Consider the following 72,089-nt stretch of genomic DNA (forward strand, 5'->3'; position numbering starts at 1 on the left):
GTCTCTTCAAAAATGTCAATGTCATTGCAGCCCACGTGATCTATGCTTTTCTTTTGATATAAGGAACAGTATAAGACAATTGAGGAAATATGAATAAAATTTAATGATTAGATAATATAATTCAATTACTGTTAATTGAATTTTCTGATTTTGTAATAGCATTTTAGTTATATAACAAAATCCACCTGTTTTCAGAAAATACACACAGAATTGTGGACAGTTATTTTGTCTATAACTTGTTTTCCAATGTCTCACAAAAAAGGTGCATGCATGTGTAGATATATGATAAAGTGAATGTGGAAATGTGTTTCATGTAAAGAGTTTAGGTGAAGATAGAGTAGAATTCTTTGTACTATTCTTGAAAATTTTCTTTCAGTCTAAAATCATGTCACAAAGAAGTTAAAAGCAAAATAAAAATGTGCAACAAGTCACGTTTGCAGTCAGGAACACTGACCTTGACCCCTTTGAGTTCAAGACGTCATGTTGTTCAGCTTCACACAGCAGAGGCCATGTCAAGCTCCCAGGGAAGCTATGCACAATCTCCTCTTGACATTGTGGCTCTTACCACACCTATGAATCTTCCACTTATTAATTTGAGGCCAGGAGTTCTATTTCCTTACATTTATATATTGGATATAATTTCACCAACAAAGATCATTCATTGGACAATGTAGTTCACATGTGATCTCTTGAACCTATTAGTTATCCTTTGTACATCTGAGTTTTCTCATTCAAAAGGGTCAATTATACCTACATGAAGGCTTGTTGGAAGAAATAAATAATGAGAGAGAACACCTATATTTTGAAAGATATAGCAATCTTTCAAAACAATGTTAATTGTGTTTTCCTTTTCCCCGAGGTATCTACCAAGACATGTAGGTTAGGCACCGAGAAGCTCTAGAGAATTTGAGTGAATGGTGAATAAAGTGTTTTCAAAGACTGGCTTAAACTATGCCAAATTGCTCTCTCCTGTGTTCTGGTTCCATAGGGAATGCTTAGGCATCCTTCACATACTCTGTTGCTACTGCTGCAGGAAGGAGATGAGACCATCTGTATTCACATAGCTCAGGGACCACAGGGTAGCAGAGGTGAGTCTTTTCTAGGGTGCCTCTCTTTATGCCGATATTGCACATCTATAGGATGCAAGAAGAGGACAAGAATCCATTCTCCGATAGCACTGATGAGTCAAGAGCAATCTTGAAATACCTTAATAGCAACAGACCAGACATTGAAAAAAGAACACTGGGTTTGGAATTTGACATTGTTAAACATCATATAAAATTCATATTTTACCATGAAATATACTGGAAAATGAATATATATGCTTTATATCTAAGACAGGCAGACCCAGACAAGTGAAAAAAAACTGTCTATGATTGTAGTTATTTAATAAAAAGTAGGATATAATTGGTTCTCCTGACATTTAGATAATAGAACCACCACAGAAAATAGTTTAGTGATTCTTTGTGCCTTGGTCTGTTTCAGAAGGCCACCTGAAAACGAATGGTGAGATTTCTATTTTCACATTCTCTCTGGTGTGGTGAACTAGATGAACAGAATGAATTTCCATCTAAAAAATGATGGATTAAATATGAAACAAAACTTTTGAATGGATCACTGAGATGACAAGAAAATAATGATTTCTAGGATGCCAAAAATCAAGTTAAAGTAGGAAAATAAACTATCAAATTTTAAAGATAAAGTTGTAAGGAACTTGCAAAGGATAATATGTGATTCATTAATACTGATCATGGAAAATTTCCAACAATTTCTGACTTCTTGACTTATGTAAGGTTGTACTTCCTGGATTGCTAGATAAACAATTCTAGCCAATAACTTGTGTTACAAGTTCATTCCTCTTCTGAACTAAGCATTTAATTTTCAGTGAGATGCTTCAGTCCCTCCCTCTTTTGCTCTTCTAGGATAACAGACAGTATTCTGCCTAGTGTCTTCTTTGTCAAACTTGGTACTGCAGTAAAACCAACAAGCAAGAGATATGGATTCAACCTCTGCAGGACATCTGGTAGAAAGAAGAAAAACACAAAATCAAAAACAATCTTTGTTGTGTGCAGTACTAGAATATTGTTTGTTGCTTTAGCACATCCAGCCTACCCTGAAACAAAGGTAATAATATGAATAATTGTTTTAAAAAATTTATTTATTTATGCATATAAGAACTGGGGTGCAAACCAGAGGTGTGGGATGTGAGAGGATTCACCAAAGAGAGTGGAGAACAGAACAGGCAGATCCACTGAAATACACTGCTGGTGAGACAGGAGAGGTCTGCTGAGCCATGTGGGTTAGCTCCCAGGCCTGCTGGGGACTGAAATCATGCTGCAGCAGCTGGCGATACCTTGATAGCACTGTCTTTAACCCCTGGGCCACCAGGGAGGCCCATAATATGAATAATGTTAATGGCAATAAAAATAATACCAGGAATTGGCATTTGTCTTTCACATGTCTGACTTAGTTCAATTAGCATAATACTCTCAAAATGCATCCCTGTTGTTGCAAACGGCAAGATTAATTCATTATGTGGGAATATAAAGAAGCAAAGAAATGACAAGCAAAACAAAACGTAAAAAATCCTTTTAGATATAGAGAACAGATTGGTAGTTATCAGAGGGTAAGGAGGCTGGGAGGTGAAATGAGAAAAGTGGGTCAGTTGTATGGTAGCTGATTATGATATAGTGATTACAATGCTATAAACTTGAAACGTATGTTATGAATCAATGTTACCTCAATGCAAGTAGTATTTAAAAATGCTTCTAGCAAATATTAGTGTCACAGAAAATGTGTATCAGACATTTTCCTTGGTACTTTACATATATTAATAAAACCTTCCCCCCAATTTTATGAAAAATTGATTCTAAATTTTTTTTATAAAGGAGTGAAAACTAAGAATAAACAAAACACTCCTGAGGAGGAGGAAGCAGACAGTGCTGGGGGGTCATTACTGGATGTCAAGAAACATATAACAGCAGTAGTAGTTAAAGAGTAGTGTTAGTCTGGGAAGAGATAAATAGACAAAAGAAATTAAATATAAATAGCAGAATCCAACTCACAAATATATGAAAACGTGATCTGCAACAGACCTTGGTGTGCATATCATTGGGTAAACAGGATACTACTTAATGACAATGATTACATAATATCTACATTGGAAAAGATTAAATTGGATATAAATCTATACACAACAATCAATCCAGTTTAATTAAGGACAAATTTGAAAGAGAACCAGCAAATTTTAGAAGATAACATAGGAGAATATCCATTTGATCTGTGGTAGAGATTTTATAAACAGGACATAAAAGCAGAACCATAAAAATATAATTTTACATTTTAAACAATTTTGCAAAATGTTTTGATAAGAATGGAGAATAAAACAAACCATATGACCATTGGTTATTATTTATATTTTACAATCTATTTGGAAGACAATTTAAAATTGGTTTAAACCTAACATAAAAGAGTTATATCTAACATAAAAACAGCAATTCTACTCCTGGATTTTTACTTTAGAGGAATTATTATACAGTGCATGAAGAATCAAGTAAAATTATGTTAATTAATTGGTAACAGCCAGGAGAGAAGCAAAACAATGCAACAACAACAAATACTACCAAAGAGTAAACAACTCTGTAAGGCAGATAAATAAATTATAATTTACTAAAGCAATGAATTAATACACACAGTACTAAAGAAATGAATCAGCTAGAGCTAAATATATCAGCATGATTCCATAACATAAGAACTCATACAATGTGATCCCACTTATAGAAAATGCTAAGAACATATTTTGTAGATAAAGAGATAGATATTTTGAAAATACTATAAAGGAAAGAAACAGAATAAATACAAAATTCAGGACAGTGATTCCTTGTAGGGAATAGAGCATGGGATGGAATCAGAAGCATAGCAATTCTGTAAGGGCGGGACTGGCCACAGTGCAGGTTTTCTGATCCCATGCAGACCGGGTAAAGGAGGAGTCAGAGTCCTCAGTAGTTTTGCAGGTTTTTTATTTGGGGTTCACCAGGCATATGACAGACAGGGGTGCTGGCTGGGGGGCTGGGAGGCTGGCAGGCCTCACATCCCCCAGCAAGTCTTCACTCTATCTGGGCTCTCTAGTGTTCGTTCTGCTGCTTCTCGGCTTCTCTTTCGGCTTCTACTGCTGCTGCTGCTACTGCTGCTGCTCTGGCGTCCCCGTGACGCCACCCTTAAAAGCACAGTCTTAGCCCAGGTGAATCCCATCTACCTATGCCCACACCCTACTCCAGGTGCCCGCCATCAGGCATGCATTCAGGACAAGGATCCGTCATCTATCCTGATGGCGGAAGGGCAGAAAAGCCTGACATTTTCTTTACCCTACAAATTCTCAAGATAATATGTAGTGAGTATATTTTTCTCAAGTTGAATGGTGGTTATGCGGACTTTTCCCCACTTTTTTAACTTACACAGTTGTTATAAATATTCAGAGTGGGGCACTCACGTCATAACCTCACCTGTACCTTCCATTAATTACAGTATTGATTTTTGCCATGAACCTGAGCAAAATTCTGTCAGAAAATTTCTTTTAGTCAAGAATATCCATCTTTGGCAACTTAAAAGCAGTAAATTCCCGTGCCCTGTATATCGAAAGCTTTTTTGTATACATTGAAAATTAAATATGAAATTGTTAAGGCTTCTACTATGGTGTTTTTGATTAAGTTTCTTCTCACCCTCATTGGCTCATTCTTACTCAGCCCTGAATCCTTCCAGCCTTTGTGCTAGGGCAGCAATGCCAGCTCTGTCCTGAACCACATCCACAATGAGACATTGATTGCTGAGATTCCTAAAGCAATGGGTTTACAACCAGATGATTTGAATTGAGGATTTGCCTTTCCAATGACCATGTGGCTTGATTAAAATTTGTATCAGGTGGAGTGGAAGCAAAATGGGTGAAGCCAAAGACTTGTTGCAAGTGGCTCCAGGGGAATGCAAACAAAGTATCTGTGAGGGTGGGGACTCATATAAGAGCTATGGAACTGCAGAAGTAGCCCCAAGAATTCAGTGTTAGGAATTTCAGCTGAAGAGTGATTCCAGGCTCAGCCATTTCTGCCCCCACCACAAAGATCTTCCAGAAGGCTATTGCAGGCCTCTAAGGGACATGGAGAGGCTTTCATCAGCCAACCTCAAAGAAGAAAAGTTTGGAGGCTTTGCAGTTGTTATGTTAGGGGGAAAGGATGTCCTGAGCTAATTCCATTCAGGCTTTGTGGACTCCACCTCCACTCCAGACCAAAGTCATCAAGACATTGGGAAAGACAAATCCCGTCACCACCAAAGAGAAGGTGGCTGGGACCTGAGGGTGGAGTTAAGCAGCCAGGTTGGGTATAAAAATCAAACATGTGGACCTTGGGGTCTCTGGCTCTGTCGCTTGCCTCCTGGCTTCACGGCTCCTGGCTCGCGGCCATCTCTCAGAGCCATTTGGGATTCCTGATCGGTGGATCAGGTAGGACGCTTTTAAAACTTTGTCTCCCACTTTTCTCCCTGAGTTATACATTTCCTCATTTGCCCTTCCCTTGTAAATAAACCTTGTATTAACCTTTCTCGTGTGCCTGCAGTGGAGTATTGATAAGTCCTTTTATGCACGCGGGTGAGGACCCACAGTCAGGTACCCCGTTTTGTATCGGGGCTGCCCTATAACAGTTACAGTGTGGCAGGGAAGGCAAAGACCCAGAGCCGGGTGCTTACAGAGCTGGTGAGTGTGGAGTGTGGCGGTTTGTCTGGTTGTTCACCGCTGCAGCTGCTGTTTTGGAGTTGATTGTCTGGTGCTGTGCTGGCTCATCTTCGGAGCTCAGGGGAGCATCTTCCGTTCTGTCTTCCGCTATCTTCATGAGTTGGATCCCAGGCTATACTCTGGCTGCCACATGCTCCAGGTCCTCAGTGGCAAGAAGATGCCATCTAGGGAGCATGGCCTTTTGTTCAGGATCGCAGTCCTGCATCTTCAGTGGCGGGAAGACGCCATTTGGGACCCTTTGTGTGTGGAATTTTAAAACACTGGACACTGCATGTCGGGTGAGGCGACTGGTCATTTTGGCCTCATGACTCTTTGTTTTCCCTTTTTTGTTAAACCCCATTATTGTTGTTCTTTGAACCTGAGTAGTCTTGCATTTGTGCACACTGGTGAAGAACTCAGTGACTAATAAACTATTTTGAGCAGTGGTGTTGGACAGTATTGGTGCCTCTTGCTGCCCTGTAGCAGAATGAAGCCCATAAACGGTGGTCAGCAACAGAAGGAACTCTTAACTACATGTTTACTGGATTTCTGAAGTGGACACATGGTAGACAGTGTAATGACTCCCAAAAGACAATCATGCCTTGATCCATGAAACCTGTGATGATGTGACCTTGCATAGCAGAATGGACTTTGCCGTTGTGAGTAATGGAGTTTACCATGGTTTATCAGGTAGGCCCAATGTAATCACCAGTTTCCTTAGAAGAGGGAGTTTCATCAGTTAGAGAAGGAAGTGTGATGATGGACGCATAGGTCAATGATACTGTTGCTGAAAGGAAGCAATGATAATGAGGAATGAGAACAATCTACTTGTCGGCAAAAGCAAGATGTGGACTTTGCCCTACATCGACCAGGAGCATTGTAACCCTGAGGACATCTTTGTTTTAGCCAGGTAAGCTCATTTTTCAACTTCAGCACAGAAAGATAAGAAATTTGCTTTGTTTTAGGGCACTTAAAACTTTATTTTATTTTAATAGAACTTATTTTAATAGAAATAGGAAACACACAAATATCTATTCTGTATCACTGAAAATCCTGTGGGCTCCACTTTTTTGTTCAACTGCTGCTGTAGTGACCAGTTCTTACTAGTATTGTGTAGTAAAGCCAGATGGAACTTGCCGCTCATGTATCTTGCTGAAGGTTTCTTTGCTGGTTGCAGAAATTCCCTGAAAAATGTATACAACCTGGAAATCTATACCCTGGAGCTATTCTTGACCAGCATCAAGGACGGGGTATGTTTGCTGATGAATAAACCCATCCTCCTTTTTTCCCTTTGGCAAAGAGTTCTAAGATGCATTTCATGACCCTTCAGGGAAGGAAGATCAAGCATTATTCAATCTTTCCTGGGGACCAGCTGAGTAGCAACCTTCTATTAGTTTTCTTTCTAGTTCATCCCCCTGGATCTACACTCTGGTTCCCAGAGATTATTTACAAAATAAACCATATTCCTGCCTAAGTTCTGATCTCAGAGGTCCCAGAATAAGACAGAGATATAGTAGTCTATATTGATTATTTTACCTGTATTTTCTCATGTAGTTAAAATTTTCACTCAGTAAGATATTCATAGCACCATGATTTCAGAAATAGGCTTTAGTTCATCAAAATTAATAATTTGCAGTAGATAATTCAAGTCACACAAGTAAACTGATGAAACCTGGATTCTCTTTCCAAGTTATGTTAACACTAGTTGCAAAAACTGAATGTTTTCTCAACTATACTAATGCATAGTATTATTATATTAATACTCAAATAGATAACTACTACTCAAATCTTGGGAGAGATTAAATGACACAAGTGTGAGATTTCTGGTATAGTTAATGATAAAAGAAGGTCTTTAATCTGCAGAGCCCATTTATACTGTCTTTAGAAGGCAAAATAGTCCATATTCCACTTCATCCTCAAACATGGAAAAAAGCCAGCAGAGACTCCAAATCTCTAGTTCTGCACTTAGAAAATTTCTTTTCTCTGAAAACAAAATATTCTATCAGTCAAAAACTTCACAGAGGAAAAACAGCAACCAGGCTATTATGCCCCAAATGTAGAAGAGAAGCCAAAACTTATTGCCCTGTATCTCTAAGTGCAGTGAAATTCCGGGACTTGGGGTCATCTGTCATTTCAGATTGTCATTTTCTGCTGCATTGAAATATATAGTCTAATTTGCAAAGTTCTCTTGTGAAAAGAGTCTTCAAAATGTATATAACCTCTGTCCCACTAACTCCATTAGGAATTTTTCCAACCCAAAATCTAAAATGCAGAAAAAAAATCTACATATTCAATGCCTATGAAAGCATTTTTTAAAATTAAAGAAATTGGAAGCAACCAAACTCTCTAAAATCAGACTAATGGTTAAACAATATAATACATCTATGCTATGGAAAGCAGCAAGTGGATGTTCCAAATATATTTTATACAGAAATTCATGGAGTGATATGAATTCATTTGTATTTTGTAAACCAGTATCTCCACACTTTCATGGGCCAGAAGAAACATAACATGAATAATTGAATAATTTTTAACTGTTTTTATTAATTGTTGGGACTATGGTTGATTTGAATTTCTTAAATTTTGATCTTTACTGAAAACTTTCTAAACACTAATAACCTATGGCAATACACTTTTGAAGTTTTTTTTTAACCAAGGATAAAATTATCAACTTTCAAGAATCAAAGAAGTGTGATGAAATCATTTGTTAAAGATACTTGAGTTCTCCTACTTAGCCAACAGTGGAAGGAACGGGGGCACTTAGAAGCAGGCCTAGTGCTAGGCATCACTGAACAGCTGTAGAACCTGTATTTCATGATTTTCTTTAGTTTTTTTTTTCCTGTTTGATTTTCTTGACCTTTTCTAATGTACCTCCATCTGCCACCATAGGAAACTTTCTACCAGACAAGAGTAACCACGATACACACCTGATAAGAACCCTTTGAGGCTCCCTGTTGTCATCAGAATAAAGTCAATTTTAGTTCTCAGTTGAAAATATCAGACCCAGTGTCAGTATGCTTAATAAAAAAAAATTGAATATTTTATATTCCTGAGAAAAAACCTGAGTAGCTAATAAAACTGCAGGAAGTCCTACAAGAGACAGGTTCTGGAGTAATGGAACTGAACTTCAATGCCACTACAATTTTCTTCAAGTGAGATTTATACTTTACCAGTCTCTTGTCTTTCCTTTCCATCACTGTCAGCTTTGTCTGCACTTGGGCATTCTATGTGGGTAGGAAGCATGGCTGGGCTTGGCCCAGGACTGGCAACTTTAATAGAACTGATGCAATCTGTGTAAAAAGTGGTTCTTCAATTTGGAAGCACCATGGATGATGCCCCTTTCTCTACTGAAGAATATTTGTTCCTTTAGTTTAACTTTCTTTAAGAAGTCTTTGCAGACTTTGCTGGTGGTGTTAACTTGCTTTGTATGTGCTTGCACTGTGGACATAATCCCCTGGCCCACTATATTTAGCACCCGAAGGCAAGACAGGCTTTATCCCTTTATAACTGCAACACCAAGCAAGGGCCTTAATATGTAAAAAGTATTAAAACATATTGAGTAAGTATCGATAAAATGACCAGTTTTCTATAAAAGCCATCTGATAGGGAAAGGAAGGAATTCAATAAGTTAACTTGGACAAAATGTTTATTCACATATAAAGTCTATCATTGGATCCATAGCTCATGCCATATTTAAAAAAAAAAATCAACTCCAGAATGATTGAAAACTTAAATGTGAAAATTAAAATTAACTTTTTTACGGGAACATCTTTCTATGGGAAAATTATTTTTTAAAATAAATTTTATTTTTATATTCCCCATACAATTACAACCCCCTTATTTTGACCCCAAACCCTCCCCTCCCCGCCCCCACCCCCCATAGAGTGTCTCTGGTTCATAGTTTTTTGTTGATTTTGATTTTTACTTTCTTATAATTATTCATTTTCCTGGTCCCTTATTTAGGTTTCCTAGATTCCTGCTATGAGTGAGACCATCCGGTATTTTTCTTTTTCTTTTTGGCTTATTTCGCTGAGCATGATTTATGGGAAAATTATTTTTTAAAGGATATCCATAAAATGAAAGATTGACAAATCTTTAATTTCTTGCTCAAATTTATCAGAAGATATTTTAGATAAAGTCTATAAATTTGTATTTCCTGGAAACAGGACCAAAGACAGAGATTGTTGTGCAAGTAAGCTACTGAGGACATGTTCTCTGAGAATCTGTAGGGAAATGCAGGTAGCAGGATGGGGAAGAGAAGGAGCTGCCAAGGTTGTGGTCTCACCGGGAGTCTAGCTTCACCTTTACCCCAGAGGAACCTCAGAGCAAATCTTGCCGGAGGTTAAGAGGCTAAGCCTCTTAATTGGTTACCAACTGCAGGCTGACCCCAGGTACGGAGTATATTTAATTACTGACAATTGCCTGAATTTGTCTAATGCTTTTGCCTAAGTGACGGGAATGGCAGGAGGACACAGAGCAGGATCTCTATGACCAGAGCAGACAGGGTAAAGGAGTCCTGGAGCCTCGGGGGCTTTGCAGGATTTTATTGGGATTTACCAGTCTCACTGCAGGCAGGGGTGCTGGGAGGCTGGCAGGCCAGCAGGCCTCCTAGCCCCCAGCAAGTCTTCACTTTGTCTGAGTTCTCTGATTCTCTCTGCTTCTCTGCTCTTGGCGTCCCCATGACGGCGCCCTTATAAGCCCAGGCTCAGCCCAGGTGTACCCACTTACGCATGCCCACACCCTACTCCAGGTGTCCGCAATCAGGCATGCATTCAGGACCGCAGGGATCCATCATCTATCCTGATGGCGGGAGGGCAGAAAAGCCTGATGCTTTTTCACTTACTCTACAGTGACATTGATTGTTCCTTTTGCCTAAAACATCTTTCTCCTTTCTATTTGTCATTTTCTGCCTCTTTCTTTCTTTAAGAGATATCTCAAGTTTCATCTCATTTTAAATGCTTCCCTTTAATCCCTGGAGAAAGTTTACCCTTTTCTTGTACCCTGTGTACAGTGTTTGCTCTCTACCACAGCATTCATCTACTGGTGGCTTTTATTAATTTATATCTCATTTAATTATGAGTATTTTAAGAACATAGGCCATGTTTTATGCTCCTTGTTCCTAGCACCCTAATCAGTGTCTTACCCAGAATAGAAATCTAGTGAATATTAGGTCCACAGTTAAATGGATTTCTTGAAGAAATAAAAGGAGAGCCATGAAATAGGTAATTTTGTTTTCTATGGTTCTCTTTCAATTTGAGGACCAAGTGCTTTTCAGGGTGATTGTGGAAATAAATGCCCAATGACAAAAAACTCTACCTATCACTGGCGGAGCTTCTGCCTGGCTCTGTAATTGCCAGAGGACTGACTTGGATTACAACTGTCCCACATCAGTCCTGTTGGAAACTTTTGCTTATTCACTTGCCAATTTAGTACCTACCTCAGGTTTGCAGGCTGGGAAGAAATGGAGCTGAGATTCAAATCCAGTTTGGTCTGAGTTGTGCCAAGCCCACACAACTATTGCATCCAGTTTCTCTTCCAGCTTGAGTTAAATGCTCAACCTGCATTTCCTGTCCTTATACTCGTGGAGTCTCTTTTACTAATATCTTTTGATCAAGTAGAGGTGTATGCAAGAATTTGCAGCCTAAACTACTTAAAGAAATCTATCTTTCAAAAATGCATTTGTTAAAGTGTACATTCAATTTACATTGCTAAATACCACATTTATTTATTTAGTCTAAAACATATGCATTCAGATTGTTTTACTTTTCTCTCCAAGAAGGGTATGGTAGTGGAGTTGTGTGAGGTGGTGAGTAGTTATGTGATGTTTGCATAGCTAAATGTGCATAACCAGATGATTCTTCCAATAACAAAGGAATGATATGATCCAACTTTTTTTTTAAGATTTATTTATTTATACAAGCACTGGGTACAGTCAGAAGCACGGGAGGATGAGAGAATTCACCAGAGCCAGAGGGGAGAGCAGAGCAGGCAGACTAACGAAATACACTGCTGAGGGGAGCAGCGGGTGGCAGGAGAGGTCTGCACTCCTTGTGGGACCCTCCCCGGCGGCTGGGGATTGAACTGGTGCTGCAGAGGCTGTGGTAGCTTCGCAACCCAGCGCTCAACCGCTGTGCCACCGGGGAGGCCCTGATCCAACATTTAATAGAATTATATATGAGAAATGCTAAATGCTCAAGCTCAATTAATTCTAAAGCTCAATTATTAAAATAATTCTACTTGTCATGTTTCATTTTTTTTTTAATTTATTTATGCATACAAGAGCTGGGTGGGATATAGGCCCTAGGTGCAGGGGGTGAGAGGCTCCACCAGAGACAGAGTGGGGAACAGAACAGGCAGATCCACTGAAATACACTGCTGAGGGGAGCAGCAGACAACTCAGGAGAGGTCTGCTGCACCATGTGGGTCGCTCCCTGGCCAGTGGGGAGATTGAACTCGTGCTGCAGAGGCTGTGGACAGCTTCATAGGTTGTGTCTTAACCTCCCTTGCATCCCCAGGGAGGCCCCTTGTCAAGTTTTAAAATAAAAAAATCTTAGTCAAAGTAATCCAGAACAAATGAAAGAATGAATGAAAAAGAACAACATAACAGTCACAATAACAAAGATTCAATGGTAGTACTATCGCTTTCTATGTTAATGCATTTAACTCCTACTACCATCTCCATTTCACAGAGAATATCGTTTTTTTGAAAAATTTTTGAAATATCCTTGTTTTTTCACAATCTAGGATTTCTCCTCTCAAGCGTGACCACCATAGTTTTCCCACCACCAAAGCACATGTAGACCCCCACCATAGTACACTGTACTCTCCACTCCTCTCCCCCTCTACCTCTCTGAATTTTGCCTGCTGAATGTCTCATTTCCTTGGTCTGCTTTCACAGGTCAGACTACGGTCTGTCTTTGTCTGGTCCTTTGGTTTCTTACCAAGAATATTTTAAATAAGATATTATTTAAGACAATCTCTGAGATGCAGAGATTAAGTTCTTGCCTATAAATCACAGCAATAAGTGATAGAATTGGGGTTCAAATTCAGGAAGTCTGATTTCAGAGCGTGCTCTCCATCATTATAATATAATGCCTGATGAATGACAAATGCAGATTCTGTATTGTAAAACACAAGGTATGTGCTTATGTGCACTCAATTCTCAAATCATAATGAACATGAATTTGTATGTGTATATATAGATGCACTATAAATGCATACACTATATATAGAGCGATATTCTCAACCACATTATATGCATATACATAGAGGAAAAGGAGACATACATATATATGTATATATACATATATCCAAATATAAAATGCACAACATGTCATAGATATAAAATAGAAATTTAACAATAGCTTTAGTAACTTGTACAGCAATCCAATTGGGCCTCACAAATTCAACAATATGAAAATGAGGGAAAAAATTGCCCTTACAATTATATTTAGCAAATGTTTTCCAAGAAATATTGTTTAATCACTTCAGGGAAGCAGAACTTTCTAAGGCTGCAGCCAAGTTAAACTTCTGAAAATTGTTTTTGTAATGTTTACTCAGTGAGATCATATTTTCATTGCCCTGATGAAATACAGGTGCAAAATCTAAATACATCAGCCCCATAGTACAGTTTCCTTTAGAGTTCCTTTCTTAGCATGGCTGAAATCCTTTTTTTTTTTTTTTCTATCCTGTCCTTTACACCAGCATTATTGGCCTCATGTGATTCTAATAATATCCACTGAAAGGAAAAACAAGCAAAATACTATTTACTGAATGCCTACTAAGTGTCAGTTACTTTAGCAGAATTATTTCATTTAGCTGAATTAATGACATGTGTGGTGTGTATTATTTTTACAAAAAGATAAACACAGACCCAGAGAATTTAAGCAACATACTGCAGAAAACAATGCTATTAAGTGGTGGAGCCAGAATCTTTTTGGCTCATTTGCTGTTAGAGCAGAAAGAAAGGAGGAATAGAATCCTAAAACACCCTTGTTGGAAGGGACATGGTCCCATTATCATTGTCCCTCCAATGTACTATCAGAGGGACAAGAACTATCCTCTTCACATTTGAATCTCTCGTCATGTACGTTGTGCTGGCACAGAGTATGCACTTGATGGCTGTAACTTTTTAAAAAATTGATTTAAAAATATATTCAAGTCCCAACGTGTCAAGTATTTTGCTATCTGTCTTATCCTAATATAATGGGCTCCAGCATAGCCTCCTACTTTGCATTTTAGGAGGCTGAGGTCCAGAAAGGTAAAGCAGTTTGTCTAACGATACCCAATATGTCTGGAAGTGACCATTTGGAGTTAGTGACCTTTGCATGCTGCAGGGAATAATTCTTCATTACTGGCACACTTGTGCGTTGATGGGTTGAACTAAGCAGATTTGAACCAAGTAGAAGACTAGAGATTCCTTGCCCATCTAAATTGCTAGTTCCAGTTCACAGACCAGATGGAAAGAATGTTTACTCCTAATAATGATAGGAGGTTAAGGAATCATTTTTGTTTTCATAAGCAGGGTGGTAGGTAGCACTCTCCAGCCAGGAGCCCAGGCTCCCATGCTGAGGGCCAAAGCTGCCAGCCATGAACTGCAAGAGTAACAATCTCTGCTGGGGCTTCAGACCCACATATCCCTGCATGGAAGATAAAATCATTTTTTATTTTTTTTATTTTTGCTTCTTAATTCAATCATATACCCAACTGGCAATCTTGCATATCAAAATGGGAATCCTGGGAGGCTGTTGGAATATGCAGATCAACAGAAGCTAATTAGCATTAACTTGCAGCCATCCCGAACTGATTGGCAGCACAGCTGTGGGGACCCAACAAAACATGCTGAGTCGCATGTTTGTCAGGCCACCTGCCACTTGGCAGAATCCAAAATAGTGCAAATCGCCATGCCATAATAACTCGGTGACCTTAGTTTGGGAGGAATAGGGAACAGACATATTTGGATCATGCAGTAATTAGTACTGCCTTCACCTGACATGCATTGAACAATAGGCTTATGGCAGTACCTTCCTTATCTAACAAGTTGATGTCTTAATTGAGATTGACAGCTTCTTCCTGAGGCTACCAGTTCTCCATGAAGTTTGCAATCTTACTCACGATCACTACAGCCTGCCTGAGCTGCAGGCATTGAGACTCTGGTAGGATTTCATTTTCAGCTTCTTGGAGCTTGGCTCTTGTTTTTTAAATCAAAAGCATATTTTAGGAATAAACACAAAAGACATTAAGGTGGGTATAGGGAGCATGAGAACAAGAGATCTGGCTGGGTGACATGTAAGTGACCTAACTTCCTAACCATCAACCTCCTCATCTGAATGCTGATAACTTAGGAGTCATTGTGAGTATTGAATGAGGTAATGTGTAAAACACCCCAGCACAAAGTAGGGGTTCAAAAGTGGCAGCTGCTCTTCTTTTTATAGGAATAAAAACTCACGCATGTGCACATGAGAAAAGAGGATCAATGATTGGATCCAATTTTTATGTCTTGTCAATGGAAGCCATTGTAATAATATTTATGAATCAAATCTCTATTGCTTTTTTGGGGGGCAATTTGCAAAATACATGATAAACTTGAATTTCATCCTTTCTAACTCTACCTAATATATAAGGAAAGTGTGCTTTAATAAAAATGAGAATAAGCGCTAACATTTATTGAGAAATTGCTGTGTGCCAAAGTATTACTTATATATTGTTACTTATTACTTATAAGTAATAAGTTACTTATTACTTAATACTTATATATATATTACTTATATATTGTTTTATGTAATCTTCACCAGCTCAGGAGATCAGTGAAATAAACATTTCAAATTTAAAACGAAACAAAATCCTAGCCTCAGAGAGGATCAGTAATTTGCCTATTGTTAAACTCAATGTAAATTTTTTGTGTGTGCCTGAGATTTCAGATGTATTTTGCACATGGGTTGTCCTTCATTCTTTCTAGAGAATTGAGTTCCATATTCAGAAAATCTACAAGAAGAAATAGAATGCTTCCTGGGTTGTCAAAGAGATGTATGCAGCAAGTGAAAATTGGGGGAGATTTTGTCATTTCTCAGATTTGGTCCATTCCAAATCTAAGAGACTCATCAACATAATTATTACATTCTTATTGTAGGTTAATGAAAGGTTATCTAAAGTTTCTTTGAGTTCCAGTGGGTTAAGCAAGTAAGTAATTACAGTTATAGCTGTCAATCTCAATGGTGACCTTTGGACAGCAGAACTGAGGAGAGGTCTCAACTCTTAGTGGAACAATCACCCTATTTGAACCTGGTGATATTTCCACTGGTTGATTTCATGCCGGGACATTGTGTGCTTTACTTTTGTTGGGCTTCTGGTTGTTCCTGAAGCTCCACTTTGTCAGCCCGTCGAGTGGGGCATTTACCGTTGCCTACTAGAGTTCACTGTGAGTTCACTGTGCCAGGAATCAGCTCTCACTCCATTCCTCACCACCACTGCTGGTAAACCATGCTACCTCTCATGTGACTGGTGGAATATCTTGAAAGTATATTGTTCTTGGAATGCTGAGGTAGTCAAATAGTTTTCTACCTGTATTTTGGTTCTGCTCTATTGTTAAGAGCAACTTGAACACTGGGTGGAGATAGATTTAAAGCCACATTCTAGGTCACTAGGAAAGGGTGGTGTGATGGGTGGGAATGACATCAGTGGATCATGAGCCAAATCATTTCTACTCTAAATTGCTCATAACTACTGACTATTTTCTTAGAGTAGGTTTACATTGGTGAGTGTCAGCCAGAGAGATCAGGCAGGCACTGTGATTCGGGGAGGGGAATATTCAAGCAAGTTAAAAAGTGTAATTTGAGCTGAAGTGTCCCTTATTGGCATTATCAAATAAAAAAGCAAAAATAGGCAACTAGGGGCCTCCCTGGTGGTGCAAGAGGTTAAACATCAGCACTATGAAGCAATCTGCAGCTATTTCAGCATGAGTTTGATTCCCGGTTGGCCAGGGAGAAACCCACATGGCCCAGCAGACATCTGTCTCACCCCCTGCTCCCCTCAGCAGTGTATTTCAGTCAGTCCGCCTGTTCTGTTCCCCACTCTGTCTCTGGTGGAGCCTCTCACCCCCGCACCTCTGGCCTGTACCCCAGCTCTTGTATGCATAAATAAAGCGAGGGTGTGGATTAAAAGGAACTCTTCTGCACTGTTGGTGGGAGTGCAAACTGGTCCAACCACTATGGAGAGCTGTGTGGAGATTTCTGGACCTACTAAACATAGAACTTCCATATGATCCAGCAATTCCACTCCTAGGTATTTACCCAAAGGACACAGAAACATCCATTCCAAAGAACACCTGCACCCCTATGTTTATAGCAGCACTATTTACAATAGCTAAGCTTTGGAAACAGCCCAAATGCCCAAAAATAGATGACTGGATCAAGAAGATGTGGTACATATACACCATGGAGTATTACTCAGCATTCAAAAAAGATAAACACATGCAATTTGCAGCAACATGGATGGAGCTGGAAGGGATCATGCTCAGCGAAATAAGCCAGAAAGAAAAAGAAAAATACCGGATGGTCTCACTCATAGCAGGAATCTAGAAAACTTAAATAAGGGACCAGGAAAATGAATAACTATAAGAAAGTGAAAATCAAAATCAACAAAAATCTATGAACCAGAGACACTTTTGGGGGGGGTGGGTGGAGGGAGGGTAGGGATTGGGGTCAAAATGGGGGGTTGAAATTGTATGGGGAATATAAAAATAAAATTTATTATAAAAAAAAACCAAAAAAACAAGCAACTAATACTTTGAAAGTATCTACTGTGTTTAAGGAACTCTGGCATATATTATCAATCACTGGACAGATGAAAAAATCTGGAGACTGGGATGAGGTGACAGAGCTGATAAATTATGGTGTCAGGTTTAGAACCCCATCCTCACTTTTGATTCTGTTAATGTCTCCTTGCCAACAACTCCTTTTCTTAGCCTGGAATCCATAAACTGTGGTTGCTAAGGAAGGGAAGAGCAACAAGGCAGACTACAATGTAATACCGAGGATTGTAATCCCCTCTCTGTCATCAGTGACCCTGGACAAGTCACTTATCCTCACCCTGTTAAAAGGTACATTTTATTGAATCAGGGCATGCAATAAGCACTTAGCATAATTAAATGTTTACTTCCTTCATTGATCTATGAGGGAGATGTGACTAACTCTATTTTCTACCTGACAGGGAGGAAAAAACGGATCCCAAGGAAAGGCATGACTTCTGAAGGTCCCATAGCTAGGGTGTGTCTAAGATTCAAAAGAAACTAGGTTCTGTTCAAAACACTGTATTTAAAAAAAAATAAGATAACATTTGTTTACAAAAGTATATAATATTTTTTGAATATTTATTTATTTATGCATACAAGAGCTGGAGTATAGGCCAGAGGTGCGGGGGTGAGAGGTTTCACCAGAGACAGAGTGGGGAACAGAAAACAGGCAGACTGACTGAAATACACTGCTGAGGGGAGCAGCAGGTAAGACAGAAGAGGTCTGCTGGGCCATGTGGGTAGCTCCCTGGCTGGCTGGGGATCGAACTTGTGTTTTTGTCTTTCTGGATAGCTTCACAGTGCTTTGCTTAACCTCTTGCACCACCAGGGAAGCCCGTACAATAGTATATAAATTTTAAGAGTATAGCTTCATACCTCTCCAAATGTATCATGTTTATTACAGCACCATTCACGTTAGACAAGATACGAAAACAGCCTAATTGCCCATTAACATGCTGAATTCTATAAGAAAAGTTCACTCAGCCCTTTGTCCTTAGTTTTAAGGGAAAAAGACAATTGAACTTGCAACATGTAATGAAAATTATAAGACATGTTCTCTATGCTTCAAAAGTTTAATTTTATGTGTATTTAATGGGGGGGCAGTTGGGACTTGGAGGTGTAGATAGATAAAACAGTCAACCACACAAAGTATAAATATCTATGATGCTTTTGACAGGAGCTGATTAGGACTCCAAATCTGGTTCTTGGTTTCTTGGAATTCTAATTTTCAACTCCTTCTAAAACAAGCCTCATTTGATCTCTTTTATCAAGAGCTCCCTAACCCTTGTGGGTTGTGGTTAACGCCCACTTAACAAACTAAACCTGGTACCTTTGGAATGGTGCACTTTACCTTTGGACACTTTCTGATCAACAGAACTATTTTAGCAGTATTGTCTGATATTAATTCCTAGGGACAGTCTGTGGCTTGGTACATTCTTTGTAATTCAGGAGTTCTAAAAAGGGTGTATAAGGGCAGAAGGGGACATTTTTATTATATAAGAATAAATAAATAAAAGTTTAAGTCAAAGAAAGAGAAAAAAAGAATACAGTATTTAGCCATTTTATTGAGGAATAGATTTATGCAGTTGTATAACAATTAATAAAATCTAATTTTAGAACGTTTCCATCACCTGCAAAAACCTAGTGTCCATTTGTTGTCATTTCCTCCTGTTCTCACCATCTGCCCCAGGCAACTATGAACTGTTTTTTCATTCTCTATTGGGCTTACCTTTCCCTGGATATTTCCTATAAATGGAGTCATATGGAATGTGGCTTCTTTGTCTGGCTTCTTTCACTTTGCATAGTGATTTTTGTGGTTCATTCATGTTGTAAAACATCTAAGCATTTTACTCCTTTTAATTACCAAATAATACTTCATTGAATGGACATACATTTTGCTTTTCCATTGTGCAGTTAATGGCCACTTGGGTTGTTTCCCCTGTTTTCTATTATGAATAATACTGCTGTGAACATTCCTGTACAAGTTTAGGTAGACATATGTTTTCATTTTTCCTGCAGAGATGCCAAGGAGCAGAATTACTGGGTCATATGGTAAATTTATGTTTAACACTTAAAGAAACTGCCAAGTTATTTTCCAAAGTGATTGTATTATTTTTACATTTCAAGTTCCATTTTCTCCACATTCACATTAACACTGTTTTTGTCTATTTCTGGTTATAGCCATTCTAGTGGGTGTGAAGTAATAGTTCATTATAGTTTTAATTTCTATTTCCCCAATGCTTAGTGATGTTGGGTATCTTTCCTTGGGATTACTGGGAATACATTTATCTTCTTAGGTGAATTTTTTTGTGCACTTTTAAGTTGGTTTATTTGTTTTCTTATTATTAAGTCATAAGTACTATTTTATTCTGGATACAAGTGCCTTACCAAATATATGATTTGCATTTTGTGACTTGTCTTTTTTACTTTCTTGGTGGTATCTTACCAAGTGCAAACATTTTTAGTTTTGAAGAAACCCAATTTATTTTTATATCTTATTCCTTGAGGTTTTGTTGTTAGCACCTAATATTTATTTATATTGTGTCTGTCATTTCCTATTAAATGTCTTGACATCTTTGTCCAAAATCAGTTGGCTATAAATATGAGGCTCTACATCTGGACTCTTCACTCTGTTCCATTGATCTGATATCCCTATGCCAGTACCATACTGTGTTGATAGTTGTAACTTTGTTGTAAGTTTTGAAGTCAAGTAGTGTGAATCCTCCACTTTGTTCTTTCTTTCAATATTGTTTTGGCTAGCTACATCCTTTACATTATCATCTGAGTTTTAGGATTAGCTTGTCAATTTATAGAATAATACTAGCTGGGATTTTGGTACCTTTGAAAGCTTTTAAATTTGAAATTGAATGGTTCTCTTCTAATTTATCCAGACAGTCACCACATTTTATTGTTTTATTCCAGATTATTTCACATACTTCATGAACTCTTTGGTTCCTGAACTTTCAACTTCAGGTCTCCATTTATTGATTTTATAAGGCATAATGAGAAATTCAGCAAGAATGTAAAGATAGGGGCACTTTAAACTTATTTTAAACATTATCATCAAACATTGATTCCTAAGATAAAAATCTTTAGAAATATTATTGATCTCTTAGTCTACTGTCTACTCTTAACAAAAACTGGCAGTGAGTTCTCAATAGTTTGATGTTTTAGCACATTTATTAGGCAGCAATTATATTTTAGACCTTTACTCTTGAGTCCTTTCATCCTTACAACAGATCTACAACGGTGGGCACTATTGTTCCTGTTTTATAATTAATCATTAAACAGAACCTTTATTTCCTCCAATAATTCTAATGCCTTTTTACATTTTCCTGGATGCAGAGTTTCTACCTACTGATCCCACAGCATTTTTTCTGGACCTTTCTCAGGAAGTATAACAATACTTCATAATTTTATAAACTTTATGAATATATCTTACCCCTTAATAAACTGGATATTTCTGAAGGGATAGATTCATGAATCTGACCTGATCTATCCCTTCAGAAATAGTACCCCTCATTATTTCTTCTATAAGAAAGATTGAGCATTACAGTGTATTTGTTTTTGCTGCATGAATGAATCTGCCAAAGGATAATTAACTGAGCTTTTAAAATGAGTTTTTTACTGAAAAGTAAGGATGTTGAGTTTCATAGTATATTTATTTCCTATAAATTTTCTGCAAAACTTATGGAGAGTTTGGATTACTAGAAAATTTCTTCGATAGACTGACAACAAGCACATTCAAATAAGTTCTAATTGATATAACACACATCTGACAGGTGTGGACCCATTCCCTAGTCAGTTGCCCTGCCATTAGATATAGATAACTCTGCTTTGATCACAGTTTGATTCCAGGGTGCAGGATTTGTTTTGCTGACTGTCATGGCTCTTTGTTCTTTGTTTTGTTATTGAATGTGTAGGGTAAAGCAATTCTGTCCCTGGTGCTGCTGCTTATTTTTTCTTCTGAAAGCAGTTTGGGAATTTAAGTGCAAAATCATGACCATGATATCTTGCTTTATTGACTTGTTTGTTCTATTGCTAAATCAAGGTAGATTTTATGGAATTTTAATATTAAATACATTTCTTAAAATCAATCACATTGTTGTTGTCTTAATGATCAATTGTAAGTTTTTTTCTGCTCTGAGAAATTGAGTTTGCAGCAGCATGCACTTTAGAAGTCCACAGATTCAAATAATATGTGAGTCAGAACAAGGAGCACAGCGTTTCAACTTTGACTTCTGAACACCGTATGTTGTGCCTGGTGTTTGTGCTTAAATAGAGGGCAATTTTTCTTTCCCCATCTATCTTTGTTTTGTTCTTATTTTCTTTGCGTTTTTACTTCTCAATTGAGAGGTCTTTAAACATCTGAGTTTATCAGGTTTTACATGACAAATGTAGCTATTTTCAGAGGTCAGAGTATTCCCTTCCTCCTCAGGAAGATGTGAGTACTCCTAGGATACTGAGAATTACTTTAATCCTCTTTCTGCTTGTGATGTCTCTGTGTAGTCAGGAACTAACTCATAACATAGAACTTTCACTACCTCCTCATTTGGAGATGTCTCTCTGATTGGTTGTCAGACAGCTAGGTGGGCAAGAGCTCAAAGTGCCAGTCCCTGTACTAGATTTGAGAATGAAATGTTGAAGACGCTCTCTGTCCTCAAGAAGCTTACTATACAATTGTGCAGGGGAAACACAACAGATTCCAGTATGTGACTCTAAATGCTCCATTAGAGGGATGAATAATGTGCTCAGGGAAATGGAGAAGGGAGTGAAAAATGTTGCCTGGGGGCTGGGGAAGTGCCTTTATTTTGTTGGTGTGCACACTCTTTCGTCACTGGAAGCCCTGAGGACAATTTTTACACATACTCATTTGGCAAGATAATATTTATAAAATATTTTACTGTCCTCAGATCATAAGGGAAACAATTCATATGGCATAACAGGACATGGAGAACCCGCCGAACACTGGATTCTTACTATCAAAGTATTTGTAATCATTACTGTGAAATGACCTAGAAAGATTTTAATTACTTTGTGACAATGGATGCAAATTGAAGCTTGTTGGACAAACAACTGTTTCATCAAACTATGAAAATATTCTCAATTTACCAGCATTGAGAAAACCTTTTATTACCTTCCCCTTTGTCTCTCTCCTTCCCTTATCCTCCCAAATATTTTATTTATTGAATTTTTGCCATGTGTTAGACCTTGTGCTAAGCACTGAGCATGCAAAGATGGTTAAAACAGCCTACAGGGGAGACAAACAAATCAATTATTCAGAGGACACGTGCTCTAATAGAGGAGTGAACAGTATGCTGGGGCTGCTTCAAGAACCAGTAATTTTATCTGCCTCAAGTCAATCCAGCAAGGCTTCAGAGAGGAGGTAATATCTGACCAGTGTTTTGACAGGCGCACATTGTCTGTTTCATAAGCAAAGTCTTACAATGTAATTCATTTCTGGGCAATTGACACAATCCATGCAATTATGGGTTGAGTCTTCATAAGAATAATGTACAAATTATAAATAGAAATTCCATTTAAATTTAAAATTCCAAACAAATTTTAAGAGTTTTTTCTGAATGTCCCAGATGGTTAAGAAGCCCCCTTCACACAGACTGGACAGATCAAGGAATACCTCCCAACTCTGTGTCAACTCTGATAGTTGTTCATTTTTTTTTAAAGGTTTGTTTATTTATACAAGAACCGGGGTACAGGCCAGATGTGTGGAAGGGCGAGAGGATTCACCAAGACAGAGCAAGGAACAGAATAGGCAGACTGTCGAAATACATTGCAGAGGGGAGCAGCAGGTGAAACAGGAAAAGTCTGCCTCGCCATGTGGGATTCTCGCCTGCTGACCGGGATAGAACCCGTGCTTCAGAGGTTGCAGACAGCTTCACAGTGCGGGATTCAATCTCCTGCACCACCAGGGAGGCCCTGATAGTTGTTCATTTTATGGTTTTGTGGTGGTTGTTGTTTTCCTGATTGTTATTTCCCCTCCTAACTCATGGGATCTCACCTATTCATGCAAAACTTAAATTCAGTCCACGATTCAAGGACTTCTATGCAAAATTTTGAGGATTTTCTCTGTATAGATTCCTTTTATTATGCACTCTGACTCACAGAATGTCCACTACTTTAGCTCTTGAATTCTAACCTCTGTGTCTTCAACTCATTGCTACCTCTTTGCTTAGGTTTCCCTCCTATAAACCATGGTCTTGGAGGTAACTAGATATAGAAACAGGTCAAACAAAGGACGTACTTGTCTTAGAAAACTCAGTCTGGGGGCCTCCTTCATGTCACAAGGGGTGAAGCATCAGCACTATGAAGCAATTGCAGCTACTGCAGCATGAGTTTGATCCCCGGCCAGGGAGGTGACCCACATGGTGCAGCAAAGCTCTCCTGTCTCGCCTGCTGCTCCCCCAGCAGTGTATTTCAGTCAATCCACCTGTTCTGCTCCCCACTCTGTCTCTGGTGAATTCTCTCACCCCCCTGTACCTCTGGCCTATACCCCAGTTCTTGTATGCATAAATAAATAAATCTTAAAAAAAAGAAAACTCAGTCTATGCTGTGAGTTTCCAACTGTCTGGAAGCAGTTATTTTTGGTGGCAGGGCTGGTCTAGTATTAGTTAATATCATCATGAACAGAAGCAGAAGCTTTATCTCACCTATTTATTATTTTACATATCTGCAGTCAGTCATTTAAACCTTCTTGGTGAATGATTACTTTTATTCAGTATTATGTTTGTGAGTCTTCTATATATTTGCATGTTATGGAAGATAGTTCACTTCTGTACTGTGTCCAAATTATGTGAATAAACAACAATTATTTTATCTGTGCTCCATCAGAAAAGGAAAGAAAACTATCATTTACTCAATTATATACTAAGTTAATTTTTTGACAATACAGCCAACACTCATGAAATATTGCTAAGTACTGGGCACTGTTCTAAGTGTCTTAACTGAATCATTACAACCATGTTATAAAATAATAATATTATCATTGGCCCAATTTCCAGACTGAGCTACAAGGCAAAGTTAAACTACTAGGCCAAAGACACATATAGGAATAGCATGAATTGTGATTTGAACACAGGCAGCCTGACTTTGGAGGGCATGACTTAATTAGTATGCCATATTGCTGCTGTATAAAAAAACTTGTATATCCAATATTTAATTCTTACTACTGCTACATGCTTCATTTTATAATTCAACAAATAGACTTACAGATGGTTAGCTTGTTCAGTGGGCAAGTCATGTCTGTTCCTCTATTACCTTTTTCCTATTTTAGACCCTCTGTTTTCAAGTGTCTTCTCTTTTTGTGTAAAAATCTGATTTTTTAAAATTTTCTAGATTCACAGGGAGTTCCAAAGATAGCAATTTCATGCACCCTTTGCATAATCTCAAAAGCAACATCTTGTATAGCTAAAGATCATTCTCAAAACTGGGAAATTAACATTGGTGGGGTCCACAACCAAACCTGATTTTATAATGACTTCTAAGTTCTCCAAAAGCTCAAACATACTCATACTAGAGTGAGAAAATTTGTTCTATGTTTGAAAGACAAGGGAAAAACTTGTTGAAAAGGACTAACAGAATACTATGATTCTAGAAATAAGCTCCTCAAACTTAAATAGTGCTAGGCATAGGTAAAACATACATTAATGACAAAACTTGCCTAAAAAATGTTCTAATACAGTGTGACCCTGTTACATAACAAAATCTCATTTCCAGAAAAGGAAATGAGTTAAACTGAGATTCTTTTAAGAATACAGACTTTAAAACATCATCAATGCATGAAAGCAATATCTCTGTGGGAAATTTAGAATGGGATACTGCAACATATTTTGAGAGTATTTCTTGTCCAGTATCCATTAGAAAATTGATGGCTGGCTTCTTTCTAAAAGTTTTCCATTCAGTCTGTGGTAGAAATTGTTGCTCTGCAGCATTAAAAGTCTAAAAATATGTTCATGGAATGCTCTAGAAGCTTAGATTCATTGCTTAGAAGTGAGTACTAAGCCACTTAGCCCATAAGGCAAGAGAGGCTTGTATTTGCTCCCATTAGGTCATAAACCAATCTCACCTCAGATACTCCAGCAACTACGGCTGCATGAGAATGAGAATTGTGATGTTCACAAAAATAAATCTTCGTAGCTTTTCCCAAGGTGGAAGACAGAGACTGGCCCCACCTTCCTTTCGAATTTGAAAACCAAGTTCTTGCCTCTAATCCAGAGCCTCTGCTGTTCTGTTCAATCCATCCACTTATTTATTTATTACGTCTATAGAGCACCTTTCCTCCAAGGCAACATCTTTGTCAGAGCTGGCTCTGGGAGGGATAATTGATCACAGGGCTGTTATGGAGCCCACACGGTAGGTCGAATATCAAACACTCTTTCTTATTAGAAACAGAAATGATTTGCAAGGATCTTTACTTTAGAGATACTTAATTGACTTTTAAAAAGCATAATTACTATGGGGAATTTCTGACATCTTAGACTTAAAATTCTTCAAATTATTAATTTTAACATATTTGCAGCCCTAAATGATACCTTCAGTACTGTCTTGTCACAATCTGATGGCAAATTAAAATAGGGAATTTTCGTATTTTCCAATTTTAGCAAGAGAAGGGAAGAAACAGAAATGTCTCTGGATGTTTGGAATTGGCTCTTGACAAATTTGCAAATATTTGGTTTGTATATATCTTTGTCTTCCCAAGCTGGTTCATACATTTCATTCCCAGATACTCCAAAAAATTAAAATTAAAAAGTATATAAACCAGGCACCTTTCTAAATTTGAAAACACATTGCAGATTTGTTTGTCTTTGGGAGTTCAGCTTCCCTGACCCAGATGAAGATAATTAGGTGGAATTAGCATAGAGTTGAAGACTTTCCCAATTCCCACTCTTGCCTTAATAACACATTGCTACATTTCTTCATAGTCCATAAACAAATAAATAGTTCAAAATATCTCCAGAAGAGGTTTAAAGGACAGATAAAGAAATATCATAGGTAAAAGAACATTGATTCAAGAGTCAATAAACTGGAATTCTAGCCTAGTGCCATCATGGCTTGCTGTGAGACTTTGGATAATTCACTATATCTGACTTTCAGTTTCCATATCTATAAAATAAAGTAAATATTCTACATGAACTCTTAAGTCATTTCATCAGTTAACCTTCTCAGAAACTCAACTTAGATTCTTGAAAGCCTTATGGAAGATAGTGTGTAACAGAATCAAACCTTGTGTTAAAGTTTCATTTAAAAGTGAAGGGCCATTCAATTCAGCCAACAATCAAACTATTTATTGCATATATTTATTGTGAACCAACTACATGTCAAATGCCATATTAGGTGATTTCTAATACAGTGTGAAAAAAGAGACACGTAAGTCTCTCAGCAAAAGAGAACTTAACATCTAGGAAAACAGGCAGAAATTTAATGAAAAAGTAAATAAATGTTTAATTCATTACAATTACAAAAAAAAAGCTATGAGAGAACAAGGTTAATAATAGTAGCTTATAATAGAACTTGGCTGTCTAGGCCAGGTACAAGCTTTGTTGGCTTTTGTTAAAAATTCTCTTAGATAGGGCCTCCCCGGTGGCGCAGCAGTTGAGCGCTGGGCTCACCCTCCCACGCTTCTGACTGTACCCAGGGCTTGTATAAATAAATAAATAAATCTTTTTTTTTTTTTTTTAAAAAAAATGTTTTCTTAGATATGCCCAAGGAACATCTTTTTCTTGAACATTTGTTTTAGGAAGAGTCAAAGAACACAGGAAACAAGTTAGAAAGCATCCCTGATAGTTTTATTTAGGTTCTGAAATGGTGCATGTAAGCAGTAAATTATATCACAATAATGGTACATGAGATCATGCTGTGCTCTCCATGGGGAAAAATGAAGCATCACCATCATTTCCTGGTAATTCTGATGCCTTTTGTTCTGGACTGTTTTTTGCCTATGTTGGTAGAGTAAAAAGTCTGGGGAAAGAGAGTGTTCATTTTTTTCTGGAGCAGTGAATAGATTCACTTATAATCTTGAAAGATATAGTGTCTCTCTCTGGAGTAAAGGCAGGCACACTGTCTGGCAAAATAAAGCCAATGCTCCCCTCTTCTATAAGCTCAGGGTTCCTTTCCTGCCACACAGCCCACTGTATTGATCCACATGGGAAGATGACATTTTGACCTTGGTGGGAAGTAGGCTTGAGGAACAATGCAAAGATTGCTGCTATCAGGCTGCTGACATCACTATGAGAAATAAGCCATAATAAGTCTTTTGTCTTATGTCTTCTACCAGCAACCATGAGGTCATGGCAAGCTATCTAGCTAGTTTGCAAGGAAGGCAAGATCTTTGATCCTTGAATGTTCTTATAGCAACTAATAGAGAAATAGGAGCAAGATCTTTTTTTGTCCTTTCTGTTTTAGAATGACAAATGCTAAAGCATATACACATCTGTATCTATTACTTGAATCACTTTTGAGGCAAGCAACTGTGCCTTTGGAAGTGTTCATGACTCTTCTTTGAAAAGGACATTGCAGAGGGATTGCCTGTTTATTTCAGTAATGATAATCAAAACACCTATCATCTGGTGAGTAGATATTACTTCCCTAGCAGCATGCAAAGCATTTAACGTGCTCATTTCTTTTAATCCTCAGAACAACTAATGAAGTTAGACATACCAAGAGTCCTTCTTTCTCAAGCTACATTACTAGTGGTTTGTAGTGAAGTAGAAGTACAATTCTGAAGCCAAGTATATTTTTGTGTTAATTTTCTTGTTTTTGAGTGAAAATGTCACTAATAAGTATTTCTGCATGTCTACCAACTACCACAAACTGGGTTATGCACACATAATACATTATCCCAATTTATCTTCACAATAAACAAAAATGAAACCAAGCCTCCCAAGGATTAAGCACATTGCAGAATAGGATAAGCAATAGAATTAGTTATTAAAGACTGTTGTTCTGGAATGAGGCTAGATAGAGATTCAAATTTTGGTCCTACCTTCTACTCGTGTTGACACCATTTTTTTTTTTTAATATTTATTTTTGCATGGAAGAACTAGGGTGTAGGCCAGAGGTGTGGGGGGGAAGGAGTGGTGAGAGGATTCACCAAAGACAGAGTGGGGAGCAGAACAGGTGGATCTACTGAAATACGCTGTTGAGGGGAGCAGGGGTGAGACAAGAGAGGTCTGCTGCGCCATGTGGGTTAGCTCCCTCACTGGGGATGGAAGAAGTGATAGCACTGAGACTTAACCCCTAACCCATCAGGCAGGCCCATGTTGACACTGTTGTTAACCCTTAATTTCCTATGTGTATCAGGAATAGAGTAATAGTGCCTGCTTTTAAAGATATTGAGAATATTTAAAAAGGTAATGCTCCCATATGCTTTGGATAACATATAGAAAATACAAAGAGACCAATAAATACCTACTGTTACTAGTCCCAATTTAAGATAAAAGGGAGTGGTAGTTCATGACTTGAACTCAGATTAGGGTTATCAAATGAAACAGAGCAATCAGTTAAAAGGGTTTTCAGATGAAACAGCACTCAGTAAAAGTGAAATTCAAGTAAAAATTGAATAATTATTTAGTATAAGTAAATAACATATTTATAGAACATCCTTATGCCAAAAATTATTTGTTTTCTTCTGAAATTCAAAGTTAACTGACTGGATGTGTCATTTTTATTTCCTAAATATAACAATTCTAACTCATGATTAACTCATTTCAGAGCCCAAACTCTGATGTATGGTATTAAAGAAAAATTGATTATTTCATACTGTCTATATCATCTCCATTTTCTTCTCCTAATTCCCTTTTCCGCATATTTTTTTAAAGATTTATTTATGCACACAAGAACTGGGGTACAGGCCAGAGGTGCGGGGGGTAAGAGGATTCACCAGAGACAGAGTGGGGAGCAGAACAGGCAGACTGACTGAAACACACTGCTGAGGGGAGCAGTGTGTGAGTCAGGAGAGGTCTGCTGCGTCATGTGGCTTGCTCCCTGCCCGGGGATTGAACTTGTGCTACAGTGGCTGTGGATAGCTTCATAGGTTGCATCTTAACCCTCTGGGCTACCAGGGAGCCCCCCCCCCCATATTTCTTATTCTCAACAGTCAGTGGAGAGTGGTTAAGAGAAGGAAGATGGGATTAAAAAGTGCAGGTGCTCACTCTCCTGGGAAGTCAGCCTTGAATACTCCTTTGTTGGGTGAATGAGCCCCTCTGTGTACCATTGAGTAGTTGGGAATGCCCTTCTACCAGCACTATTCCTACAGTTAAGTAATAGGATTCTCAAACATGGGCAATGATCAGAATTACCTGGAGAACCAATTAAATCAGACAGTTCTGGACCCCGCTTTCATAGATTTTGATTAAGTAGATCTGAGGAAGCCTTGAAGGTTTTCATTCCAACTTATTCCCTTGTGATGTTGATGCTGCTGGTCCAGGGACCACACTTTGAGGCGCATGCTTCCACTGTCATTGTAGATTTGTCTTCTGACTAGATGGTAAGATTCTAAATGTTTACTTGAATGTTGACTTCTGAAAATTTTTGTATATTTTATATTTCCAAAATCATTTCACCAGTGATTAATTAGCTCACCAAACCATGGCAAACTTGATCTCAGATTGCAAGATTTGCCTTTTTCTGTTCTGGCCATGTTCTGTTTATGCCTATTTCTGTTCTGGCCATGTTCCTGTGCTAGCATAGGCCCTGGAGAAAACAATGGCCATGGTGAACTTGGGTAGATCCTAGTTGTCAGACAATCTCTGTTATTACTGGCCCAGGGGTTGGGGTACAAAGTAGGGCAAACAAAAGGGAGGTTAAGAGGGATATATATATATATATATATATATATATATATATATATATGAATCACTAAATAGAGGTTAAGATAGAACACACACACATAGTACATTCCATCACTTAAATAATAACAAAAGCAGAAGTAAACAAGTTTTAATTTGGTGAAATAGGTTTTCACTGATGTAGTTTCTAAGTGAATTAACACAAGGAGAATTTGCTGTTGTTGTTTCTGTATTGCCATTTAACAAATGGGGAAGGAATCAATCTCATCTTGAAGAATTTTATCTTGTTTGTATATTCATATGACAGTAAACAATGTGTAGCATTTCTAAGCCTTCAATTCTTTTTTGTGTAATTATTGAATAAATGAATTTACAGAGCTTAATTAGTCATAATATTCTTGACTGATAAAGGTTAACTTTTTAAACATCAGACTGGAAGGAAATTAGCATTCTTCCCTATAAGATGGCACAGAGAGTGATCGTTATAGATTTAACACAATATTTCCAAATAAAAAGTGTATCTCTAGAAGTAGCTTCTATTCCAGGAGTCTGTGTTTCAGTGTGCTCTAATTTTTCTTCTGGCAACAGTTCCTTGACTGATTTAAAGTGTAAAGATTTTACAAAAAAAAAGAAATAGCATTGAGAAAAAAGTCAAAATTAGCTGTCTACATTATTACCCTTCCTTCTGAAGGTATAGTAATGTGGGCTTTTCTGCTGAACTTGAAAGCTTTTGTTTGTAGTGGGAGATATGTCAAGGAGATATTGATAATCACAACATTTTAGACAAGATTAATGACACAAATTTGAAAATGTGGACTATAGGGCTGCTATAGCTCTATGTGCTCATGTTAGGAATTCCTTCAGTTCTTTCCATACAGTTTAGTCTGTGGAAGATCCAGTGATAAAAGCCATTGTATGTAAAATATATGCTGTGATGGAAATAGGACCCTGCCCAAGAATGAGATATTCATATCTACTGCATGAAAATAGTATGTATTTTTTAAATTTTTATTCATTTATATAAACATCGGGTACAGTCAGAAGCACGGGAGGGTGAGAGAATTCACCAGAGCCAGAGCGGAGAGCAGAACAGGCAGATTGATGAAATACACTGCTGAGGGGAGCAGCAGGCACGGCAGGAGAGGTCGCAACCCAGCACTCAACCGCTGCGCCACTGGGGAGGCCCAGTATGTATTTTTTTTAAGATTTATTTATTTATGCACACAAGAGCTGGGGTGTACAGGCCAGATATGCTGGGGGTGAGAGGATTCACCAGAGACAGAATGGGGAGCAGAACAGTCAGACTGACGGAAATACACTGCTGAAGGGAGCAGCTGGCAGGCAAGACAGGAGAGGTCTGCTGGGCCATGTGGGTTGCTCCCTGGCCGGGGACCCTTGAACTCATGCTACAGAGGCTATGGATTGCTTCATAGTGCAGTGCTTAATCCTTGCACCACCAGTGAGGCCCGAAAATATTATGTGTTAAAAAGACCCCTGAACAAGTGCTGGAGAGGACTTGGAGAATGAGGAACCCTAAGACATCATTGGTGGGAATGTAAAGTGGTGCACCCATTTTGGAAAACTGTGAACCTACCTTAAAAAACTAAAAATGGAGAAATTCTGTGGGACCCAGCAATCCTATACTTGGGCATCTATCCAAAAATTGTGAAATAGCAACTCAAACTGCATGCTCTATAGTGTTTATTGAAACACTGTTTACAGTAGCTTGTACATGGAAACCACCTAAATGCCAACTGAGAGGGGACTGGATTAAGACGATGTGGTATCGCCACACAATGGAATACATTCAGCTATAAGGAAAGATGAAATGTCAACATTTACAGCAAAATGGAAGGAGTTCCAGGAAATCATGTTATTAATAAGTGGGGGATAAGAAGAAACAATGCCATTTGTGGGGGCAAAACATTGCTCACCTTTTGTGGGCTGTGAACCAAGTGCAGATTTGCTGGTGCTTCTGACTAGATTTCATGACGCTGTATGTGAGCTGTCAGCTAAGCAATAATCAGTTCAAAGCTCAGGTAGGACTGAAGGGTCCACTTCCAGGGGAAAAAAAAAATGCCACCATTGACAGCAGAATGGAAGGAATTTGAAGGAACTATTTGTAGTAAAGCATGTCGGGAAGATGAAGACAAATATTGTACAATTTTATGCAAGTAAAAGAAGGAAGCATTGGATAAATTGATATAGTAAAATAATTATGAACTAGCACAACTCATAAATCAGATAAGATTTCTGGGGTTAAGAGGGACTCGGGAGGGAAAAAGGGTCAAAAAGATATGAGGGATAGTGGTGGGAAAAAATAAAGCATTTTGAAGATGCTTATGACATGGTGAAAATTTAGTAAGCAGTAACTAAAAACAGGTGTCCCTGATTTTTCAGCATTGGATTGAAGGATGAAGGTACAGTGTCTGAGACAGAAAACAAGGTTTGGGATATAAAATCAGTGTGGTTATGCACAATATAAAAGAAAAACATGCTTCATACATGTCAGTATACAATGAATGAAGAGAAAGCACTACCTCAATTGGCAATGCTTTTAATTAAATACCCAGTATATATTTAGGAGAAGCTCTTGATCCTGTGAATTGATATTCCCATGATTGTCTTGTCTTCTCACATTTCCATTCCCATTGCCATTACTTTTGTTTAGACTCATTATATGATACCTAGTGTGGTGAATATCTTTATAGCTTCAATTTTGCTGGTTTAGTTATCCCACCTTAATGCCACCAGGATAATCCATCTACCAATTCATTTCAACAAATATCACAATACAGTATCTTTCACTATAGAATATATTAATGGACTCATTCATGACCTTAATTGAAGTTAATTCTCCAGTTCCATTTCCTTCCATAAACTTCCTCTTCTCCACAGTAATTTGTTGGTTCTGGCCATACTAAACTGTCTTCTGTTCTCCACATCTTTGGCATATACACTTGAATACCTCTATGCATTTTCCTGGGATTTATTACCCATCCCTTCTCACTATATGTATGCTTCTGTGGTAATTGATATTGTCCTTCATGGTTCAGGTTAAATATTACCTTCTTGGTCAAGATATTTCTATACCACTGCTCAAAGCTAATAGCCCACTTCTCTTGAATCCAGTGTCTTTTTAAACTATTCTCACCAATTGGAAGCATTGTGTTATGCATGTACTATGTTAAACACCTTACACACAGTGTGTCCCTTAGTACAAAAACCAAATAACCAAATACAAAACCTAGAGGTAGTGTCATTATTTCCATTCCATATATAATAAAGTGGGGGTTTGCAACTTGCCCAAGGTCATGGAGTTATTAACTTGTAGAGCTAGAAGTCTTTTCTAAACTACTCTGATTCAAATAGCTAAAATCTCAAGCACCAAATTATGTTGTGTTTTTCTATGCAACACATCAGTGTCATCTGTAGTCTTACTAATAATTAAAGACCTCTATCCCACTAGACTTTATAGTTCCTTGAGAGATCACTCCCACAATCACTCCACTTAGTAAGGGGTGCACTACTTCTTTGCTAAAGTAGTTTACTCAATCGATAGAGCTTAATTAAGGGTAGTGAGGTATACCATTTTAAAGACCTTCTATATTCCCAGTATAGTTTGGGGTACTAAGGGAAGAGAAAAGAAAAATCACACCTGATATTTTCCCCCTTAAAGCTTAGATGAAGTTAAAAAATGTTCTCTAACAAAACTCCTTTTCCAGTTAATACTCTGTGCAAGCATCTCACTCACATATTTTCTATTGTTTCCGTGTTAAGAGTAATATTCCCAAAGTTGATACACATTGCCTTAGACAGCAGGTTACCCAAGAAAAGAGGGTACAAAAATCTTTACTCCATGGTAAAGCCTAGTCATACATGATTTATTCACCTAGTACTCACTGCCTTAGCATCAAGGATGAACTCATTATTTTGGCAATCAGCACACTGATACTTCTGAGGGAAAGAAATCACAAACTCCTTCCATTTCACACTCCCCTACTGCCATTCTCCATCATCATGCATTATCTTCCTCCACTCTGGTGTAAATAGCAACAAGGACAGTTTTACTAATGTGAGGATTGCATTGTAAATTACCAATGGAAAGAGTAAATTGTGAATTGCCCTTATCCCATGCTCCTGGTTCTACCCACAAGCATAAAAAGATAATGTAAGTTCCAGAAGGGTTTTAGTGGGATGTTTTATGAACCTACAGAGGATTTAAGGAGTTCCCTTTCATAATCATAGTCTTGGGATATTAAAAAGAGATTTCTTTGTGTAGCATAAGAGACTGTTTTCCTTTCCCCAATCTATACTTTAACCTCTTGGCCTCAGTACCTTTCATTTTCATAATTAAAAAAAAATTAAATATTCTGAGTACTTTCTGGTTATATCTCATCCATTACTTAATGCTTTAAAGTTTCAGAAATTTTTGTTAGTTTATGAAACATTCATAAACTATCATCTTTTTGTGTGATACTTTATGTGACTTTCATCTTTTGCTTATTTTGAACACTCAGGGACCCTGGGGTTTGCCTACAAAGCATACAGATCACCAAACTTAAAGTCCTGTCTAAGTTCTCTGAGACTACTTTCCCACATTCCAGACCAACTTAGGCTTTTCTTTCTTTCTTTCTTTCTTTCTTTCTTTCTTTCTTTCTTTCTTTCTTTCTTTCTTTCTTTCTTTCTTTCTTTCTTTCTTTCTTTCTTTCTTTCTTTCTTTCTTTCTTTCTTTCTTTCTTTCTTTCTTTCTTTCTTTCTTTCTTTCCTTCCTTCCTTCCTTCCTTCCTTCCTTCCTTCCTTCCTTCCTTCCTTCCTTCCTTCCTTCCTTCCTTCCTTCCTTCCTTCCTTCCTTCCTTCCTTCCTTCCTTCCTTCCTTCCTTCCTTCCTTCCTTCCTTCCTTCCTTCCTTTCTTTCTTTCTTTCTTTCTTTCTTTTTTTTTTTTTGTGGGGCCCTCACCGGTGGCCGGGGATCGAAAGAGCGCTGGCAGAGGCTGTGGGCAGACTTTCAACCCAGCGCTCAACCACTGCACCACCAGGGGAGGCCCAGGCTTTTCTTTTTGTAAATTCCCATCAAACCTTATATAAATGACCATCATATTACATTATAATTGCTGGTCTGTGTCCTCGCTTAACAATATTCCTTAAATGCAGGAACAATGTTAGTATATTTTTCTATTGCTAATATGTAAAGAAACTCATCAAATATTCTGCTTGGTAAGTGGTTATAACGTTGATTTCAATAGTTTTGTGCATTCTGATTTCAGATCACCTGGTTTGACAACCCAACTCTACCACTTAGTAAGTTGTGTGATACTGGCCATGCCGCTTGTCCCTGTGGATTCCTCAGGACATGTGTACATATCACCAATCAGCTCCACGTCTATGTATTACTGGAGAGACCATCTCCTGTGAGAGAGCAATAAATTGGTTAAAATTAGGTCACCTGACACCTTCTGGCTAATCTGGGCAAGGATAGAAAGATCTGTAGTGTGAGGCAACCATTTCCTATAGCACCACACAACTTGCGGGGGGAGGGGGGTGTTCCATAAAGGGGAAATAAGTTTGTAAGTAGAGTAGTTGTTAGGGGTTGGGGAAGCAGAGATTGGGAAGTTTTTGTTAAATGGGTAAAAAGCTTCATTTTTGCACAGTAAATTATATCTGGAGCTAGACCATAGATAATGGTTGTGCAGCGACTTGAATGCGCTTAATGCTACTGAACTGTATATTCAAAAATGCTTAAGATGTTTTTATGGTATGTGTATTTCATCATAACTAAGTTGTAAAGCAAAAAATATGCAAATAGTGAAGGGGGATTTTGACTGTCATAAAATGTCCATGTGGGGCTCAGAAGAAGTGCCTAGAAATCACGCAGCTCTGGATGTTCAAGGGTTACTCTATTGCCTTGCAGAGGAGGGCAAGTCACTTTGACTCTCTGCAATAGTGTATGACCGGATTGCTTCTGGTTGGCTTTTGTTCTATTTCTGCTGCCTGATCCTCTGTTGCTCTTCTGGTTTTTCTTTGTTTTCTAAGTCTACTTCCAACCTTCTGTGACTGGAATGGGCCCCAGTAAATTCCTTTCTATTCATGACAGTCACGCTGTACCTTCTGCATGTGATCAAAACCCCTGAGTACTAGAGAGAGACATAATCCTCCAAGATAAAGATGTGAATGGGATCCTAGAAGGAGAAACAGCATAAGATTATAATCTTTGTGAAGTTTCATTCCATTGAGAGATTTTCTCTAACATATACACCATTATTCCTTGGAAGATTTGAGGCTGCATCCAATAAAATTTGTGGAAATAGTCCTCCAATGTTTATCACCTTTCATGCCTTCCCTGATATCTTCCTCCACTGCATTACTTTTCTGAAATCTCACACCACCCTTAGAGCAAGTAAAATACTTGCTTTCAGTGCTCCATTTGCATGTCTGTGTCTCTGACTCAACTGTGATTTCCCTGAGATAACAGATCATGTATTAAATGTATGTACTTACCTAGGAATTTTCTGGCATTTAGAAGGTCAGTAGTCAAAGAATTAATGAATGAGGAGGAAAATGAGTGGATGCACGGATAAACTGTTGAGTATAATCAGTTTGGTCTGGAGAATTGTACTGAATTCTGTTCACCTCTCAATTGATTTCACTTTCCCCCTCAAGCTCTTTGGACTGCAGACATTCCTTTTTGAAGTCCTATTACCACAGTCAACATTTGCACCATGGCTAATAAATTAGCATCACTTTGAAAACAAAAATGATTCCATTTTGCACTTGGAATGTGGTCTGAGAATTAGAAAGGGCAGGGGTGTTACTCACCCTGAGGCCTGGAAAGTCTCTTGGTGTTTTATTAGGTAACAATTTCTGTTTTTACTGGATTTGCTGGTCACTAACTAGCCCCTGGGAGCCTGAATGAATGCCAAGAATAAAAAAGAAAATAGCATGCTCCCTGCTACCTAGAGACAAATAACCTCCTAACAAAGAGGTATCTACTGTTGACATTAGAGGCATCGATGATTGTAATGCTGAGGCTTAGACTTCTTAAAGGGAAAAGACAAGTAAAACTTACTGTTCACGACTTTGCCAGAAACAGTTTGCACCAGGTTTCCTACTTGTGGGAGAGTGATAGAAGTGAGGAAAATAGTTTTTTTCCTCACGTAGTAGGTGCTATTCATCAGACTGGAAATTGAGAAGCAGAGCCTTTTGAGGGCAGACCTTGGACTATAAGGTCTAAGTGGTGTTTAAAAATTTTTGTAGCATGGATTCATTACTAATATTTTCAAGTTATGAAATCCTCTCAAAGGTACATATCCATAAATGTTTTCATGAAAAATCAGGAACTTCAATGAAACCTAAAGACCAATGCCCAAGTGCAAAAACAATGTAAAACAAAACAAACTTTAAAAAAAAACCTGCAAAAGATCAATACCTGCCTTTGAATGGATGATACTTTTTAACTCAAGATGTGATTGTCAATCAAGTCAGCTGGCACACCCCACTAGAATAGCTGGTGATTGATGATCTTGGTGCAATTTGAAAGTCAAATGACTTCATGAGAATTATAAAACACATCCTTGCTGTTGAAATAGCTTCATTTCTCGATGTGGTATATATATTAGGGTCTAGTCATTGAAATTCTAACTATGGCAAAAATCTTTCGAGTGATTTGTTAATGTAATTATGTCTTCCAATACTGGTTCTTGGAAATATGTGACTCCTCTGACTATATTGCTAAAGAGCCATAGGCTTTGTAATCTGTTTAATTAAGTCTCAGCTTTACCTGTTCCTTGTGGTTCTAAAAGATTTGAGATACTCTAGACGTATATATTAAACTTGGGTTTTCTTGTACAATAGAATCTTTCACCTATCTCTCATAGAGGCTAACTTTTAACATAGTTTTTTTTTTTTTAATTCAACACATACTCAGAGTTAATTCAATACCAGGGACTGAGCTAAATCATAGGCTAAATTGATAGAACAAGGTTGGCATAGTGGAAACAGAGTTTTGCAAAAAAGTCGAAGTCCTGCTTATGGAACTCAATGTTTTTGATCTTAGCCAAATTAGTTAGTGTCTAGCTTTAAATATAAGTTTCACCACATGAAATGAAAAACATAACAATGACTCCCCAGTATTGGGGTTGTGAGGATTATGCTACAGGATCCATAACCTATTTTATATTGGGTTTTCTGCTGGGAAGGTGATACTTGTTTTCTGATCTTGTCGCCAATGACTAGAAGTAGCTGAATGTAGTTGCAGAGAAAGTTTACTTTTTGTACTTATTGTTGCTGTGAAGGCTTTAAAAAATTGAGGGAGGACTATCTTTTATCATGTCCTTCTAGTGTACACATGTAGAGCAGAGTGGGACCTTTTTCCTGTTATTGCAAGCAAAATCTCTTTTGCCAAGAATTTGGCTCTGATGTGCCCAGCACAGCAAAGCAACAGAGAGAAATGAATGGGTTAACATTCCACCGTACTCCAGAAGAATGCATTTCAGACAAGGTTGCAAGGAGAGAGTGGGGGAGGGGCAGAGCACAACTGACTCCATTCAAACAGGAAACAAACCCTTCTAAGAATGACTACAGAATGAAGCACCTGCCACCGATTCTTCACATGAAAATTTGGCAGAAATACAGTGGGTGACTTGGAACAACTTTTCTATTACAAGTTAAAGGGATTGAGTAAGAGAACCACACAGATGAATCCCTGAGAATGGACTTTTATTACTTTGACTATTATTTATAACTAATAGAGCAGAAGTCAGAGTTCAGAGCTCATCTTCTCTGTCTTGCATCTCCAAAATATGTTTTCCTTTCATGCTAAGATTTAGTTTGGTGCTTGAAAAATTACAAAATTCTGGCTGGGATCCTGACCCTTCAAGAGCTCTGTTCTCTTTTCTTAGCCATTGCCAGTGGAATCTCAAGCTGTTGGCTGGGATTCTCCCCAGATCCCGAAGCCTATTATTTTCTCTCCTCTCTCTTTTTCTTCTACCTCTTCCATCTCCCTTTACTTCTATCGCCCCTTTTCTATTTCTTTTGTTTTCTTTTGATTTTAATGTAATTTTCATAAAATAAAATGCATAGATAGCTAATGTAGAGTTTGATCAATTTTGATAAATGCAGTTACCTATTTAGTTCTCATAACAATTCAGATTTAAATATCTCATCATTCTAGATCTCTTGAGCCCACTCCAACTTAATTCCAATTGCCCCTAAACAATCAGTGGCAACCAATGTTTTGGTTTCTTTCACTATAGATTAGTTTTACTGGCATTATCATGAAATTTAAATAGGTGAAATCATGTAATATATACTCTTATATATGACATATTATTTTTGGAATCACCCATGCTGTTACATGTGTTTGATTGCTGAATAGTTTTATAATACATAAATACCACAACATATTTATCCTTCCTCTTATTGATCAATATTTGGGTAGTTTTCAGTCATGTGATAATGTGGATAAAGCTGGTAAGAACATTTTCTAAGAATATTTTTATTGATGCTATCAAAAATGTCAGTATTTAATTTGATTTTTCAAGTGCTTATTGCTAGTGTATATAAGCTTTTGTTGTAAAATACTAGTTGTAAAATACTAGTAGCTAGTTGTTTTTAGTATATGTCAGCATTCAGTATACATTCTTGCCTTGACCAGCAAAAACTTTGTTGTTCCTAATATATGTAAGACCCTGAATAAATTGCCTAAGAAACTATGTTAGAAATAGTTAACATAGTAAAAACAAATACCATTGGATAAGAAAGTAAATCTAGGGGCTACTCCCTAATCTTTTGAATGATTAACTCTAGGTTAGTCCCTGAGCACCTTTAAGCCTTGATTTAGTCATTGTTTGCTCATCTGTAAAATGGAGATAATACATATTTCACTGGTTTTGTTGACCAAACTAATGATGTAGGAAAGTGCCAAATCCATTATCTGAAATCTATCAATCACTTGTTGAATCTGAATGATTCACATGAACATGACATGAAAATAAAAAATGTTACAGAGAAGGTGTCATAATGAATTACAATATATTAATTGGGCTTTTATCCAGCACAGATAACTTCTGGGAATTTAGGAAATGGATACATGGGAAAGCAAAAATTATTTGAAAATGCTAGTTTCAAGTAAAATCCCGGCAGGGGGAGGATATGAAATGATGATGCTGGAAATGTTTATATAGCATCTCATTAGTTCAATTTTATCCCAATCAACTCTATTTTATTTGAGTACTAAATTCTGAGAATTGAAAAACGAAACAAAACCTTCCATCAAAAACCTCACAGTTTATGGGCCTCCCCTGTGGCGCAGCGGGTTGAGCGCTAAGTTGCAAAACTGCCCGCAGCCTCTGCAGTGCCGGTTCGGCCACCGGCAAGGGTCCCATATGGCATGCAGACCTCTCCTGCTGCCCATTGCTCCCTCAGCAGTGTACCTCATCAGTCTGCCTGCTCTGCCCGCTCTGGCTGTGGTGCGTTCTCTTGCCTTCCCGCACTTCTGGCTGTATGTACCCAGTGCTTGTATAAATCAATCAATCAATCTTTTTTTTTTTTTTTTAAAAAAAAGGCATTAAAAAAAAAACTTACAGTTTAATGAGAAGCAAGAAAAAAGATATTTAGTGAGACAGTGTAGCATTTTGGCTAGATGTGTAGATTCTAACACTAAACTACCTAATTTAGAATTTTTATTTCATCCCTTCATAGCTCTGTAACTTTTTACATACTACCTTCCTAGGAGTATTTGTCAGGATAATGCTAGATATTGATAAAGATGAAATCTCAGCGGCTTGACGTAATGGAAGATTACTTCTTGCTCCTGCTGCTTGCTCCTCAAGGTGCTGCGTGTTGGATGGGATAAGAAGGCTCTGCCTCACACTGCCCCTCAGGAACCCAGGATGAATAATGACTTTCTAGAACACTGACATCAAGCTAACACATGGGGAAGACTGAGGATCACACTGGAACTTTGTGTAAGTCGGGTTTGGGAGTGGAGAACATCACACTTACATTTTCTGGGCAAAAACTATAGGACAGACAGCAAAGGGTGGCCCAAAAAAGTTTGCCTGGGCTGAAAGGAAATGGGTTCAGTAAACAATCTCTGCTATACTGTGTCTCAGTTTTCACATGTGTAAAATCAAAATAATAGTATCCATCACAGGACTTATGATAGGCATTTAATGACACAACATATACAATTGCTTAGCTTAGTGTTTCATTCAAGGCAAGTGCTTCTTAAATGTTAGCTGTTACCACTGTTAAGAGCTATGACAAAGGTAAAAGTTGGATTCAGCAAGCATACAAAGTAAGGTATGATATCCTGAAACTGGGATATCAGTTAAGATTAGAAAGGGGTTTTTGGAACTGTCACTGTCATTTGTGCTAGCTTCTTCAAATCCCCAGCTGGAATATGCAGAACTTTAAGATTCAGTTATTGATCTTCAAAGTCATTTGAATATGCCTGTCACCGGCCATCTCTTCTATGGTGCCTTTCTCCTGCATTTGGAAAGCAAATTTTAATAAGTGTGGCTGTCTTTTTGGAAGATACTGACTTTAGTTTCATTCAGATCTACCTATAAAATTTGTGTGGCAGATGCAATGTTTTCAAGCCACAGTCTTGGTATGCAAAACCTGTAATATGCTTAACTTTGTTAGTTTGACTTAATTGTTATTTTAAACCCCATTCTATCTTTTGGCATGAAATGCAGTTTTAGTCTATTTTATGTGAACTCAGTCATTTCATACTTAAATTCAATGTATTTAGGATTTCCTTCCCTCTCATTATCCCCCAGGGGTGGTATCTGAATTCTGAGGGTGCTTACAGAGTATCCTGGTGTTGGGAGGAGCATCTGAGCTCTTGTTGCTACTAGGTTGGAGATCCTGGCTGGTTTATGTGCACTGCATTTTCCCACACTGGCACACTAGAATCTGCTGGAGTAGGGGGGCTATATATGTACCCCTTTCTCAGGACTGTCTTAATAATACCTGTTGTCCTGGTATCCTGCCCAGTCACTCTCAAAATTGCCCTACTTTAGAAAATAACACACACTCACTGCTGTCTTCATTATTGCCTGGTCTCTGATAGGGAGTCAGTGACCACTTTCTTTTCCAGGTCTACTTGGCATGACCATCTTGAGGTCCACCTGTTCCCCCCATTTTGTCCCACTTTTTTTTTTTTTTTTAAAGATTTATTTATTTATTTATACAAGCACTGGGTACAGTCAGAAGCGCGGGAGTGTGAGAGAATTCACCAGAGCCAGAGCGGGGAGCAGAGCAGGCAGAAGGACCGAAGTACACTGCTGAGGGGAGCAGCAGGCAGCAGGAGAGGTCTGCGCACCATGCGGGACCCTCCTCTGGTGGCCGGGGAGCAGCCGGGGATCGAACCGGCGCCGCAGAGGCCGCGGGCAGCTTCGCAACCCAGCGCTCAACCGCTGCGCCACCGGGGAGGCCCCCACTTTTTTTTTTTAAATAAATATTCTTGGTAATTCTTTCTTTCTTTTTTAAAGATTTATTTATTTATTAATACAAGCACTGGGTACAGTCAGAAGCGCAGGAGGGTGAGAGAATTCACCAGAGCCAGAGCGGGGAGCAGAGCAGTCAGAAGGACCGAAGTACACTGCTGAGGGGAGCAGCGGGCGGCAAGAGAGGTCTGTGCGCCATGTGGGACCCTCACCAAGCAGCCGGGGATCGAACTGGTGCTGCAGAGGCTGCGGGCAGCTTCGCAACCCAGCGCTCAACCGCTGCGCCACTGGGAAGGCCCAATTTTGTCCCACTTCTAAGGGACATAGAGGAAGATTTGGTTGATTCCCTATTCCAGTCCACTCTAGCCTAGGGCCAGGGGATACTAGATCTAATGGGCTCTTTCAGCTCTTAAAACGCCATGCTGCCATTGCTGCTTCTCCAAGTCACTTTATTTTTGTCACATTTTTTACTTCTCAGAGTTTCAGGTAAGAGTCATTCAAGTTCCATCCTCTCTCAGATTCCCAATCTTTTGGAGCAGATGGGAGTGAAGATGAGATGAGGTACCTCTAAGTGAGGGTCTCTGGTATTTAATCTCTTACTTCTTCTCCAATCTTTCTCTCACCTAAGAGGGAAAGGACTGTTTTTATCCAAATTATTTAAATATGAAAGAAATTAAACAGGAGAGTTTCCATTATAATCAAACCGGTTATAAGCACCACACACACACACACACACACACACACACACACACACAAAACACACACGCACACACTAACAAAACCAAATGTAATTTTTTACTTACTGGAAGGAGGTTCTATTTGTTACAAAGTAAGGGGGAAAAGGATTAAACAAATTTTCATGGAGAAAACAGCAATGAAGCTTGAATTTGGTTTGGGTTGTGGTGACTGGCAGGAAAGAATTTTATAGTTATTGTATATAAATGCCAAGGAGTGGGGAAAACACAGGTTCTGTTCAGATAAAGGGACCCAGGGAAAGGGAACTGAGAAGTTAAGAGGGTTCGGATGCAGAGAGATCTCACTTTGTTTTTTTTTCTTTTAAGATTTATTTATTTATGCATACAAGAGCTGGGGTACAGGCCAGAGATGTGTGTGTGTGTGTGTGTGTGTGCGTGTATATGTATTCACCAAAGACAGAGGGGGGAGCAAAGCAGGCAGACTGTCTGAAATACACTGCTGAGCGGAGCAGTGGGCGAGACAGGAGAGGTCTGCTGAGCCATGTGGGTTTCTCCCTGGCCGGCTGGGGATCAAACTCGTGCTGCAGAGGCTACGGATTGCTTCATAGTGTGATGCTTAACCCCTCGTTGCCACCATAGAGGCCCCAGAGAGCTCACTTTAAATTGTTTAAATTGTGCTTCCAACATTTATCAACTCTGTGGCTTTGATAATTTATTTCAGTGTTACAAACCTCAGTTTCTTCATCTTTATTTCCTAAATATTCCCTTGCTTCATGACTTCCCCTCTGCAGCCGATTGTCTTCCTTACCGCTTGACTAGATGGTTACAATTGCCTAGTAAGGTATCGCTCTGTTTCCAAAACCCTTTTAAAAGTCTTTTCCCACTCCTAGTGATTTTTAGAAAATGGAAGTCTCTAGAAACAGTCCCTGGGAAAATCTCTTCAGCAGTATCTTCTCACTTAGATAGTCACACCCCTGAGAGTGCCAGTCAAAGCCTTCCATGTTCTGACTCCACCCACTTTTTCCTTCATACTTCTTCTGCCTTGACTCCTATTCCCTGTTACAGGTTTATCATTCATTCACCAGGAGATACTTGGTGTCTTGCCTCATCATAGTTTCTACATCTGTGCAAAAGTAAAAGTAGTGTCATCACCTTCAGCCTCCAAGTGTCATCACCCTTCCCTGAGCCATTTCTTTATCTTTATTTTTTTAAAAGATTTATTTATTTGTTTGTTTGTTTGTTTGTTTGTTTGTTTATTTATTTATTTATACAGGCACTGGGTACAGTCAGAAGCATGAGAGGGTGAGAGAACTCACCAGAACGGGGAGCAGAGCAGGCAGACTGACGAAGTACACTGCTGAGGGGAGCAGCGGGTGGCAGGAGAGGTCTGCACGCAATGTGGGACCCTTGCTGGTGGCCGGGGATTGAACTGGTGCTGCAGAGGCTGCGATCCCTGAGGCATTTCTATGAGCATTCTCTGAGGCAAGAAGCCTACTCATGTGTAGGACAGGCTCTGTAATTTTGTAGGGCCTGAAATAAAACAAAAATGTGGAGCCCTTGTTCAAAAATTATTAAGAATTTCAGGAGAGTAGCATTAAAATATTATACCAAAATGGCTTTACTAAGCACAGGCCCCATGAGATAACAGAGATCACACAACAGAGAGCAAACTGTGGTCCTGTGACTCCCCCACCCCCATTCCCACCCTGCCAGGCCTCATGCTTCTTCAGCTCTGTCAGTCGAACTGTCTCCCCATAAACTGTGAACCTTTTTTTTTATGCTATGCATACAAGAGCTGGGGTACAGGCCAGAGGTGCAGAGGGTGGGTGGGGGTGAGAGGATTCACCAGAGACAGAGGGGGGAACAGAATAGGCAGATTGACTGAAATACACTGCTGAGGGGAGCAGTGGGCTGAGTCAGGAGAGGTCTGCTGTGCCATTTGGGCTGCTCCCTGGCAGGGGATCGAATTGGTGCTGCAGTGGCTGCAGTTAGCTTCATAGGTTGTGTCTTAACCACGGGAGGCACTGTGAGACTTTTGAGGACTGACTGGATCACAGTTATCCTGCATCACACGCATTGGCATACACAGATAGGCCACAGAGAACACTGGGTTTTGTTTTACTTCCCTCTTGTCAAATAAGCAAGAGGACATTTTTAAGGACTGGTCCAGTGGTTTTTTTCCACTACACCCTCATCTATGGTGGAGATGATTTAAGTTCAGCAGCAAGAATCAGATTCTTGCAGGGAGATGCCTGTCTCAGCGAAATAAGCCAAAAAGAAAAAGAAAAATACCGGATGGTCTCACTCATAGCAGGAATCTAGAAAACTTAAATAAGGGACCAGGAAAATGAATATAAGAAAGTGAAAATCAAAATCAACAAAAAACTATGAACCAGAGACACTTTTTGGGGGGCGGGAGGGGAGGGATTGGGGTCAGAATGGGGCGTTTGCAATTGTATGGGGGAATATAAAAATAAAATTTATTATTAAAAAAAAAAGAATGTAATCTAGGACTTTTTTTTAGTAAGATGGTCTCCTGGGACTCAGGTTCAGCAGCATTTGCAAGAACTTCTGCATCTTCTTTAGGCCTGAATTTTTTATAAATAGTGTGGATATTGAGCAGGTATTCTAGAAAATGAGAGAAGATTATGAAAAACAGTGCAAATTGCAGGAATTAAATGCACTGGTAACAGCAGGACTGTACCAGGCAAGAAAGGAGGAGAAATTGCAGGAATTTATGTTCTGTCAAGATAAGCCAGTGGCTCTGTACAGCTGCAGACTGGACAGTTGTCTGGGTTTCTCCTGTGATTTTATGGAAGGAGCTCTGACTCAGCATGGGGAAGCCTGTTTGCACCTGGTTCCATTGCTAACTGGGTAGCTGATCCTTGCAAAATTGCTTGAACATTTTCAGTTTCCTAGATTCATGTATAAATCAAGACAGCAATACTGTAAGCAAAATGAAGACATATATAAACAAACTAAACTATATTGCATTATCCAGATGATAGGAAATGCATTATTTAATCATTTTCATTCTTCTTTTTTTTTTTCCAGTTCCCATTTACTGGGACATCTAATGGTGAATTGTCATTATCTTGGTTCATGGTCATTTGTCCTGTCCTGTCCCATTTGAACTGCACGACCCATGCTCACCTGGCTGAGGCCAGTAAGAGCATAGCGATGAGTTAACACAGACCTGGTTTTAGTCTTAAAAAACACGTGCTTGGGTGCAAGCATTTAATTTCACTGAGTCTCAGTTTTGCCAGGTTTTAACAATGATGATTGTGGAGTTACTGTGAGGCTTTATGAAATAATGCATGCAAAGCTCAAACTACTTATGAATAACTGGTGTTACTGTCACTCAAATACCAGTTCATCCTACAGTGTAGAGACAACTGAGGAGAGGGAATCCTGATCCCCACTTCATCACTTACAAATGTGGGCATGCTGGTTTCCACTGTAGGTCTGTGGGAGAAAGTAGACCATCTATAAAATGGTTTCCCAGTCCAAATCCTGATGCACTAAGTAATATATCATTATTAAAATCACCCCAGTAAGATCCTGTCGTGATCTCTGCATCACAAAGGAGAATAGGCTTAGGGAGAAAGAATGAGATCCCCAGTGTGAGAGAAAGATGAAGCTGGGTTTCCACCCAGTCATCTGCCTCCACAGTCATGGCATCAACCACAATCTCTGGGGACTCACCTGGGGGAGAATACCTGGGCCTGCCTGCAATCTTTCTCTTTCGCAGATTTTGAGCACCTGTCTATGAGCCAGGGTTTCTGGGATTTCCACATGGTAACCTGGGTCCTTAGCAAACGTGATGATCACTCCTTTTTACAAAAATAAAAAGGAAAGTGTGCATAGCTGCAGATTAATCCTCATGTCTGGAAATGAAGTCTCTCCCTGTTCTCTTTCTCAGTGTAGCTGCAGTTTGGCTGTGCAGCACTGTATCACTGCCAGGAGCCCTGGCCCAATCTGGCATGGAAGCTGAAGACACAAACAGCCAGATTTTCACACCCAAAAGGGGCTCCAGAGGGCTGAGTACCGGTCCTTGTAAAGGGAGTTGGGGAGGGCATCTGTGGTTTTGCCCACCTAGCACCCATTTCCTGTTGCTAAGTGCACTGATTTATTTGGGGGAAACACTCCCATCCATCTGAACCCTTGTGATGAATTAGCACTGAGTGCCCCCTCCCTCTCATGTCAGCACATGCGCTGGGTCAGGCCTACCAGACCAGTCAGCGCTGAGCTTTCTGCTAAAACTCGAGCTATAAGGCTCTCTTTTCTTGAGAAAGAAACTTTTTTTCTGTGCGGTCCTTGGCTGTTAGCTAGAACTGCTGCTGCCCATCTTGCCTGCTCAATTCCCTCAGAATGAAGAAAACTCAGAGAAAGTAGAGTCAAGGGTAAGAAAGGGACACATTTTGGACACTGTTAGAGTGGTGGTCGCAAATTTACCTGAAGTCAGCATGTCTATGAACCAAGCCATCAACCCCCTATTTTTTAATTTAAGCCACTCATGAAGCATTACTATCATTAACAATCTATTATATAACTAATCATGTGACTGAGAGGTTAACAAAGAAGGGTATGAGGCTTCACTTGGGCGAGGAAGGACAATTTTCCTAAATGCTCTTCTAATCATAGGGTACTGTTGACTCCAGCTATAACTTCTCCCAATATGGGGCAGGAGGTTTTCACCTTACACAGCGAAAGAGACTTTGAAGATGTGATTAAGTATACTGAGATGGGAGATTATCATAGATTATTTTGGTGGGCCCTATATAATCACAGGGGTCCTCATCAAAAGGATGCAGTGACATCAGAGTCAGAGAAATCAAGGTTAGAGTGATGAGCTTAATGGCTTTTGAATATGGAGGGGGTATGGGTAGCTTCCAGAAGCTAGAAGTGAGAAGTAAAGTCTCTACAGAAAGAAATGCAGGTCAGCCAATGCCTTTTTAGCCTAGTAAACCAATTTCAGATTTCTGAACTGAGGAACTGTATGATAATAAATTTGTGTTGTTTTAAGGCATGAAGTTTGTAGCAATTAGTTATAGCAGCACTTGGAATCCGACAGTTCACATATCTAATGCTTATCTTTCAAATAGTATGAGTAAAGACCATCAATTAAGGAGGACTGAACGTGTACCCAGAAATGTTTCAATTTTTTTCATCATTTATCTTATATCTTCATAGCCATGAGAAAGATAAGGATAGGTCGCTGACAGCTTCTGTTATAATCTGGTCAAAACCAGGAGATTCCAGGGTTTATTAAATCAGTAGCTGAGTGAATCTCATCAAAGACTCATGCTGGCGTTTGTCCTCAGCTATCTCTCTGAGATTCCAAGTCCACAGAGGTTCAAGCACTACTAATTCCTTCAGTAGTCAAAGGCTGATATTGGGTACTTCTCTTTTATCCTTATTAAATTTCAAGAGCAAGTGATCTATCCCCTAAGTTCTTCCACCTGAAATTCCCTTCCCACATTTTTTTTGCATGATATTATTTTACATTGCTTTTTCAAGGAAATGCACATTACCATTTACATTGAACTAAAATAATACTTTGCTTTCCCAGAACTTGCCCAGGATTTTATCACCATTTTTGAAAACCACTATCATTGATGGCAAGGCTGCCTATGGAAATTGAGTTGCCAGTATAACATGCCTGTGTTTTACATTAGCAAACCCAGTTTGCATTCAAATCTGTGCATTCATTGTGAATCTGAGTAGAGGTTAACACATTACTACTTTTTTATATATGTGCATGTATATATGATTTATATATTATAAATGTACTCATGCCTGAGTAGAATTGTATTTTGCAATACTGTAGATAGTATTTTACTATAAATCACTCCTTTTCCTCCCTTATGTTATGATCAAGACTTTATTAATGTATATATAATGCATAATATAAATATGTGATATATGTCTATACCCTATTCTAATATAAAACATGTATTTATAGATGTTGGGAGACATCTTTTATTTCAAAGTAATAAAGTGGGAACCACAAAGTATCTGTTAGAAAGAGTGTATTTAATAGGATTAACAATGGCTGCCATAGCTGTTCATATAGTTTACCATTTCAAAACTATATTTCAAGTCTCTGGGACTTGACAGAAATGTTCTTTTTGTCTAGAAGTTCTTGTCCTGATTGTCTGCCTAATAAAATACTGTCTATCTATGCAGAAGAACATAAAACCTCCTTGATGGTGCTCTATTTTCTGACATAATTGTGTGTCTGTTTATATCATAGAACTTACCACATGATATCTTCATCATGTGTGTGTCAATCTCCATATTAATTCCCTAAGGCTGATGGGACAAATTAGTATAGACGTAGTGGCTTCAAACTATACATATTCATCATTTTATGGTTCTGTTGTTCAGAAGGCTGACAGAGATCTCACTGAGCTAAAATCAAGGGGCAACAATTCTATATCTCTTTCTGGAACCTCAAAGGAAGTATCCATTTTCTTGCCCTTTCTAGCAAGTTTTACCTTCCACAGAACACTGGAAGGGCGAAGGTGAATTCAATTTGTTCATTCATATTCTTTGCCATTTTATAACTAGAGCCACTTTGCCTCCCGTTTCTAATAACATGTCCCTCCTTTCCATCTAACACCTCATTAGAATGGTCTTTAATGTCCACACTTCTGCCATAAAATTCTGTACACAATTATTTATGTATTCTCTGAGAAGCTAGAAGTATTATCTCTAGTTCTCTCTTTTTTTTTTTTTTGCACCCTCAGCAGAATCACCATTACTGCCTGTTTTTCCAGCATGTCAAAACTGCTATAATAACCTCTACCCATCACTCAGTACCTAAGACAATTTCACATTTCTAAGTGTTTGTTACAGCAATGCATTACTTCTTGGCAATCAAGTGTGTCTAGAAAGCCCAGGCTACTTCAACAAACTATCATAGATGAGATGGCATAAACAACAGACCTTTCTTTCCTCACAGTTCTGGGAAGTAGAAGTCCATGGTCAACAGGTGTCAGCAAATTTGGTTTCTGGTGGCATTTCTCTACCAGGCTCATAGACGGCTGCCTTCTTCCTGTCTGTTCTTTGGAAGTGGAGGGGAGTGTTCTTTCTATTTCTATTCTCATCTAAATGGCCCCATCTTTATCCCCTAATTTAATCCTGATCACCTCTCAAAGGCCCCCATCTCCAAATACCATCACATGGGGGTTAGACCACATTGGGAGCTTCAACATATGAATATTTAAAGGGCATAAAGATTCAGTCCATTACAGGTAAAATGTAAGAAAGCAAGTATAACATAACATTGATGGAAGCATGGTATTGGCAGAAATATGGGTGTTTACAGTAAAATTGTTTTCAACTTTAGTATATTTGAAACTTTTAATAAGATGTTGGGCACAAAAATGTTTATCCAGGCCTCAACATACTATGCTACCTCTATAAATAGTTGTTGAGAGATGGGTAAAGTTAGAGGAAATCAGCTTGCCAATTAGCTCCGAGGTTAGGATGAAGATCAGGACAATCTGTGCTTTTCATGTTTCTGCTGCAGTGATCCTTTTCTGGAAAGCATTATACAGTATGATGAACACTCCATTTGGAGGTGCTTCTGTGCTGAAGGAGTCATTGCTGCAACAAGCGTGGTGATTAGAAGCCCGTGCAGCTAGTCCCAGCAATCTGGACTATTATTGAACGTGGGCTGAAAAGCAGCAGGTGTCTTGTTGTCTGAAGAAGTCTTCTGGGAGCCCTAAGGTTACTGTGCATCATGGAGGATGGATTTCATCCAGTTATGTGTATGATACTCAGATGGAAAGAGAATGAGTGGGAGGTTAGTTCAGTGATTTTGAAGTCCAACTATAAACATTAAATTATATGGTTTGTTTATGACCATGTCTAAGAAAGTAAATAAACTCTTTGGCAGGGAATCAGGCCAGTAATTAGTTCATTTAGTCATTTAACAAGCATTGTTTGAGCACTTACTTTGGGCCCTGGGTGTGGTACGGCAATGTATGTAGAGACAGAATGGTGACAGGCCCTGGTGTAGGTCACATTTTCTAGTCTCTGGGGAGATCGCTAGGCCTGTAGCTTTCCTCCACCCATCTCCCTGGGAAAGAGGAACTCTGTTATGGGTTAAGAACAAAATAGTTTAAGGATGTACAATGGTGCAAGTGGACTCTCCTGAAGGATCACTGCACTCTAGACAAATCAGCAAGGGGAGTCGCAGCTAGAGGAATGCCTGGAGTGGATGGGTGTTATGGAAACACCAATCTTCCCTCCTGCGTTTCTCTTTCATTCTTACCTCACACCACTACCTCTAACACCAAGTATGTGGGTTCTCTTTCTACCACCAAGCAATTCTGTGACACCAGGTGGGTAGCCTATTGTATCTTTTAACTCAATTCTGAAGCTACCTACCTGAAAGTAGTACCAGACCCCACAGATTAAGGGCAATTCCAAGACTGCCCACACTTCAGATGCCAATAATAAGTAGTAGTCCCCCAAGTTTACTCACAATTTTTTTTTCAATGTAGGTATAAATCAGAAGTCTCCATGACCTCCTGGCATCCAGTTATTTGCTAGAACAGCTCACAGAATTCAGGAAACCAATTAAGCCTCTCAGTTTATTAAAGGATATGATACATGATGAACATTCAGATGTATAGATGCATAAGACAAGACCTGGGAGATTTGCAAACACAGAAATTTCTGTCCCTGTGGGGCTGGGGTGTGTTACCCTCTGCCCTAATGTCTAGATGTGTTAACTAATCTGGAAGCTGTCTGAATCCACACAACACAGATTCTATGGAAGTTTCTTCACCTAGGCATAATCAATTACTATCTCAATGTATAATCCCTCTTCCTTTTCTAGAGAATGGTGCATGGAGTGGAGTTAAAAGTGCCAAGTTTCTAATCTGGTGAGCAGCTCCCATCCTAGAGCCCACCCAGAGCCACCCCAAAGGACACCCCTTGTGCTTTTATCACTCAGGTAGTTACAAGAGTCTTAGGCGTTCCCTGCCAGGAACCAGGAACAGAGGGCTGTTCTACTATATCACAGAATAATTTAGATAGTTCTGCTCATGAAAATAGAGGGGTGTGGAGAAGAGACATAAAAAGGAATCAAAAGGGCTTCAAGTATTTAACCCGGCATTGTCTAGTAGAGAAGCATCTAGGAATTTAAGGATGGAGCTACAAATAAAAAGGAAGCATTTTTCTGGAATATCTTTTATTCAGGTATATATTCCCGGAGACTAAACTAGAGTCTCAGTGAAGATAAATGTATAAAGAGTCAGAACCTGAAATCTCTCTTTTCTCAGGAGACATATCTTACTCTTAGCTCAAGTAGATTAAATCTTAGAAGGGGAAATAAGATACCCATGCATCGTGACTGATTATGCCAATTACTCCCTGCTGTCATATAATAAATATCATTTTACATGCCTTTACCAGTTTTCAAACTATTAAGATCAGAAACTATAGTTTTCTTTCTGTCACACCTCTAAAAGTGCAGTACATTGTGGCTTAATATGTTCATATGAACACATGAAATAATTAGTAGGTAATCAGTATGAATCCTTTGTTCCCCTGACCCCTAAATTTATATGTTAAAACCCTGATTCTGTGTGGTTGTTTTTGGAGATGGGGCCTCTGAATAATTAAGGTTAAATAAGGGCCAAGGGATGGGGCCCTCATGATAGAATGAGTGTCCTTATGAAACAGAGACACGGAGTTTGCTCTTTCTGCGTGTACCTCCACGGAAAAGGGCCATGTGAGGACATAGTAAGAAGACTGATATCTACAGGTCAGGAAGAGTGCTCTCACCAGGAACCAAATCAGCCAGAACTTTGACCTTGGACTTACAAACTTTATAATTGTGAGAAAACAGATAATAATTTTTATCAGGCATCCAGCCTGTTGTATTTTGTTAGGACAGCTTGAGCTAATCCAGTAGTCCTACCAACATTGCAGAACATCATAGAGTTTCTAAAAGGATGAAGCTATCAGTTCCCATTGAGGGGAGGTGAGTCATGAAACACCACAGATGCTATTTCTACTATGGGGAACATGCTGGGAGAGGAAGGAGAGGAGAGAGAGTTAGGTCCCACCCAGGACTTATCTGAAAATGAGGTTTCAATACTGAAAATTTCAGTATTGGGAGCTAATTTAATGAATTTTCTTACAGAAATCTATGATTTTTTGAAGCATGAAAATAAGTGAGTTTATTTACATGAACTTTAGAGAGCTATTAAAGTTGGAAAAGAGACAGTAGATGATTGGACTGCTGCTTTGGAAGAAACCGTTTCCAGGTGTTCTGTTTGAGGGTGACTGGCACCAGGTATGACGTCTACATTGCCAATCCCAGGAGGATAACCTTCTCTTGTGTATAATCAGCCCCCAAATTCATATGTGGTCCTCACATTGTTACTGGGGACTCACTGTGACTGATGGTACAAAGGTTAGTTTGGGGTCAGCTCTTATCCAATAAATTATCTACCCAGAGTCACAAGGAATCCACTGCAGGAGGAAACAGTAGCTCAGGAACCTCCTTAAATTTACCACTGGATTTATTTCCAATTCCTTTGTAATCTCTTCCTTAGAGCAGTTAATTCTGAGCTCACAGGGCTTTGCATTTAATTCCAGTATTTGGATTGTGAGAGCTTTTAATACCTGTGGACTTGGCAGTTGCAAAGAGTAAAATGCATCCCCATTAATCAGAACTGGACTGAGTCATGTTACACAAACCATAGATTTCTACAAGAAAATTAAAAGGCAATATCATTTCACTTCTGCTAAATGTTTTCTTATGATTCAGAGGGGAGAATTGGGACACTCTATATTGTGTTCAGTGATGTTGCCAAAAATATATCACCCAGAGACAGGACAAATGAATGTATAAATAGGAATAGCTCAGAAGGGGTTAGTCATAAATCACAGAATGAGCCGGAACCCAGGCTCCTTTTTTGTGTGTTGCTTAAAATGTGAAATATTATTGGTGACTTCTAGAAAAACAATTTGATTTTTGTATAGTTGCATTAGAAGATTGTAGAAAATGGGAAAGAATAATTTCTGAAGTGAAATCTAAGGCAAGATGCAAAATTTTCTGGTGAGTCTAGCAGCTTGTAAACTATTTTGAACAAAATGGAAAGGAGTTTGTTAAAGAACAGCAATAGTGTGGTTTCTAGAATCATGAGTTTTCATCTTGAATATTTAGAAAGCTGGGGTATGGTGATAGGCTGGCATAGGGTCAAAAATGCACTATAATAAATTGCATTGAGGCAGCAACAGCAGCAATAAGACTTTTATAAGACTTTTCTGTTGGGGTCCTGTGATTCTTCCATAGTACTCACTCCTAGAAAACCTTTCTCCATATTTTGAAAGTAACTCTTTCTCATGTCCTGAATTGCAATCCAAACACTAATTATTCATAGAGAAAAGGATACCCTTGCTTCTTGTTTGAAACATATTATAGTGGAAACTGGGAAATGATGGTAAAAAGACACTAAGACCTTCACAAATAGAAGTGCTAAACATTTTCATAAAACTGGAAGTGTTAATGCCAAACTGATATTTAAAATTTTCTGTACATCTAATATACCTATTATATCAGTTAACTTTTTGGTTAAAAGTAGTATATTTCCTTTTGCTTTAGGGCATTGTGAATGAGATTGCTACTTATAAAGAAGTTTGGAAAGTAGTGGATTTGTTGGATTGTCAGCACAAGTACATAATCTCTTTGAAAACTGGAGGTAGTCAAGAGGGTCTGAGGCATTGAATGTAATTCCCAAAGTGCTTAAGTTTTTAATGGCTCATCTCTGAGTTATCTGTTGCTGTGCAGTAGACTATTCTGAACTTAGTGTCTTAGGTGGTCATCATTTATTAGTTCATGATTCTGTGGAGTTGGCAATTTGGTCTGGGCTCAGCTGGCTGACCAATTTCCAGGTCCTGCCTCGGCTAACTCATGTGCTGGTGTTCAGCTAGAGAGCTGGTTGTAGTCAGCTTACTGGCCCCAGTGCCCCCACACATGTATCTGGAGGTTATGTGCAGATGTTTTCTGAGACTTGGTAAGCTAACCCTGCCTTCTTCCTGTGGTGGCTGGATTCCCAAGACAGGAAGAGAAGCAAAGTCAGTGGATAAGCACTTTTCAAGTTTTGCTTTCATTGTGTTGGCTAATGTTCTACTAGCCCAAGCAAGTCCGATGGCCAAACCCAAAATCAAGGGATTGGAACGTAGGCTCCAAATCCAGTGGTGTGTCCTTTATTCTTTAAGATTTACTAAAAATAATATTAGTAATCTCAACCCCTGGACTCTTGAAGGAAGGAGTTGCAAAATATTGTGAAGTGTGGTTGTGTGCACACACATGTGTGAGAGCATGATAATCTATCATATGCAATTTTTCTTTAATGATTATTATTCTAGTAATATATATTCTGCCGTGCTCTACTACATACTTAACATATGATTTTAGGGAAATGTCCTTAGCCTCTTATTCTTCAGTTTCTTCACTGCCCTATTGAACAGAGACTTATGTTTGTTATAGGTTTGAGGATTCACTGAGTTAATAATTGTAAAGCTTGGAAAATGCTTGGAACATATTGCACACTCAATAAATATTAACTTACCAATTTTGGTTCTGTACTTCCATATTAATTTCTTATTATTGCTGTAACAAATTACTATGGTAGACTTAATGGTTTAAACAACACAAATTTGTTACCCTACAGTCCTTGAGGTCCCTGGGCTAAAACCAGCCTGTCAATAGAACTTTATTAATGTTTCCTTGTTTTTACGAGCTTGTAGAAGTTGCATGTGTTTTTTGACTCAAGGGGTGTTCTTTCATTTTCAAATGAATGGCCAGTAGACTCTCAAATCACATCACTCACCTCTGCTTTGGTTGTCATGTATTCTTCTCTGGCTGACTCTTTGTATGTCACTTATAAGGATGCTTGTGATTATATGTGGCCCAACTGAAGGACGAGTGCATTATTCATCCAGGTACTCTAAAGTCCCTTTTTCATGTAGGGTAACATATTCACAGATCCTGGATATATTAGAACATGGACAACTTTGGGTGACTATTGTGTCTATCTCAATATTCTCCATTCTAAGATTTGGATCATTCACTCATGAAGAAAAATTAGGAAGGCTTTGCTTAGCCATCACTATTTAGGGAATTTTCTAGCACCATAAAGGAATTCTGTCCTCTACAATGTTGAGAGTATCACTTTCCATTCAAAGCTGCCAGGAAGGAGAACAGGTATTTTGAATAAAGGGATAGAAATGGTTATGTACCTCTAATCAGTTAGAGGAGTGTGATGGAAAAAATGCCATATATTCACCAAAATCTATTTTTTCCTGGCATCCAGAAATATCATATCAATATTTCCATCCCTGTCACTTCTAAATGCAGTCATGAGACAAATTCTCACAAATGGCAAGAATGGCAGTGAAGCTGAGCCACATCTGAGAAGAGGGGGTTAAGATCAGTTGTGCTCTCTTCATGGGAACTTCTTTGTTGGGTGTTGATGAGCACAGGACTTTGAGACCCAGTAATGACCACAGCACAAAAGAGGGATCCCTTGTTCCTTGTTGACTGTGCGGTTCAGAGCCTCAGCATCCTGCTGTTAAAGCTCTGAGAGTTGAGTTTGCTTTGCTAACCTATGATGGCTAACATAGTTATCCATGCACTGTTCTATAGAAGTTACCTCCTCCCACTTCACCCTTATTCTCAAACCTGAAGTCTTAGTGAACTGGGTTATGACCTGTGCTCCATCTTGATCTCATTCAGTTCCTTCTTACTTGTGGACTGCAAGCAGAGATGTTCAGTATTTCACTAGACTATAATATAATTTGGATTAGGGAATATTAAAAAAAGGTGATAGCTACTGACCTTGTTATGCTGCGGGCCAGAATAATCTTCACAATGCTGCAGAATTTAAAAAGCCAGAAGATGTGCTAATAATCATCTTATCCATCTTCTTACTAAAACAGATGAGGAAACTTAGACCCATACAGTTTCAATGATTTTCTAAATTTATCTAGCGAAATTCTACAGTAGAACTGGAGCTTCGGTCAAATGCAGTACTGAGCTTAGCACTTAGAATAGAGCCTGGTATACATGGGATCTGGGAGTTGTTGTCAAATGAATGAATGGATGAATAATGCACTCATTCTTCAATGTCTAGCTCAATGCCACCTTCTCCATGGAGCCTTTCTTAAAAGCTCCCATTTCAAATTAACCTCCCCCATCAACTCTCTTTCTGAAAGATGATATTGATCCTCTATATAGCATTTAATAAAATCTGCCTGAAATGTTAATTTGCATCTATCTATCTAACCCTGGGTGACAAACAGATTTTATTTTATATGCCAAATTAGATTGATTGGTGGTAATGTCAATATTGAAATGGAGTATGAGAGCTTGTCTAGCACAGTACCATAAAGCTTAAGTGATGTCTACCATGGGGAAAGAATTAGAACATACTGGACATGTGCTATCTAGTGTTTATTAGAACAAACACTTTTTCAGGATGGAGGCACAATGTTTTTTTCCTTTTTTATATCCTGCATGGTACTCAGACAGGTATCTTGTGCCTAATAACTACTTAAAAAATAGTTGTTGAATTAAATTGAAATGAAATTCACATAATTCTATAAGTTTCTCTACAAGAGTGTAATAGAATTATCCACTGGGAGAATTCTCACAATATACCAACTAGCAGCTTTGCCAAATCATGGCAAATCCACCAAACGTCACATTCCTTTTAATTGCTGTCTTCCAAAACTAACCCAAAACAAAGCAACAAAAAACACAAAAGGAAGAAAGTGGTAGAGAGGAGACAGAGAAGGTAAAGACATCAACTAATAGTACCTTAAACACAAATGAAGACATTTCAAAAAAAAAAAAAAAAAAAAGAAAGAAAGAAAGAAAAAAACTGGGGAGCTAGCCAGATATACTGGTATAATTTTAATTTTAATTTTTTTTTATTTTAAAAATCAGAATGGATGGACTTGGGCCCCGTTATCCAATTTACTTGCTCTCTTGAGGGAAATGCAAATTACTGGTCAGGGTGTTCTCTAAATTACTTTACAAGGAAAGGGACTGACATGGAGGCCCAGGGCTATGGGGAAATGCGCTATAATGACAGGAAGTATATCATGCCTCTTCACTTAAAAGCAAAACTAGAAGAAGCTGGAATGCATTATTCAGGGTGCTCAGGAACTTTAAATGGTGCTCAAGCACTAAGATTTAATTCTTATATGTGCCTTTGAAGCTTAGACCCATATGCCCACTTTCTAAATCCACATTTGGTCCTCAGGGCATTTGAGAAAATAGCACTGGCTCTAGTCCTCCACTTCCACCGTCTGTTGAATCCTTCCCTCTAGACACCTCGTGGACATTTGCATGGGACAGACCTCAGCCCCACCAGGAAATCCATTCTGCCCTATTCTTGTGCCCCAATTCCTACTAATGGGATTACCAAGCTCTCAGTCATCCAGGCAGATTGTGCGTGAGTATGTGTGTGTATGTTGGAAGAAGTTGGTAATAAATTTCCCATTAAAAAAAATACTTTCTTGGGGCCTCCCTGGTGGTGCAAGGGGTTAAGACACAACCTGTGAAGCTATCCGCAGTGGACCCCCGGCCAGGGAGCTACCCACATGGTGCAGCAGACCTCTCCTGACTTGCCCGCTGCTTCCCTCAGCAGTGTGTTTCTGTCGATCTGCTTGTTTTGTCCCCCACTCTGTCTCTGATGAATTCTCTCACCCCCTCCCCCCCACCTCTGGTCTGTAGCCCAGTTCTTGCATAAATAAATAAATCTTAAAAAAAAATAGTTTCTTGTTTTAGGTGCATTTTCTATCCATTGCTTCCATAAAATGCCAAGGATCAAGCTGATGAAATGGGTTAAATCTTAGACAAGAGACCAAACATATTCAAACTATTACCAGGTAGGGAGAGAGGCACCTTAAAACCCCCAAACCTGCTTGCCTAAGTAGGTTCTGCCATACTCCACATTAAGACAAAACATACTCTAGTGTGTAAGGCCTTTAATGAAAAGGAAATTTTTTTTTTTTATATAGAGGCATGTTTTCTTTCTTTCTTTCTTTCTTTCTTTCTTTCTTTCTTTCTTTCTTTCTTTCTTTCTTTCTTTCTTTCTTTCTTTCTTTCTTTCTTTCTTTCTTTCTTTCTTTCTTTCTTTCTTTCTTTCTCTCTTTCTCTCTTTCTCTCTTTCTCTCTCTCTCTCTCTCTCTCTCTCTCTCTCTCTCTTTCTCTCTTTCTCTCTTTCTCTCTTTCTTTCTTTCTTTCTTCTTTCTTGTCAGAAGCGTGGGAGGGTGAGAGAATTCACCAGAGCCAGAACGGGGAGCAGAGCAGGCAGAAGGACCGAAGTACACTGCTGAGGGGAGCAGCGGGCGGCAGGAGAGGTCTGCGCGCCATGTGGGACCCTCCTCCGGTGGCTGGGGAGCAGCCGGGGATCGAACCGGCGCCGCAGAGGCCGCAGGCAGCTTCGCAACCCAGCGCTCAACCGCTGCACCACCGGGGAGGCCCTGAAAAGGAAATTTAATACAATTAATGTACAGTAAAGAGAAAGGAAAGAAAGACAAAATAGTTTCCACACAAAACATCTGGTTACCCATCCCCTCATGGGTAAATGCCCAACCAAACAGAGTTGGCCCAAAGCAGGCCCACTGAGGCCCCAAAGTTTGCCACAAGTCGAAGGCACTTTCTGGTGGGGACCCATAGAAAAGTGGCAGAAAGGGCCAGGCAAGTCTGGGAGGAAAAGAGCAAAATCAAAATCAAGGTAAATGCTGTCATTGTCAGCCTCCCCATGGATGTCTCACCCTAGTCTCTTTCAAGTGTCTCCTTCCAAATCCCTGGTACAAATCCAAGCCTGAGAAGCAAATGCAGCTTCTTCACATGTCTCTCTGCTCCACGTGCCTTCTCTAGGCCTTCTTCCTGTTCCCTGTCTTTCTTTCTTACTTTCTTCTCTCAGTCTCCTCTCCAGCTTCCCCTCCTCCCTGCTCAGCTCTGCTCCCTTGGGTGGGGCAGGGAATCTGGAACCTCCCCTTGCCCTGGGCACCAACCTGTTCCAAAACCTCATAGGTGCAGCCTAAGTTACAAGGGCAGTTTTGTAGACTATGCTATGTGGTAATAAACAGTTTGAATTTCACTGGGCTGTTCAAGACCTATTGCACCTCTTTCAAGTATCTTCAATGCTAGTAACATCCAAGGTTTTGGAATCCTAGTCAAGTGGCTTTTTGATTCACCACAAGTTAACAAAGGTGTTTTCTTAATTAAATTCAGAGAAAATTTCTGAGGCACTTCCTCTGTGGCAGTCACAACAGTCAACCTGGGGTATAAAGATAAGGGTCAAGCTCTGTCCTTGAAGCATTAAAACTTAGCGGGGAGATAGACACATAAATAATAAAGACACAGTATGGAGAGTGCACCAAGGGAGGCACATATAAATTTCTATAGAAAATAGATGAGAAAGCAATTAATTCTGTCTATGGGGAAGGTTATAATTTCTTGGAATATAAATCAGAATGCATCAAGTTAGAGGGGTGAAAATGGATAGTGTCTAAGAAGACAGAGGATGTCTGCATTTAGGGAAAAGGTAGTTGGGGTCAGACAGTGAGAGAAGAGAGGTTACCTAAAAATTTAAAGGGAGGTGGTGCAGGCGTTGAGCGCCACGCTGTGAAACTGTCTGTAGCCTCTGCAGCACCGGTTCCATCCCAGCTGGCAGGCGAGGGTCCCACATGGTGCGTCAGACCTCTCCTGTCACACCCACTGCTCCCCTCAGCAGTGTATTTCGTCAGTCTGCCTGTTCTGTTCCCCACTCTGTCTCTAGTGAATCCTCTCACACTCCCGCACATCTGGCCTGTACCCCAGTTCTTGTATAAATAAATTTTAAAAAATAATAATAATAAAGAAAATTTAAAGAAAAATTAAAGGGAATAAGTTAGCCAAGTCAGACTGTTAATGCATTATATGTGAGTTTCTATTTTATTCTGCAGTGTTGACATGACTATCTGCCCCAGAGAATGTTATTATTAATTAAGGGAGTCTTTTTTTTTAATTTTTTATAATATATATATTTTTTTAGATTTATTTATTTATTTATACAAGCACTGGGTACAATCAGAAGCATGGGAGGGTGAGAGAATTCACCAGAGCCAGAGCGGGGAGCAGAGCAGGCAGAAGGACCGAAGTACACTGCTGAGGGGAGCAGCAGGCGGCAGGAGAGGTCTGCGCGCCATGTGGGACCCTCCTCTAGTGGCTGGGGAGCAGCCGGGGATCGAACTTTTGCCACAGAGGCTGCGGGCAGCTTTGCAACCCAGCGCTCAACCGCTGCGCCACCGGGGAGGCCCAATTAAGGGAGTCTTGGACATACATTTTTACATAGGAAATGATGTGACCAAATCTAAGACTTAGAAAGATAAAATTAGTGATAGACTTGCCATGAACTAAGAGACCACTTAAAAGTTTCTTGTCCTAACTGAACTGAACTGAGGGAGTACTAGATATGGGAAGTCACAGTGGGGAGCACGCAGGAGAGTAGTGTGAGAGTGTAACAGGGTGGTCCCCAGGAAAGGGGAGGTTCCAGGTTTCCTGCCCCACCCAAAGAAGGGTAGAGCTGAGCAGGGATAGAAGAAGCTGCAGAGGAGACTGAGGAAGGAAGGAAACAGGATGGAGAGCCAGAATGAGACCTGGAGGAGGCACATGGAGCAGAGAGACATGTGAAGAAACTGTGCTTGCCTTTTTGGTTGTAGACTAGGTGACACAGATGTGGGTGAGACTCGTGGGGAGGTGACAGTGGCAGTTTTTGTCTTGATTTTGATTTTGTGCTTTTCCCCCCAGACTTGTCTGGTTGTTTCTGACCCTTTTTCTGTGGGTCCCCACTGGAAGACGCTTTAGACTTGTGGCAGGCTTTGGGGCCTTGCTCTGGGCCAATCCTGCTTGGGTGGACTTTTACCCACGAGGGGACAGGTAACTTTGGGTGCTTGATTTAGAAACTATATTCTTTGCCTTTCCTGTATTGTTTACTAATTGTATTAAAGTTCCTTTTCTTTAAAGTCTCATATGTTTTGTGTTGATGTGGCAGATGGCAGAACCTATTTAGAGCAGGCAAGTTTGCGGGATCTGGGGTGCCCCTCTCCCTGCCCTGCACTTGTGGTATCCCCAGATCAGGTAATTGATTGACAGTGAGAAAGTTATTAATAACAACTCTGAGCTTTGTAATGTAGACAATTGGAAATAATATAAATACTATGTATTTATAATTAGAGATTTGTGATCTTTATGCTATTTAGCAGTACTTTGTATAAAAGAGGCAGGTAAATAAAGTCTAGGGGGAAAAGATGATGGCACTGTAAATATTGAATTTGTTGGGTTTTTGTGTCTATCTAATCAGAAATATGTATCTCCTAATTAGAAATATGTAACATTAGAAATATTGGATGGACAGCAGGCAATAGAAAATGTAGAAACCGGTTACAACTTAGAATATGAATTTAATATAAAGTCATAAAAGAGACCTTAGAAAGGATGGAGTTGATGGACTTCATCCAAAGGACTATGTAGAATGAGAGGAAAAACAAGTTTAGGGCAGAATTCTGAACAACTCAGTTTTTCAATGATGAACATTCTTTCTCTGTATCTTTTATAGTCTACTCACTATAATTCCACCCCTGGCTTCTTGTAGCTCTCTGTTGACTTGGCATACAACTTGAATTTCATGCAATATTTTATTTCAGGAAAGATTGTAACTATTTTGTAAAAATTCTGTCAAGAGCCTATTTCCTTTTCTCCTTTAAAAAGATTGGTAAATTTCTCTGTGGTAAGTTTGGAACAGAACATAAATTGAGTCACGATTCCCACACAGGCACAGTTTAAATGTTGCCATATCCACAGGCAACATGCTTTAAAATATGCAAATGGTGCCAGGTACAAAGAACTGCATAGTGTGAACACACAAACGGCGATTCATTGGTTTGCTGCACTTGAAATACAGTCATCAGACAGCAATGCCATCTGCTCAGGGAGAACTTTTCCACAAACCCGCCCCAACACTGGAGAACAATGGAAATTGAGGCAGTTGCTGGGCTGGATGTTCTTAGATAAAAGGTTGATTCTTACAACCCACCAGGAGAGTTTGCCCTTTAGCAAATGGCTGGGGTGGACTCTTTTATTCACTTCTCAGGAAACCCCAAGGGCCTCTTAAAGATGGGATGTTCACAATTGGAAAAGGAAACTTGAGGAATCTTCTATGAATTGTAAATGAGTAAAGGGAAGGGACAGATAACACCCATAATACCTGAGATTTCATTATCCACATCTCCAAAAAGGCAGAATACCCAGACCTTGACTTCAGGCCTTAACCCTGTGCTGGAAAAAGTCTTATCATCTGGGAATATGAGAGAAGTTGATGTTCATTTGCAAATGGATGAGATTATTCTAAGAGATGGCAGAAACACTGACTCCAAAGCTAGCAGACATCCAGCCCTTCCTTAATAGCATTGGATGGGGGCACCTAGCAGGGATCTCTGCTGTGGTATTTATTTGCCTCTTGCCAAAAGCCACAAAATTTTCTTTCTCTTTTATTTTAAATCATTTTCTCCAAACTCACCTCATAGTTCAGAATGCCAAAGCCCTTATGCTCCAGAGGTCTGCTTTCCTTTTCTCACACCCTTCTAAAAACATATTGTGGTGTTTGATCTAATGCCAAAGATTGACCACTGGTTAAATCTGGAAATGGAACCACTTCTCTTGTAACCAGAAGGAAAGGAGGAAATATATAATTGCAACAGTGTTTCCTACTCAGGCTATTTATTGTGAATCCCTGTGCTTCCAGAGAGGTGAATAAAACTATAAAGGAAAAGAATCAAATAACATCAAAAAAATTCTACCAATAATTGTCCTATCATTCAGTAGCAACCACTGCTGCCATTTAGTCATGTCTTCTTGTAGTCATTTTAATTTTTGTTTCTAATAGGGCTCTGATATGCTGGTCATTTCCTTTATCCCCCCCCCCCCCAATATTTGAACTATTTGCATTGGATGCTCACAAAGGTTAGATAGCCCCGTATTACAGATGATTTTGTAAATGGGATTCAGAGAGGCTAATAGAGTGACTTAATGTTACACAGAAAACAGATAATCAGGCTGGAATATACGCCTGATTCCCTAGGGAATCTTGCATAGATTTCCCAAGGTTCCCTTGCTTCATGTCTATGATTCTCACTACAAAACTCTGTTGCTGAAATTCTTCAGTTTGAGTGGTCTCAATTTCAGATGGACTATTAATGCATTATATGGCCTGAAAAGATTAATATCAGCAGGTTTTGATGTTTAGTGATAAAGCTCTGACTTCACTTTACTTTTGACAACTTTGTTCCAATCTTTTAAAAGAGTTATTTCAGGGGCCTCCCTGGTGGCCTAGGGATTAAGTCTCAGTGCTACTGTTGTAGAGCAACCCCGATACAAAACGGGGTGCCTGACTGTGGGTCCTCACCCGCGCGCTTAAAAGGACTTATCAATGCTCTACTGCAGGCACACGTGAAAGGTTAATAAAAGGTTTATTTACAAGGGAAGGGGAAATGAGGAAATGTACAGCTCTAGGAGAAAAGCGGGAGACAAAGTTTAAATGAGTCCTACCCGATCCGCCGATCAGGAATCCCAAAATGGCGCTCTGAGAGCAGGCCGCCAGCCAGGAGCGGTGAAGCCGGGAGGCAAGCGATCGCGAGCCAGAGAGAGAGCCCAAGGCCCACGTGTTTGGTTTTTTATATCCAACCTGGCTGCCCAACTCCACCCTCAGGTCCCAGCCACCCTCCCCTTGGTGGTGATGGGATTTGTCTTCCCCAATGTCCTGATGGTTTTAGTCTGGAGTGGGGGGTGGAGTCCACAAAGCCTGTATGGGATTAACTCAGGACATCAGTTCCCCCTAACACTGTCACAGCAACAGCCTTCCAGCAGCAAATCGGCCTGAGTTAGATTCCTGACCAGGGAGCTAACCCACATAACGCGAGGCAGACCTCCTCTCACCCACTGCTCCCTTCAGCAGTGTATTTTAATAGATCTGCCTGTTCTGCTCCCCATTCTCTTTGGTGAATCCCCTCACTCCCACCCCCCACCCCCGGCAACTCTGGCCTATATCCCAGTTCTACACAAAAGTGAAACAAAAAATATAAAAAATGAGTTATTTCATCTTGCTCAGACCCCCAATTCCCTATCAGTAAGTTGTTGGAATATTTTCACTGGTAGATTCTGATATAAATTGAATGCAAGATGCATACTTCATTTTGAAAATAGATAGCTAGTGGGCTTCATGAAGTGTGTTGCCTTGCATTATAAGCTCTAATTTGTACACTAATTTTATTTTTTTAAGATTTATTTTTTATTTATTTATGTATACAAGAGCTGGGGTGTAGGCCAGAGATGCAGGGGGTGAGAGGATTCACTAGAGACAGAGTGGGGAGCAGAACAGGTGGATCTACTGAAATACGCTGCTGAAGGGAACAGTGGGTGAGAAAGGAGAGGTCTGCTGCGCCATGCGGGTTAATTCCCTGGTTGGGTATCGAACTCATGTTGCAGTGGCTGGCGATAGCTTGATAGCTGAGAGTTTAACCCCTATGCCGCCGGAGAAGCCCTGTACACTAATTTTAGAACTTGTTGCTTATTTTACATTCTGCAGGTATGAGTCACCTATGTTTGATACTTTGATCTTTGTTGTTGTTTTTTATTTGATGAGCTCTTGTTTTCTTGGAATTAATGCAAAATTAAATATGGATTTCAAAACCAAATCAATTTATTTTCCAAAAGTGAAAGTGCGTCAGGCCAAGACTAGATGTTCTATTCCAAATTCTAGTCAAGTCTTCATTGTAATTGAGTTATGACTCCACAATAGTTGAATTTATGATGGGAAATTCAGAAACCATCTTCCCATATCATATATCTTGCACATATTTTTCAGAAAAAAAGTTAATGACCTATTTCCTCCCTAGAATGTCATAGGAATACTCATCATTACTCATTAGAATTGTTGAAAATCACTGATGAGACCATAAGAACTTCCAAACTCTGTTCCTGAGCTGGCTCAAAGTTTCTCCATTAAGCTTCTCAGCTGAAGTTGAAAATGTGCCTTTTATCATTCATCACTTAATTTGTGTCTACTAGAAAAGGTTGCATCTCTTGACAGCAAGCTCTCTTTGGTACAGGATACATGGATACAGGATACAGGATACATGGAAAAGGGAATGTCAAGATGCTTTTCCTACCTGCACTCCTTTCATCTTGATTCTATAAACTAGGTAAGTTATTGCCCCAGAATCATCCAAACAGCTCCATGTAAAATAAACCAAATTTCTACTTATGGCTTGTATTCAGATTGTCTCACTTTTAAAGCTTGACTCAACTCACAGTTCTATGGTCACACAAGACAAATTACATATATAAATTTAATGGTTAAAAATGGATTTGATTTCAATACTGATTTGGATTCTAGTCTTCATTCAAATACTGATCTTCAATTTATTAGTGACGTGACAGTGTGTTTGTTGCTCTTCAAATTTCTTCAAATCTCTGAATCTTCTTCCACAGCACAAGTTAATAATACCTATTTGATAGAGGAGTCATGAATGATTAATATGTTAGTGCATGTAATATAGCTTATAGTGAAAACTGGTGTACAGGGCAGGTACAGTGATAATAATAAAGGCTGTTATAAGTGTAAGGCGGGATGAGCACAATGTCTTGTGAACATAGATAAGAGCGATACCTACGTTGGCTATAGAGGGCAGGAGCCACGGATAGCAGCAAAAAAGGAAATTTAATGGATTCTTAGGAGGTAGCCAGTAGAGTTTAGAGTTTCCCAAAGGTCCAAAGAGAATAGGGAACTATTTCACAAAGAGAGAACTTAAAAGAAATGGCTCAGACATGAGTTCTATATTAGGTTCTTAGGGCACAGGTGAAGTTGGGAGCACTACAGGATTTAATTATCTTTAGGAATCAAGGTTCCAGAAAAGGGGGTTAATTAGCCACCTATTTTGTGGGACCATTTTGCAGTCAAATGCTCTACCACTGAGCTATACCCCCAGTTGTGGGACCATTTTGATCTCTTCTTGCGGCTCCTATCAAGTGCACCAGGAAAGTTTTACTTATAGCAGGCCCAACAATAAGTACAATGATATTTTGATTTTTGGGGGGACATTTTCTTATATATGATTTTTTATAGGATGTTATCATTCTGTGTATATATAATTTAGGACTCCTTCCCCCCACCACTTCATGTTAAATTAGAGACATCTTGTATTCTTATTAACCCTTTAGAAATGTCATTTTGATAATTGCAAAGAGTTGTAGAGATTTACCATAACTTATTTCATCTGTCTGTGATTTAACTTTTAAGCCTGTTACAATTGGTTTCCAGTGTTCAAAATGTTAAGGTTATTATCATCTTTACACATTTTTACCTTAAATGCTAGGACAGATCCTAAGGGCAAAAATGAATGTGTCGATGGGAAAGAAAATTGTGTTAATACTTAGTACCTCTGGAGTCTCTAACTCTCATCCCCTCCGCCAGATTTTTCAACTAGGTGCCTGATAGGGGCCATTCTGTGGACACTTCAATTCACTTTGTGCTGACACTATCAACCTGAAGCACACTATACACCTTTGCTTTACTTACTCTAATACCATGAGGGTTTTTTTGTTGTTTGACTTCTGTCTGTGCACCTGTGAGGCTCAGCAATGTGAAGGAGTGAACACCCAATGAGGGCAATTCTCTATCAAACATTTGCCATTAGTTGATGTAGTGAGATATCCACCCATGGTTTCAGACAGATGATTGAAAGTAGCATTTTTGAAGCTTCTCAAGAATTTTGATGGAATTGATGCCTATTTCCCCAGCAGCGATCTTTTTAAAGATTTATTTATACAAGAAACGGGGTACAGGCCAGATACGTGGGAGGGTGAGAGGATTCACTAGAGACAGAGTGGGGAACAGAACAGGCAGACTGATGAAATACACTGCTGAGGGGATCGAACTACCGGCCAGAATCGAACCGGCGCTGCAGAGGCTGCGGACAGCTTCACAGAGCAGCTCTCAATCGCCTGCGCCAACAGGGGAGGCCCTCCCCAGCGGTAATCTTGATGCTGTACCTTTGGTCCTGCTTTTCCCTTCTTCCTATCTTACTCCACCTACATCCTCATTCTTTTTCATGGAAGCCATATTTTTTATAGATATAAAGCCATGTTATTTATGTTCTTGATAAGACTACTTAACTGCAGGTATGTGTCCCTGCTGGAATTTGACTACACTGAATTATTCATCATGAGAATTTAAAACAGTTTCTTCATCTAGAAATCCAACTCTTGCCTTGAACATTGTCTATAATCTGCTTGTGGACATTAGAGACAATTGTGTTATTTACTTTTCCAAAGTTACCTGGAGTCCATGCCATCACAGCTTGCAAGTATATTTACTTTTTCCTTGATAGTTTTCATCTAATTTTTTACCAACTCCTTTCCTCCAGTGAGTAATGAACTGGAAAAAGAGTCAGTTTCAGTTGTCATTCTATATGGGTGATCCCAAACCTGTGATGTTCTCTGCTGCCAGTGGAATTCTCACTATCATTAATTTATTTGCTCAGTAAGTATTTATTGAATGTTCTTCCAGGCAGAATACAGCAGTGAAGAAAATAAATGAGGTCCCTGTTCTTGTAGAACTTATGATCAGTTTTAGACATACCTCATTTTGGGTTTAGAAGAGATATTAACCCAATTATGGCACTAGGTAGAATTTGGGACAGGACTTGGGAACCAGCATTTAAGCCTGGAAAGTCAGCAAGGAATGCTCATCTTCCTATAAGTATTTTTAAGGGATTGATAATCTCCAGTGAGTTCCAGGCAAAATATGAGGTTTTAAAGTCATGTTGGAAAGAAAGAACAGCTTTTTTTCCCCATTTCTACACCACTGTGCAATTACTATATCGCCCTGTGTCTCTATCTTAAGTGTAAAATGAAGATAATGATGACAGGATTTTGAATATTAGATGATCACATACTTGTAAAGCACTCACAACCATGAAAGGCACCTGAAAACAGTTAGAAATGTTAGCTATTGTCACTGATGCTACCAGGAGCTTTGAGAGGTCATTATTTTGGATTTGATATTTAGGTTTGCAATTATCCTTGATGAGTTCTTTTAGAAGTAGCATGATACTGGGTCTAGAGCTCAGCTAAAGGATAATCAGGGTAGTGATGAGGGAGGCTGGAAGACTGATTAGAAGCAGTTCAGAAACTGGGAGAGATGAATGCTAGGATTCTATGAAAACCATTACAAGAGACAACTAATGATAAGAATCCCTCAATATCATTGCACTGACTCAAAAGAAGTTTGGGTCTTGATAATTTAAGAGTTTGATGTAGATATTCTATGATCGATCGCTCATGCAATGACCCAGAGATTCAGGTTCTTTTCATTTTATTGTTCCATCCTCTTGGATAAGTATTGGAGTCTTCTGCTGAGTCCTTGCATCTAGGCTAAAGATGCAGGAAGAGAGAGTATGAAAGGTCATGTGAAAGGTTTTTATAGCAAGGCCTGCAAGGCAAACATCAGGTTAGGTGACAATCAATTGGCCAGAACATGGTCACATGACCAAATCTGACTGCATGGGAGGCTGAGAAATGTAGTACCCCTGGGTTTCCAGGCTTGGTGAGCACATGATGAGCACATGATGGAGCAGTATCTCTCTCTGTCTTTTTCTTAACTTGAAAATGACAGAGAGACTTTGAAAACTTTATTAATTAGGAATGTGGGCTTTAAAAATCAGGCAGAACTAGTCTTGCTTTCTGCTTCTGCCAGTTGCTAAATCTCATTACATGACTCAGTTTCTCTGACTTTCAGTTTCCCTATGTATAAAGTTGCAATAGCAATAGCAGCCTTCTCATTGAGTTAATGTTATGTTGTAGATCCCCCCCCCATTTTGTCTCCTTTCTATGCTACATAGCCCTTGAAGGAGTAGATGCCTTATTCTCCTGTATAGGTGAACATATATATTATACACTAATTTATTCTAAGTGTAGGAAAATTAGATGGCCATACAGCATTAATAATGGCTGCCACTAACACAATTGTTTTCTATACATTTTAAACTGATGAATAATGGGTTTATTTTAATTTCTGCATGATTTTTAAGCAGTCTTCAAAAATGCAGTTTTTAAAGACATTTTGATTAATAAATATAGCTTGGGTAAATCATCCTAATGCTCCTTGCACAGAAAGACAGACTATTTCTGGGATAAAAGTTGTTCTGGCTTCTTCAAAATTGTTCTAAAAAAATCAAAACAATTTATATTTAGCAATTTCTGTATATCAGGCACTGGTGCTTTATTTTTTTTAAAGATTTATTTATGCATACAAGAACTGGGGTACAGTCCAGATGTGTGGGGTGGGGTAAGAGGATTCACCAGAGACAGAGTGGGGAACAGAACAGGCAGATTGACTGAAATACACTGCTGAGGGGAGCAGAGGGCAAGTCAAGAGAGGTCTGCTGTGCCATGTGGGTTGCACCCTGGCCGGCAGAGGGAATGGAACTCATGCTGCAGTGGCTGCAGAGAGCCTCATAGGCTGTGTCTTAACCCCTTGCACCACCAGGGAGACCCCAAGCACAAATGTGCTTTCACACATTTTTTTATTTAGTTCTCATGGTTGTCTAAGGAGGTATTATTGCCTTTACCAAATAGAAAAATGGCAATTAAGATCAGAACTCATGGATTCTTTTTTTATTTTTATATTCCCTATACAATTGCAACCCCAATTTTGACCCCAATCTCTCCGTCCCCCCATCCCCCCTCAAAGAGTGTCTCTGGTTCATAGTTGTTTGTTGATTTTGATTTTTTCCTTTCTTATAATTATTTTTCCTGGTCCATATTTAGGTTTTCTAGATTCCTGTTATGAGTGAGACCATCCGGTATTTTTCTTTTTCTTTCTGGCTTATTTCGCTGAGCATGGTCCCTTCTAGCTCCATCCATGTTGCTGCAAATTACATGTGTTTATCTTTTTTGAATGCTGAGTAATATTACATTGTGTATATGTATCACATCTTCTTGATCCAGTCATCTGTTTTTGGGCATTTGGGTTGTTTCCAAAGCTTAGCTATTGTAAATAGTGCTGCTATAAACATAGGGGTGCAGGTGCTCTTTGGAATGAATGTTTCTGTGTCCTTTGGGTAGATACCTAGGAGTGGAATTGCTGGATCATATGGAAGCTCTATCTTTAGTAGGTTGAGGAATCTCCACACAGCTTTCCATAGTGGTAGGACTAGTTTCCACTCCACCAGCAGTGCAGGAGAGTTCCTTTCTCTCCACATCCTCGCCAACATTTGTTGTTGCTAGTTTTCTTAATATGTGCCATTCTCACTGGTGTAAGATGGTATCTCATGGTAGTTTTGATTTGCATTTCCCTGATTGCAAGTGAAGTTGAACATTTTTTCATATGCCTGGTGGCCATTTGTATTTCCTCTTCAGAGAAGTTTCTTTTTAGCTCTTCTGCCCATTTTTTGACTGATTATTTTCTTTCGGAACTCATGGATTTTTGTCTGGCCACATTACAATTTTAGA

Source organism: Talpa europaea (genome assembly GCF_964194135.1).
Source record: "Talpa europaea genome assembly, chromosome: 9".
Lineage (NCBI taxonomy): Eukaryota > Metazoa > Chordata > Mammalia > Eulipotyphla > Talpidae > Talpa > Talpa europaea.